Consider the following 71,076-nt stretch of genomic DNA (forward strand, 5'->3'; position numbering starts at 1 on the left):
CTCGTCCTCGAGTAACTCTTTGATAAAAATCAGCGTTGCCTTTCAGTGTCCAATCCCTGCACTTGATCATACACGAGAAAACACAATGCTCCCAAAAATATTTTGCAGTTAATAGTTCAAGTTGTAACCAGCTTTTTTCAATGTGGAAGGTAGATACAAGTTAAATGCTTCCCCACAATTATTAAGCACAAGCTCTCAAAATTAAACAAGTCTCAGAATTAAGAAAGTAAGTTCCATAAATAATGCTAAACCAAGATCAATAATTTAAACCTCATTGCAATTTGCTCATGGAAACTCTCAGCTCATCTTGTCTCTCAATCTTGCTAGAACTTTCTCCTTTCTTTCTCTCATATGTATGTGTGAGGCTTTATCTGGAGCTCTGGAAAGGTTAGTCCTAACAAAAGATATTATAATCAAGATATTATCAAAACAAGAAATTCTTCTTATGGATTTACCGAGACATGTCAAAAAGACCATTGGAAAATAATTTCTTTATGGAGAGGGAGAGAATGGAACACACACTTTAGATGGTGGACATGTGCAAATGGCAACGATTGATCCCAAGGCACAACTGAAGTCCTTGTTATCGGATTGCACATGGTTGGAATAATTGAGTATAGAATAATCTTCAAAGTACCTGGAGTTTAATGAAACAAATGGGACCGAGGAGCTTTTCATCATCATTCATTTTTTTCTTTTCTCTCTCTTTTTTTCTTTCTTTTTGCTCCTCAGAACCGTTGGCAACACAATGCACTTACTCCACCTCCCCCCATGCTTGAACGTTTGCTTGTCCTTAAGCAATGAAGTGATGATAACTTAATGGAGTGAGTGCACAAAATCTTTATCAATTCTCTGGACTCAACTTTGGAATTCAAGGGTGCATCTCCTCGTGAAAGATTGAAGCCAACAGAGGAGGAAAAGGGGCAGGCCGGCCGGCCTAGGGGTGTTGGACCGGCCGGCCTACTGCCTGTAGGCCTCCACTTCTTCGGATTTTTCTTCTGCGAACTCTTTGATGCATCCCAAGCTTATGTTTTACTGAATTTTGCTCTTGATTCCACTGTTTTGTCATCGAAATAAAAATATATACTCAATATATAGGCTGTGGTCAAGGAGGTGTTTCACAAAAAAGATGTTTTTGGTTAAGGGTGGATATCCAGTGAGGTTTGCGATGTTCCCGGTATAGAAACTCACAATGCATGGATAGAATGGCTAGCAAAAGAGAGGTACACAAAAATACGGAATGGTCAGCTCCTTAGTCTCGTACCAAAGAAGATAAATCCTGAATTAATTCACCTGAAAATAATTCTTGCTCTATGGTTTGTTATGATATATCATTTAGGCTTGTAGAAGGGTAGAGCAATTGCAAAAGGTATCATTGACAAGGTTAGCTCAAAATTAAATACAAATTAAATGTTCCTTGACAAGATTAAGTAAGAGAGCAAGAATAAAAGATATGGGTCTTAATTTATCATAACCTCCACAATTGAATTAGCCGGCATTTAATTAATTTTCAGATCATGTTAGAGAGAGCATTAGTTTAATTATGCATAAACCAAGCACAAGAAAGTAGACAAGGCGGCAACGATCATCATATTTTATCATGGCACAAACTTTCTATCATCATTACTAACCATAATATTAAAGCGTGGGTGATGCATATATTTATCATGGTGATGAAAACAAAAAAAAAGCAAATTGCACACATGCTGAAATAAATAAAACAAAAAAATACTATGCACACACAAGCTTGCACACATGCTAAAAATAAATGAAAAGAAATAGAAAAACCCAAACCACACGTGCGAGCATTTTATTCATGGTCTTGTCGTCGATCACTCTTCTTGATTGCCTCTTGTGTTGTATCCTTGGTCATAATATTTTTGAAATGCTCCTCCATCAAATTGTTCCGGTGGCGCCAGGCCTAGAAGTCCCATTTGATATGCAATTCCCGCGGTTCCATCTTCTAGTTGGCTTGTGTGCCTTCGGATGGCGTCTATGTCTTCCATGTTTCTTCTTGCATAGGCACCTATGATTCTCATTCCTTGTTCCGGTTGAGGGAGGTCAAAGTATTGTGCTCCAAATGATGGGTCGGGCATCTCTCCTTGGTATGACGGGGGTGGGTAGCCGTAGTTGCTAAATGGTGGGGGCGCCGCCGCAGCATGCCCCCATGCTTGATCTTGATTCCCTTCCCATTGACTTGTCCATCCTTGCGGGTATCCTTGTCCACTTGATGCACCTTAAAATCCATTCCTCCAATAAGCGGAACTTGGCGGTGGAAGGTCTACTTCCAAGTCTTCTTGTTGTGCCGATGCCGATGTTCCTTTAATTAACCTTCCTCTTTTTGATTTCTTCACCTTTTTTCCAATATTTTCAACTCGCCAATCTGTCTTCCCTCTTGCAAATAATTTCAGCCTTTGATCGGGGAGGGAAATATTCATCTCAGAAATAGTGAATCCCTTCTTTTCATCCCCTCCGATATAATGGCCTTGCCTTAAATGTTCAATCCCAATATCTCTTCCCGGGACATAATATTTTTGGATCACTCGTAACCCCGGATTCATGGCTCGGGCTATCATTGTGAGATAACACCCTGAACCAACTTCTCCCGTACCGGATGATGCTTCACAAATCCACCTTTCAACCATGATGTAGGTGGGATCAACCACTTGCTTCTTCACCAATGCAGCATACATCCAATTTAATTCTTGGTCGGTGACCTTCGATTCTCTCATCCTCCCGAGAATTCTTTTGCTCAACCAAGAGTGGAATATTTGGAGGGTCACATTACTTATATTCTTCCTTTGGCGGTTGACATCTTTTGCTATCTTTTTCCAAAATTCAGCAAGCTCTCCATCTTCAACTTGCACCATTTCATATGCATTACTTTTGAATCCGAGCAAACTCCCTATTTCTCCATAGGTGATGACTTTTTCTTCATTCTTGAGCCAAAATTTCAGACATGGAACTTCTTCATCATCCACCACTTCCGTTGTTTTCTCCAATGTCATGAACATCTCCAAAGCCACTTCTTCTTGCATGTCTACCATGACACCGTCGGAAAATAACTTCCAACCGATGTTCTCCAAGAGTTGGTAGATGTCATGATGAAATCCCAACTTCTCCAATACTTCATCATCAAAATCATAGTTTCCTCGCAGCCTTCCCTTCATGAACTTGAGCCTTTCTTATTCTTCCTTCGACAAGATAATAAACCCATATTCTAAATTCTTGGGTTTGTATGGTGGTGGTGCGGATGACCTTGTCGAACGTCGTGGAGGAGGTGGCATCCCTTCGGTGAATCTCATGGAGGAGCTTCTCGGGTCTCTCATCCCACCAAGGAGCAACATGTCATTCCTCTGTGCGGGGTTGTCTTCCTCCATACTCCGCGGAGACTCGGAGACCGAGTGCCTCCGCGAAGAACTTGCCGATGCGTCGGATGTTGATGAACGCGTCCTTCTCCTCCCGGTGACGAACCTCATGATGCCACTCATGGTGACTCCTTGCTTCACACACACGAAAACAAACACACCGGGGGTTTCTTGCCGACGGGAGAATAATATATCGAAGAGTGGAGCAAACTAGAATTTGTGGCGAATTTTCGGAGATTTTTGGAGTAGATTTTGGTGGACGAATTTTTCAGGGCTCTAACTGATGTTTCTGGGTGAAGAACTTGAAGAACATAAGCAATGAACTGAGTGAGGAGCGTACCTGTCAAAGGGGAGTACCAGAGCTCTTAAAAAGGGGTCAGGCCGGCCGGCCGGCCTAGGGCATTCCTGGCCCTCCTTCACTTCATCTTTCTCTGGTGGCTTCCTAGTGCAATTATTTGCTTATGTCCAGTACATCTTTCATGCTTTGCACCATCCAAATCCTGTGAACCACTCCTTCTTTGCCTTTGATGTCCACTTGCACCATTATTTCTTCACTTTGTGTCATTCACCTTGTCCCATGATTCATCATTCATCACATGGTGCCGTCTTTGCTGAAAATCACATGTCCTTCCCATGCATGGCTGCTCCCTCCTTTGGATTATTTGCATGTGGTGGTAGGTAGAGAGCACAATTCCTTCCCGTGAACTCACTTTGATCAATGGATGTTAATCAAGCACATAAACCCTTTCCAAAAACATGCTTAGATGTTTAATCATTCTCTAACTTTAAAATTTCAGAATTGACTCAAAGCATGCAATGAGTTTAAATGAATAATCAGAGGGGAATTGAAACATCTTTACGTTTGTAAATCGAAAAATATTTCCCGACTACATTAATTTTGGTTGCACCGGAACCATTCACTTTCATTAATTGATGGTGAACAATCTCGAATTCAACTGTGGGTCTTGGGTTTAGGTTCTAATTTTTGCCAAAATGAGAGAGAGATTTTTGAAAAAAAGAATAATTAAGGTTAGGAAAATTCTAGTCCTATGGTAATGAAACTGAAAATTCTCTCTATGTTTGCGCGAACCTACGCATCTGGAATTTAAATAATATAAACATAGCGCGGCTCTACTCGTGTGTTTTATCTCAACTTGGTCCGGCCGTCACGGACAGGACGATCGCCAAAAATGGGTATGGAATTTTGGATGTGGCTTTCTCAAGAAGAGGCAAATAAATCATAGGATGGCTCATGTCATTGGTTTAAAATAAGAAACACCATCGAAATGACTGAGCGAATAAAATCCAAATCGAATTGTTCGACCGAACGACCAATTGTTCAAAAGTTTATCATGTCCTTGCATAGCAAAATTCTTGACACACTTACCAAAACCTCTCGCGGGTTGTCCTCCCGGCAGCTTATTCTTGACTCGACGAACGGGTTGAACTCCCGGCAGATTTATTCTTGACTCGACGAACGGGTTGAACTCCCAGCAGCTTTATTCTTGACTCGACGAACGGGTTGCCTCCCGCAAAGCGCTTCATTTATAGTCTATAGCTAGACTTTCTTCTTCTTCACTTCGGACCAACGCTCGGTGATGGCGCTGCAGTCTTGGGTACCCACTTCCGCACAATCCATGGTGCGGGTTTGTCTTCTAGGTTAGTCGTCTTTTTGGTCTTCACAGGCGGGCTTTTAGCTTTCTTCTTGACGGGTGCAGCGATCTTCTTTGTCGCGATGGACGCGATGACTTCTATCTCCTTCTTCGCTTCCTTCTTGTTCGGCTCCTCTTCTTTCTTTGGCTTCTCCTCTGTGACACGGCGGTGAGGCGGAACATATTTGACATTGATCATGTTGCATACCTCGAGGCGTGGACGAAACTTGAATTCGCTTGTGGTGCCATTGATGTCGAACTTTATCTCCCCCTTACCAACGTTGATGTTTGCCCTTGCGGTCTTGAGGAAAGGCCTCCCAAGTATGAGAGGCGCCTTGCTCCCTTCTCCCATATCGAGAATCACAAAGTCAACGGGGACTAAGTGTTCTCCAATCTTCACGGGCACGTCTTCGGCGATTCCCAAAGGATAGCGAACGGAATTGTCCGCTAACTCTAGGCACATGGCTGTGGGCTCCGGCTCCGGTAAGCGTAGCTTCTCGAACACATTCTTTGGCATGACACTCACACTTGCACTGAGATCACAAAGTGCTCTTTCGAACATAAGAGATCCAATGGAACACGGGATGGTAGGACATCCGGGGTCCCTCTTCTTTTCAGGAGCTTCATTAGCGATTGCCGCGCTACATTCCTCGGTTAGCTTGACAGTGCTTGGCGGTATCTCGCGCTTGTTTTCCATGATGTCTTTGAAGTAGCGAGAATACGTCGGAACTTGTAGAGCGTCCAAGAGCGGCATATTGATGCTCAACCAGCGTACCATGTCAACAAATTTGTTGAATTGCTCATCTTCATGTTTACCTTTGCGGTATCATGGCCTTGGCGGTAGAATCTTGGTATCTATATCATCTGGCTCAAACTCCGGCTCTTTGGTGACTATCTCTGGCATGGGAGTAGGTGCCTTCTCCTTGATGATAGTCTCCACTTCAACTCTTGGCTTAGTCTTCCTTGCTCCCGCTGCATGTTCGGGTTCTTCGGTCTCCTTTCCCGAGCGAGTTTGAATTGCCTTAGCCGTCTCCGGACTTTGAGGTTGCCCGGGCAATTTTCCTTCATTGCTAGATAGGCGTCCGGCGAGCTGGGCTACTTGCGTCTCTAGCATCTTCATCATGTTGAGTACTTGAAGGTTAGAGCTCCCGACCTCCGTCACCTTGCCATCAATGTTCTCCAAGATCTTGTCCATAGCCTTGAACTTGGTGACGGTATCCTTGTTGATCTTGCCTTGCTCCTCCATGAACTCCTTCAATTGTATACAAAGAGGCACCGTGTTTTGAATGGAAGAGCTTGCATTAAATTGGGGTCTACCTTGCCCGTAGCAGAAGTTGGGTGGCGGAATCCATTCTCCCTTCTTTATGTAGTCGAGCATCTTGGCTTCCTCCGGGCAATTCTTTTGGACATGGCCGTACTCTCCACATTCTTCACATGTAGACCTTGCTTCGGCCGCCTTCAAATCAATAGCTTGGGCTTCTCTCTTTTCCACTTCCATCTTCTCCAACCTTCTCATGAGCGAGTCGATCTTCCCTTCTAGCACTTCTTCATGTTCCACTTGTAATACACTCTTCGCGGCGCCCACGGCTTGGAGTGGTTGTAGGCGCCCCGATGATGCCCATGCGTCATTGTCTGCCACCTTCTTGAATAGCTTGAAAACTTGAGTAGGCGTGAGCTCAATGATAGAACCTCCGGCCGATGCGTCAATGATCCCCCTTGATGCAGTAGTGAGGCCTTTATAGAACTTCTGGACCACATCCTCCCTTGAGAACTTGTGATGACGTACGGCGCGGATGTAGTCGTTGAAGCGCTCATAGGCTTCCGCAATAGTCTCCGTCGGGGCTTGCGCGAATGTTGCAATCTTGTTGCGCAGAATCTGTTTCTTGCCCGGCGAGTAGAACTCCGTCATGAACTCCTTCATCAAGGACTCCCAATTTTGCACCGTGCGCGGTGGTAGAGAATGAAACCATTGCAACGCTCTCCCAAGTAGAGAGAACAGAAAGAGCCTCGCTCTTATTTGATCTTGAGTCATCCCTTGCATGTCGAAGGTGCGACATAGTTGGAGGAACGCTTGAAGATGTAGATTAGCGTCTTCTTTTCCAGTGAAGGGCGAGCTTTGCACCATCCTTATGATTGAAGTCTTGATCTCGAATGGAACTCCGATGTTGTCGAGATTTTGGATCGGCAAGTCCCGAATGTCCGGAGTGCATAGCTCTCCGATCATACGCTCCTGCTCCGGTAGCGCCATCCCTTGGTGAAGTGGCGCCTCCTTTGGACTTGTTGGTGGAGTTGCTTGAGGTGAAGACGATGAACCGTCGGCTTCGACTTTTGGATCTACTAGTTCCGGCTTCCTTGATCATGCTTCTCGTATCCTTTGCCTGTAAATTTTTCCTGGATCATCCACAAAATTTTCGGGTTTGTTGGAGAGGCACCCGTCCATCTCCTGTTAGGGGTTAGTGAAAAAGAAAAATATATACCAGATCTAAAAGATGAATATACAAGATCTAAAACATAAAAAAATAAAGCAAACTCTAGATTAGATTGATTTTCGTGGAATAGATCCGTTTTTTTAGTTAGCTCAGAAAAAATAAGAGATCTAAAAAGGTCAAAAAGAAAAATCAAGAAAAATAAATATTTACGAATGCAAGTAAGATTGGATCTTAAATCGATGGTTCCCCGGCAACAGCGCCATAAAAGCTTGTTGACGCTCCTTAGCGCCCCCGATTTGTATACCGCAAGTGCACGGTTCGTGTAGCTTTTCCCTTAGAGTATTCCCCCAAGGTTTATCAGTCCACGGAACCAAAGATACAAGAAACAATCTACTAACATAGAGATTCCTTTTGTGTTGAGATGGTGAAAAACGAATCTAATCTACTAAAGATGACAAACACCGAAGGTAGCAAGAGAAAGTTAGAGATTACCAATCTAGATCACCTAGATCATGCATATGTTGTAGTTCCAGCTAGATGTAGTGAAGTAAGATAGATGTGAATCTCAATGAAAAGCATCTTTAAACTCAAAATCTCCAATCCGATCCCTCGATACCCCACCTAGTCAGTGGCAACGGCCTGTCACGAGGCCGCCCCTTTGGACGAAAGTACCCTGAAGCAAGTCGAACCCCCTTTGATAGTTCCGCCATGAACCTCTAGCCACCATGACTACAAGATCATGCTAAGCGATCTATCTCGATAATAGATCTAGGATGAAGCAAACCCAAAGAAAAGAACGAAATCGAAAGAGAGAACATGGTCGCTAAACATTCGGAATCACAAATAACTTCACCATGAATGATTGTACATCACAAGATCACAACCGGGGCCCTACCTTGATCTTGACGATCCTAGCTCCAGAATTCCGTTGTGGTCTTCCTTGCAAGGTTCCCACGTCGGCTAGGGAAGCCCCTAGACAACTAGCACGACCCTCGGCTCTCCGAGAGGTGTCCCTCTGTCTTCTCTGCTCCTTGGCGTCGTCTCCTGAATTTATCTCTCCGTGAACCTTGGGGAGGGGTCTTTAAATAGCCTCAGGAAACCCTAGGTCAAAGGGGAGGCTGAACTGCCTCAAAAAGGGGCTGGGCCGGCCGGCCCAATGGACCCAGGCCGGCCGGCCTGGCCCATTTCTTCGCCGCCTCGTGTCCTCCTTTCTCCCCAAGTCTCCTGGAGTCTTCTAGAGTATATGCCTTTCACGATTGCACCCCATTAGACGTCGTTATCTTCGAGATTTCTTCGAGGAAAAGGATAGGATGGAAAATCCTTCCTTAAATCTATCTTTTCTTTGCTTAGCCCTGAAGTATCTTGATCTTATCTTGTGGGCTTTGTCCTTTAGGCTTCATTGGAGGGTGGATGTGCACGAACGGGCCTCTAATCATCATGGCCTTCGGTCCTTTATTCGGGCTTTCGCCTTCGTCTTTCTTCGTGTTATCGCGTGATCGTGGGCCTCATCATTTCATGCTCTAAAATTGGTCAAAAACCTGCAAAAACGAAGTACCTCCAAAATATATGTGCAAACTCAAAAACGACCAATAATTGGGCCGAGGTTAGAATGGTTAGTGATTTTGATATTAAATTCATGCCATTATCAAAGTTAAACAGGGGATAAAATGGATACTTAAGGAGCGCCAACAGCCGGCTTGAATCAAAGAACCGCTCTAAACCTCGATTCCACTAGAGTTGCTCTTCACCACTCCGGTAAGGTGAGCACAAAACCTCTCACAACCAATTTCGGAACTCCTCAACAATCTTCTTGGAGGTGCTCCACGAAATCAACTCCTCCAAGCCATCTAGGGAGCGGCAACTCCTAAGAGTAACAAGTCGATGATGCTTGCTTGAAGTTTTCCTAGTGCCACAAAGCTCAAACTCTTGATGCAATGCACTAAGAGGCTCTCACACTCACAAGAATGCTATCCCTAAGCAAAGAGTGTGTGAGAGAGGGGAAGACTAACTCAAATATGTCAAGTGTGCTTTCCAAATGGCCAAGAGAAACCTCAAATGGACAGCCAATGGGTATGTATATATAGACTTCCCCTAAAAAACTAGCCGTTACATTCTGTTCTGCGAAAGCGCGGACCGTTCGCTGTTCAAAAACCGGACCATCTGCGGTTATAACCCAGCGAGTCATAGTGCAATAATTGCGTGTCAGAAGTAGCCATTACAGACCTAGCAGACCATCCGCGCCCTAGGGGCGGACCGCCCGCAGTTCAGATTTCCAACCCACCAAAGATGAAATCGTCTCTGGGCGTTTTCTCTAACTGACTGGCGGACCGTCCGCGCCCCAGGGGCGGACCGTCCGTCGTTCAACCTTCGAGCCCAACCCAACTTGCAACCTCTCTGGTCAAAAACTTCAAGTCACCTGCGGACCGTCCGCGCCCTCGGGCCGGACCGTCCGCCCATGACTTTCAGCTCCCAACTAGTTAGAAAAACGTCTCTAGACAAAATGGTTTTCTAGGGGCGGACCATCCGCCAAACAGGGCCAGACCATCCACCCTTCAAATCTTGTTCCCACCAGAGACAACCATGTCTTTGGACGATTTTGAACACAAGTGGTAGACCATCCGCCACAAATGGCCGGACTGTCCGTGCTAGGCAGACAGTTCACAAAATTTGAACCCAAGTTTTCAAACTTTCAAAACGATGTTAGCCCTCATACATGCATCTAGACATTTTGAGCAAAATAGCACTAGAGGCCCGTCAAGCACGAGTGCAAAGACCGCTCTTGATAGCACGACTATCTATCCTATAAACCCGGTCATTTTTCATCCGCTAATCACCTTATGATTGGTAAAATGCAAAAGCTCTATATTATACCTTTGCCTTGAGCCCAAGCTTTGCATATCATCTCCAACATGTTCCACAAACATGATACAACCTCATTCATCCATGGACTAACCTATGCTTATCATCTCAAATGAAATCGTTAGTCCATAAACATTGTCATTAAATACCAAAACTCGAATTAGGGGCCTAGATGCTTTCAGTTGGCACTGACTAATTATATATCCAAGTGGCAAGGTCTTTATTGCAATGGTAGTTTATTATTTTTTTGAAAAAGGGAAACTTTATTGATTTTTAGAGCAATGCATCAAGGTGATACATCGTCTTGAAATTTTTTCGGCCTCTGCCATAACAGCACACAACCTAAAAGAGTTTGTCCTTGGCACATCAAGCTGTACACACTAATGACTATCAGTCTGAAGACTAGACCGCCACTCATGTGCTCGGGCAAAAAAATCCTTAGGCACCTGCTCCAAGAAACGAGATGCCGCTAAAAGCTTGTCCTACAATATATGCCACTGAAGGATAGACCACATATGGAGCCAGTGTGTAGTCAAGTAGATAACGTGCAAAAAGGAAGATCTTTTGTTATCAAACACCACGACGTTTCTGCATCGCCAAACAGACCAACACTGGGCTACCGCGCCTAGAAGAACAAGTGGTTTAAACTCTTTGGGTATTCCATTAAGCCAGCTGCCAAACATACTAGTCATATTGCGTGGTTTAGGGATGCCCCAGGCCGCAACACCGAAGCCCATACCATACGCGTGAACCGGCAATCTAAAAACAGATGTTGAATTATTTCATTTTCATGACAGAAGCAACATTATTGGTTTCCTTGCCAGTTCCTTTTAGCTAGATTGTCCTTTGTAAGAATGACTCCTCGCCTGAGATATCAAAGAAAAAAATTTATCTTGAGTGGGTCTTTTAATTTCCATAATCTCTTATTTACGTTGGGGGCAATTTGATTGATTTGACCAAGATAATGTGATTTAACTGAAAAAACACCTGTCTGGTCTAAGTTCCATTTGAAACCCATCCCTTTCCTGGTTTAGTCTAACAGATGCCTAGCGTGATGCTAAATTGTTCCACATCACTAGCTTATTCCCAAGTAAATCTCTGCGGCAAGATAGATTAGGAATCTGTGTACTTAATACATCAACCACTGTATCTTGTTTTTCCTAACTATATTGTATAGTTGTGGATATTGGTCCCATAGAGATCTATTTTCTAGCCATGTCTTCCCAGAATCTTACTTGCGACCTTAGAAAGGCCCTGTTTGGGGGAGCTTAAGCTTCTCCAAAAGCTCTATATGGAAAAGCTCAACTTGCTTCCCTAGAAAGTTACTTTTCAAAGAAGCTAACATATCTGTTTGGGGGAGATTCTCAAAATACGCTTGTTGTGTTGACGCGGCACGCCTGCCCAAGAGGGAGCCTTGGCCGCGCCGCACAGGGGAGGTCCACCCCGTCGGCCCCGAGCTGCTGCTGTCTGGGGGCCCTGCCTCGCCGGCCTCGGGCCCTGGCCGCGCAGCTTGGGCCCTCGTTCCGGCAGCCCCGAGCCCCAGCCGCGCCACCTAGGGGGAGCTCGCCCCCACCAGCCCTGAGCTGCAGCCACGGAGCTCGGCCTTGCCGTCTCCGCTCAAGGAGTTCGCCCCCGTCGACGCCGAGCCGCGGCCAAGGAGCTCGGCCCTGCCATCTCCGCTCAGGGGAGCTCACCCCCACCGGTCCTAAGCAGCAGCCGTGTCGGAGATGGTGGCGCGGTGGAGCTCCGGCCGAGGGAGGAGTCGGGGGACGGCAGTCGGTGAGGGTCCTGGGCACGGCTGGCGGGGGAGAGCCTCGAGCACCGTGTGGAGGAGAGGGGATGGGAAAGAATGAAAGAATGGTTCGCCCATAGAAGCTCGGGAAGCTGCACGAGATGAGCTTTTCGATTGACAGTGTAAAATGAGCTTTTCCAGCTTTTGTTTTTGGGAATAGCAGACCCCGTTTGGGGAAGCTTTTGGCTTTTGGAGCTTCTTGGAGAAGCAAAAGCTCCTAGAAGCTCCTCCAAACAGGGCCAAAGTGTCGTTTGACCTTCATCAAGCTTGTCCAGAAATGTGAATCTCCGCTCTTCTAATGGTCTTGCACCAATGGCTTAGTCCCTAGATATTTATTGCGTAAGATTTGCTGCCAAGTACCGTCTGTCATTAACAGACGATATAGCCACTTGCTGAGTAAAGCTACATTTTTTAAGTTCCAAATTATGTATCCCTAGTCCTCCCTATTTCTTTGGTTGACATAGGATATCCTATTTGGCTAGCCGATATTTTCTTTTATGCTCATCGCTTTGCCAAAAAAAAATCTAGAACGAAAGTAATCCAACTTTTGCGAACCCCTTTCGGGATTTCAAAGAAGGACATCATGTACATGGATAGACTGCTAAGAACGAAATTGATAAGCGTTAGGCGCCCTCCAGTTGAAAGATTTTTACCCTTCCAGCTACTAAGGGTTTTTCAAACCGTTCTTGGATCTTCAACCAATTGCTATTAGACAAATTCCTATAGTGAATCGGAATGCCTAAATAGCGAAGTGGGAACGATCTCGGATTACATCCAAATAGTTCCATGTACCGGCTTTCGCAGCTCTTTACTTCCCCAAAGTAAAAAATTTCGCTCTTACGGAAATTAATTTTTAAACCCGATAGCTGTTCGAATGCACAAAGAATGGTCTTCATGTTATGAGCCTGCTACAAGTTATGTTCTATAAAGAGGATCGTATCATCAGCATATTGTAGAATGGACAAGCTGTCATCCACTAGATGCGGCACCACCCCCACTCAGTTGATCCGCTGCTTTTGCCCTATTAATCGTAGTTTATTTGACGATCTCAATCGCCAATGTGATATATATTACAGTTGGATAACTCACCATATATTGTAGTTCTGACATATGATAATTTGCACTGAGTTTGTAATCTACGTCGCGCAACAAATTCATATAAAGATATATATACCCGCGCATAGGGAACATATATATACCCAATTAACTGATAATATGTGATAACAAACAAATAATATAAGGTAACAAACTAATAATAGCTGGATATACAATATCTACACAGAAATTAACGTTGATGCCATGGAAGAAAATATAGTGGCTTATACCTACTTAAAATTAAAGTTAATTAAAGAGTTCGTCAGAGATGAAACAACTCATCAGATAATGATCTGCCGGCGCGGCGTCAATTGAGATGCATGGTGCTCGAGATTATCACAGCGATTAATACAATCCAGAAACTAGAGACCAAAAGATTGCGATATTACCCTGACGTACGGCTTGTGCGTGCATAAAAATAAAGGAGATGGAAGAGACAGTTTGCACACTTAGCCGCGTCGTCTGAGATCCACAAGCAACCGGCGGCCATGTTAATGATCGTTAATTGACCGGTTTGTAAAATTAGAGCTAAGCTAGCATATAATTGACCTGCTGATCAGCTAGCTAGGTTATTGCGAGCAAGATAACAGAGTACGCCTCACTACTACAAAACAGTCCTTTGTTCCAGGCACTACTACAGAAAGGCACATTTGTCCCGGGTGCAAACTACTTTTAGTCCCGGTTTTTCAACCGGGATTGCTCATCCGGGACAAATGTGACTATGGCTTTTGTCCCGGTCTCTTTTCAACCGGGATAAATGTAATTTTTCAAAATAAAAAAAAATTCAGCTCGCCAGCTCCCGAGGAGCCGGCTTCTACAAATCCAAAAATTGGACCAAAACTGCAATATTGAAATCCAGATCTAATCCACAATACATTACACATCACATATCAAGATCTAATTCACACAAGTAAGAAAGCACAAGATCTAATCCACAATACATGAGATTAATTCACAACATATGAGATTGTTTTGATTCACATCACATATAGATTCAACATCAAAATCACAAACGAAAAAAAAATAAAAAAAGAAGCACGCGGCGGCGGCAGTTCGTTGTCCCCCGCCGGCGCCTGGGACGCGCTTGCCCGCCTCCTGCCCAACGAGTGCCCCCGCCGGGACCTTGAAGCAGTTGCCCCGAGTGCCCCTCGCCGGAGCCGGCCGCTGGGCTCGTCGGAGCCGGAGCCGGAGCCTGGCTCGCCGGGCACCCGTCTGCGCCGGTGCCTGGTGGCCCGCGCCTGCGCGGGGACGCACTGGCCCGCACCCGCGCGGCGACGCAGTGGCCTGCGCCCGCGTGGCGACGCAGTGGCCCGCGCCTGAGCGGCGGCTCGCCGGGCACCCGTCTGCGCCGGTGCCTGGTGGCCCGCGCCCGCGCGGCGACGCAGTGGCCCGCGCCCGCGCGGCGACGCAGTGGCCCGCGCCTGAGCGGCGGCTCGCCGGCCGGCAGTGCCCGCGAAAGCTAAGGGAGCTGAGGGAGGGAGGGAGAGGGAGGGAGGAAGGGGATGGATCTCTCGGAGAGGAAGCAGGCGGAGGGAGAAGACTAGAAAGAGACTAATGAGAGAGAGGAGTGAGCGGTGGAGATAATAAGTGCTAGACGCACCTTTTGTCCCGGGTGGAGACTTCACCCGGGATAAAAAGTCCTCTTTAGTCTCGGGTGGAGTCATCAACCGGGAAAAAAGGCCCGCGCAGCCTTTTGTCCCGATTGGAGCCACCAACCGGGATAAAAAGCCCTCTTTTTGTCCCGGTTGGTGTCTCCAACCGGGATAAAAGGCCCTCGTCCCCCCGCTGGCCCGGCTAGCCGTTGGACCCGGGACAAAAGCCACCTATTGTCCCGGGCCCAAAGACAGCCGGGACAAATGGTCTGGAACAAAGGCCTATTCTGTAGTAGTGAGGCCATTTGTCCCTGCAGCCTTTAGGCCAGGAACAATAGGTGGCTTTTGTCCTGGGTCCAACGGCTATCCGGGCCAGCGGGGGACAGGGACCTTTTGTCCCGGTTGGAGGCACCAACCGGGACAAAAGGGTGGCCTTTTATCCCGGTTGGTGTCTCCAACCGGGACAAAAGGCCTGCGTAGCCTTTTGTCCCGGTTAGAGCCACCAACCGGGATAAAAGGCTCCCCTTTTGTCCCGGTTGGTGTCTCCAACCGGGACAAAACTCCTTGGCCCCCTTATCCCCTTCCCTCTCCGCCCGCCCGAGCCATTCAGCTCACTTGTTCTTGCTGTTTTTGGCTCGGGAGAGAGGAGTTTTTACTCATTTCTTCACCATATTTATGAAGATCTTTGATTCCCCGTCCATCCATCGGCGCTAAAGGTTTGGGGCTTGTTTTTCTCTTCTTTCTTGGTTTGTATAGCTCATTTCATGCTTTAGAAATAGAGAAAATGTGTAGCTAGCTCATTTCTTGGACATTTAGATTGCATATGTAGGTGTGATTTTCTTTTGGATTTAGATGAGTATGTGGATAGTAGAAATTTTTAGAATGAGTGTAGACACTCCATGTGATGTACTTGTATATATGACCATATTGTGGATAGTTGATCTTTGTATTCATGAATGAATTAATGAAATGAGTATATTAGAATTTTTTGTATTATGAATGAATTATTTTGACACTCTAGTGATGTATTTATTCAGGCTCACATTGAAACCATCTAGAAGCTAAAAAAATCTTTATTTCGAAACAAGTATACGTCGTTAATCTCCATCCAACGGTGATGGCACTATCTTTCGGGGATACACGATGCGTTATAAGGACGTCGCGAATCGGCTGGTCGCATCACCAGAACTTCCTATTGATAAGAAGACAGCATTTGATGCAGTCAGCATGGCCGTTGTTGTACTTAGAGAATATCAACGAGCACGCTGCATGTGCCAAGTGCTGTGCCTATTAATCGTAAATGTTGGTGCTGCGACTGACCGATTTGTGCCATCCTTGTACCGGTCGGAGCACGGCGGCGCTAATGGTGGTCGGGTGGTGGTGCTCTGGGGTTTGGGGTTGAGAAATCGGCAAACGAACGAAGGGAACGGGTTGCGGGGCTATTTGTAGTGCTCATGCACGTGCGAGAACGAGGGCCGGGGCTCTGCAGCGAGCTCGCCACCGCGACGGCGATGTGGCGGCCGCTGGGCGCGGCCAGGACGGCGTGGCGAGGGAAGGGAGCTCCAGCGCGCGAGGAGGTAGGTCCAGGGGTTTGTGGGGCGCCACGTGAGGCGGCAGTGAAGCAGGAGGTGGCCGGACCGGCCCTGAGCGGCGGGCGGCGGCACTGAACAGCGGTGGGGGTGAAACAGAGAAGCAGGCAAGAGGAAGAAGAAGGTGGACTGAGTTGCAAATTCAGAAAATTCCAGGGACCCAGCTGTAAAATAAAAATAACTTTTAATCTAGGGCTCAAATGAAAAAGTGCCCAACATGAAAGTTGTTCAATTTTTCAAGATCTACAACTTTAATGTTGTGCAAAATTTGATTTGACAAAAGATTGAAGAGCTATTTTGAAAACATAAGAAGGATTTTTAATTCAAAGGACTTTTGTCTTTTCCAAGGCAATTTACACTAGGCTGAAATGTAAATTTTGCTGCCAAATAATGATTACACTACATTTTACAAATAAACCCTCCACAAATGCTATAATCACACATCATATTCAAATAAAACTATACAGTTGACCTTAGAACAATTCATAATTGCACAAAGGTCCTTAAAGTTTTAAAATAGGCCCTTGCTCAAACAATTTCACACATAAAGCACAGGAAATAAATGTAGTTTTATTATGCAGACACCTAGGATGTCACAGTTGGGACAAAAAGTGTGCGCCAGCCACGTGGCACTGGCAGCACCTTTTGTCACGGTTGGTTTTACCAACCGGGACAAAATGTAGCCTTTTGTCCCGGTTGCCAGACCAGGGACAAAAGGCCCCCCCTTTTGTCCTGGCCTGGCATTCCCGGTTGGGAAACCGGGACAACAAGGGTTTCCCAACCGGGACAAATTAGCGTTTCTTTAGTAGTGCCTATTAATAGAGCGGCTAGCATATAACAGCCCTAGTTTACCAAGTTTGTTGCATTTTCTCTTTCCATGTGGTTTCTCCGCATACGAACAAATGCCACAGTAACTAATTTTAGTGACCCTCAACTGATCCTAAATTCCTAATCCTGCATGTACTAATTAATATTAACCTTGCCTGCAATGGGACTACACTAGTACAGATTCAACCTTTTGTCCCGGTTCCAAGCAAAATCTCTTTAGTCCTAGTTTTAGGACTACGAGTTCGGTATCAAAGACCTCGATCTTTAGTATCCGTGACTTCTTACCTCGTGCATAGCTTTCTTACCACTCTACTTACACAACCCATGTGACACTATACTTGGACTGCTTTCGTTATAAAACAACCCATGGCACCCCTTTAATCCCGGTTAGTGTCACCAACCAGGATAAAAAATCATTTATTTAGTCCCAGTTGGAGTCTCCAATTGAGACTAAATGGTGACCTTTAGTACTAGATTGTAACACTAACCGAAACTAAAAATAAACATTTAGTTCCGGTTGGAGGCTCTAACCGGAACTAAATAGCCCTTTGGTCTCCTAACCATTGGAACCAGAACTAATATTCATATTTGTCCCAGGTCTAATACATACCGGCCGGGGTAAATGTAGAGGATCAAAAACCCTTTTCCGTACTAGTGCCATTTCATCCACCCGAAGATATATATAGTTCCGGTTATATGCTACTACTACCCGAAGATACAAATAGTCAGGGTGCTGTTTGCCGGCGGCTTTACGACAACGTTCGCTACACTGATTAAGTGGTTAAACATGTGTGCACAGTCATCCTTTCTTATTATTATCACATATTCATATTCACAGTGATTATTCGCTGTCAAGTCCAGATTTATTCAGGTACGGTTTGTTGATATTACGTGATGGAACGTGAGATGTTGCTTTCACGGACACTATTTCGGATGAGGTTTTCAGTGTTTTTTTAATCGTGCCCGCGTCTGAACATGCAACCTTTTTTTGCCCTTTCAATTGGTGACAGCCGTGCAAATCGATTGAGGTGGGGGTCGTGCTTGTACTTGGTATTTAGCTAGGGTTTAGAGAATGCATGGGAAAGGAGCCTTATTCTCTGCTGGCTAATTTGTTCGTCTGGAGCCAGCTGGATAAACAGATCGATCATCACAGTTTTCAGATGGCCGACAGGGCTAGTTGCCTTTATCGACGTCTTGTGGTGGGTTGAGAAAACGAGAAAAATGTTGTATGATCAAGAAGGTGCCCCACCACAATATATATCTGGATTTGACATAGAGGAATTGGTTATATATATATCTTTGTGGCACAAAGCTATATCCTGGCTGTCGAAGAAAATACTGAAGAAAGTTGTTTTCCAAATGGGAAGCATGCATATTAAAAAAAGGAGGTCCAAAATAAAATATGGAGCCCATCTTTTATTGAATGGCGCACCGAAATTAGTGTAATCATGATTAACCCGACCAGAATTAATGGAACAAAGATCCGTTTCGAAGCATCAAGGAAGGATCTGCAACTCTACTGAAAATGTGGTGTCGACTAACTGCGTATGGTTCAGCTGGTATATTTTGTTGTGGTGGAACCTAACCTTCCATGTGGTGTTCTAGACTCGGTACCAATACTCGTATTTTTTTTAATTTATTATGAGATTTGACTGGCGTTATTTTCGTTAATTTCGAGATTTGCTGATTCAATAATCTTTCAAGGTGCATATTAACATCCCTTAAGTGTTTCGGAAAAGTTCCTCTAATTTTTTTAGTTGAACAATCAGGATGCATGTGCACACATATGGACTCCTAGTTGTGAGCGCACTGCCAGGAAAGAAAATGCACGGCTCACATGACGACCTAGATCAAGATGGCGCTTTTATGGATGAATCTGTACCAAGTCTTAAAGAAACACGCCACCGGATACTGATTGCCCACACTAAACCGTACCAGGACGCTCTCTCCCAGCTGATCCTTATCTCCTACTAGTTGACTAGCTGGTAGATGGGCAAACCAAACCAAGCACTCGAGCAAGCCCGGCCGCGTGCAGATCGTAGGAGCATGGACTCTGTTGGAGATATATTTTATGCTGGGGCCGGCGGCTGCTACGGCCGTGTCAGGCGAATCCACTACTACATAAATATTTTGTAAGAGCGGGTAAATTTATATTCGTAGAAACGAGTGCAGTACCCGTGCCTACCCCCACAGCTAAAAATGATGTCCGTAGGGGCAAGTAAGGCGCCCGTCCTTACAAATAAATTCCCAGGTTTATCACCCGCCCCTACTAACCAATATAAAAATTAAAAAAGCCACGCCGGCCGTCCAGACCGCTGCCGCTCGCGCCAGGCCGGCCGCTCGTCGACGCCGCCGCGCTCGTGCCAGGCCGCCGCTCGTCGACGCCGCTGCCGCTCGTCCAGGCCGCCGCTCGTCCAGGCGGCCGCCGTTCGCGCCAGGCCGCCGCTCGTCCACGCAGCCGCTTGTCGACGCCCGCGCTCGCGCCCGCCCGCCGCGCTCGACGGGGCCGGCGCCCGCAGCGCTCGCCGGCCATAGGTCCTGCTGGGGCGCGCCGGCCGTGGCGCCCGCCGGCCATAGGTCCTGCTGCTTGCCCGCAGCGCTCGCCGGCCGCGGTGCCCGCCGCGCTCTACGGAGCAGTAGGGGAGGAGAGAGAGGGGAGGAGTGAGAGGATAAGGGAGGAGGAGGTATGCCTGTCGTGCATCACTGCGTTCGGCTTGTTGCTCCAGCTCCAGCCCAATAGTATTTTTCTCTCACACCACTCCAGCTCCAGCAAGCCGAAAAGTATTTTTCTCTCACACCACTTCAGCTCCAGCCTCCAACTCCAGCCTGCCCAACGCAGTGATGATGGAGATGGAGAGTTCGAGAGATAAGGACGAGGAGGGACGAGAGAGAGGAGAAAGACGTGGTTGCTACTGCCTCGTGCTTGCTGCTGCGGTATTTTTAAGTCCGCGCATCTGGTTCAACTTTTGTAGAGGTGGCTGATGCCACCAGCCGTCCCTAGAAATCATAGCTCTATTTTCAGAGGTGGGTGGTGCAGTCACCCGCCCCTAAAGATGTATTTCTAAGGGCAGACGAAATGCTACAGTACCCAACTCCTATTGTAGGAGGTACATTTGCACCTGCTCCTGGGAAAAAAATCCACTGTCGCAACGGGAACTTACGGATGGCAACGGATCGGGTGTGGGCCTTGGGGTTAAAATCCACTGTCGATAAGATCCGCGTTACTTGATCACGCCTGTCCTTAGGTGAAATTATAGATGTCTATCCGGGCCACCCGGCCCGACCCGGGCCCGGTCACCTCTGGGCCGTGCCTAGCCTGGCCCGATGCCTTAGTGGGCCGTGCCGGGTCAGCCCACGGGCCGAATTCGTGCCGTGCTGGCCCGGGAAGCACGAGAGCTTTCTCGTGCCCGTGCCGCCGCACGCTGCCCGCCGCTATCCTCAGCCGCTGCCGCGCCCACCGGCCGCCGCCGTCCTGGATCTAGAAGCCCCGTGCCGCCCTGGCCGTCCTGGATCTAGGAGCGGCGGCTTGCTCGTCACGGGGAGCCGCACCACCGATGGAGGTCGGAGAGGAGGGGAGCGCCGGTTGCCGGAGGTCGGAGAGGAGTGGAGGCGCGCCGGAGGTCGGAGAGGAGGGGGCGACGCCACCACATCGGAGAGGGAGGCGCGCGTTGGCCAGAGAGGGGGGCGGCGCAGGGAGAGAGGCGCGCGTTGACCGAGCGTGAGCCAGAGCCCAGTGCGGAGGCCGGCGGGGGCGGTGTCGAGCCGTCCACGACGGGGCGAGGGAGCGCAGGCCGAAGGGGGCCGCCTCGACGGTGTGGTGAGGGAGCAGAGCTGCGGTGCGGAGGCGGGCAGGCGGCGAAGGTGGAAAGGCGGCGACCGAGTGGGAAAATGGGAGCTAGGGTTCGAGAGCGAGGGTCGGGGGGATTGGGGGTGGGGGACTGGGCCACTAGGGGCGCGCGGCTGGCTGTGGGCTGGCCGGCTGGGCTCTATTATTGGAGTTAGCGGGCCGCTACCGGGCCAGCCTGCTAACTCCGTGCCGGGCCGTGCCAGCCCACGGGCTGGGGTGACAGCCCAAGCCCGGGCACGGAGAGCGGGCCGGGCCAGCCCGGGCACAGATTGGATCGGGACGGGCCGTGTTTGGGCCGGGCCAAATTGGCCGTGCTTCGGATGGGCTAACGGGCTGCGGGCTGCATGGACATCTATAGGTGAAATATCACACCCGAACCTACAGCTACAAGTTGCACGCTGAATTTCGGGTCACTCGCGGATGTATTAATAGTACAATAATTACTATAATCATATGATAAGATATCAATACTTTTGCATACAAATTGTTAAGTAAGCTAAAAAAAACCAACATAACTTATAGCAACGAAAAATGATAATATGCACGGTAATGCTTACACGACTATGAAATTTTGTTGAAGTTGTTCAATTGTAGGCAACTCTGGATCTAGATTTGTAGGAGAAAATCTTACACAAAACCTTTATTACAAGCCCCGGCACCCGTGGGTGAAAAGGAAGACTCATGCTGACCCGTAAATTAATAACTCGGCCCCGACTCGCAATACTTGCGAGTGCGTTTTTGCAACCGAATGCGCACCCTAACGGATGCGGCGCTTGCTGGTTTGACTTCCATCCCTAACTCCTCTTCTATCCTCCGTTACTTCTTACTCACTCGGTTCTTTTTTATATGATACTGTTGACTTTTTTCTTCAACTTTGACCAACATTATTTGATTAATTAGTTAGTTAAATGAAGTGAAATGAGTACTTTTACGTCTATTATCAAAAATCTCTTGAATCTAACTTGAAGATTTGGCTATTTGTAGAAAAGACGAATAATCAAACGATGAAAAAAAGTCAACGGTGTCATATAAAAAAGAACGGAGGGAGTAGTTGATTTAAGTAGGATTTACCCTTTAACAAGTGGACTTATTTTTATGTAACATATTTAAATTGTTAGTTAATTAAGATCATAAATTTTCAACCGCCTCTGCTGGTTCACTCAGGAGTTGTTTGGTTCCAGTGACTTTTTTTAAGTCCCTGTGACTTTTTAGTATTTAGAAGTATTAAATAAATATTAATTATAAAACTAACTGCAGAACCCTGGGGTTAAACTGCGAAACGAATCTAATGAGGTATCTTAATCTATAATTAGCGAATGGTTACTGTATCATCACTGTAGCAAATTATGAATTAATTAGACTCATTAAATTCGTCTCGCGAAAAATCACTCAGCTGTCAAAAACCATTTATAAACAAATTTTATTTAATACTATAAAATAATAATATTCTTTTTGATGTGATAGGGATTTTTGAAAAAAAATTGGTTCCAAATAGGGCCTCAGATGTCTCCTTCCTTGTTCCTACTTCCTACTCGCAGCCAGGGTTAAATTTTTCGGTCGAATTTCGCCGAAATTCGGTGTTTTTTTTCGTTTTCGCTAGTTACCGGGAAGAGAAATTTTGGTATTTTTCGCCATTTTTCGTTTTCAAATTTAAAAATTCAAAAATATTTATAAAAAATTCGAAAAAAATATGATAAAAAACTAGGTGTTCTTCTGAGCAAATAGGACTAGAACACACTCAAATCTAAAATCATTTGCTAGGCTAAAATTACATTTTAGTTGAAAAACAAGGTTATTTGTAGTCTAATGAGGTAGAATTTATAGTTTTTTAGTATCCGACGCAGCTTGGCATTTCTCCAGACCCCTCCTCGCTCTATACAAATTACATTTTAGGAATTCTCTATACAAATTGAATCAAAAAAAAATTCAAACACTGTTACATGAATTGATAACCAATTCAAATCATGTTTGTCCTGGATTTAAAACAACTTTCAATTGGATCAACCAATGTCCCTGAAATTTAATAGGCATATCCGCAATAACAAGAATAATAAAAGTCTAGTTGAGACCTAAGAGAGAAAATGGAAGTTGTCACATGAAATGGCAAGACTTTTAATTGGTAGTTTTTGAAATAATTAAATAACTTTCAAACCATTGCTCAAATGAAAAAGTTTCTGAAACAAAAGTTGTAGATCTCGAAAAACTGAACAAAGTTGGTATTCAAAAGTTTTTCATTTGACCTCCGAAACAGTACGAAAATCACAACGGACATCATTTTCCGGTCGAAATCACCGAAATTTCGGTCGAAATCACCGAAATTTCGGTCGGAATTCACCGAAATTTCGTTTTTTGAATTTGAATTCTCTTTTCGTTTGGAATTAGCGAAATTCGGCGAAATTTCGGCCGAAATTTCGTTTTCGGGAGTTGGCGGGATTCGGTAGAAAAACGAAAAGGTGAACCCTGCTCGCAGCTAGTTCTCCGGCCCGGCCGCCCGGCCAAGCTCTCTCCCGACGGCCCAGCCCTGCGCCCCTGCCCCGACGCGCCGGAGCCCCGTTGGCTTGCTGCCCGCGGCGACAGCTGGGCCTCGGCACGTGCCGCGCCGGACACGTCGTCGGGCGCACGTGCGCCCCGCCCCCGATCTCATCCGACGCGGATATTTTCCTCCCCCCTACCCCGCGCGCGCGCGCCGCCGTCCGACAACCGCCCGAATGCGATCCGACGGCGGGGGCTGGGCCGCCCGCGCCCGGGAAGTGGATAGGGCTCCGCGGAGGGTGGGGGCGGCGTGTGGTCCCCCCTTCCGCCTCGCCTCGGCAGATAAGGCTGTGGGAACTCACGCTTCCAGCTAGCTCCTGTACTGTGCTGCCGCGCTGCCTGCGCCCCAGCTCCAGCCCCCCGGCCGCGGGTCTTCTTCCCAACGGCCCCCCTGAGGTTTCCGCTAATCGCAGCCCGAGCGCTGCCGGGCTAGGATCCTCTGCAGACTGCAGCTGTGCGGTGCAGTCGTCGTTGTTCGTCTAGCTTCGTAGATCGACGCCGGCGACAACGTACGCAGGCACGCCATTGGCAGCCAGGCCGGCGGGATTGCAAAAGCATCGGCTGGACGGGGGTTTCCTTTTCCCTCGAGGAAAAAGTCGTTCTCAAAGTCAAAAGATTGTACAGGCAGGAACGGAACCGAGGCCCCGAGACGGAGGCACGGGATACCAAGGCTCAGAGCCCGTGTCTCGCAAGCAACGCTTCCGTACTCCACAAACTAGAGGGAGGATAAACCCCCGCCCGCCCATGGTTGGATTGGGTTGGGTTCGATCCGCCACACGCTTTGCTCGTGACCTCTCCGAACGATCAGCTAGCTAGCTAGCTGCACGGTAGGGGCGGCGGCGGCGAGCGCTAGGACGGCAGGCGAAGGTCGCCGTAAGAAGGAAATTATTGAAAGCGCAGGGGGTGGTTGCTGCAAAACCGGCGACGCGATTATTATTATTATTAGTCGGGAGCTGTCTGTCACTCTGCTGCTCCCCTCCTCCCGTCCATCCGCCGCGGGGAGCTCAGCTCCAGCTCGTCACGCTGCTCCGCTCGGCCGGCCGGGCGCGGGTGCCAACGGGAAGCCGCGGCCTTAAAAAAAGGGAAGGGTACCCAGCTTGCCCAAGCTTATCACATCTCCCTCCGGCTGCTCTCGCTCGCTACTCTTGTGCTACTTAAACAAACAGCTCTTGCGATCCGCAAGGGCCAGCGGCCAGCACCCCCGCACGCGACCCCAAGCCAGGAATCGCTTCCCACCCAGCGCGGCCACCAGCAGCAGCAAGCACCGCACCGCTCTGCTCTCTCCCTGTCGGCAACGGCAAATCCGGCCTCCCTCCCTCCCGCTCGCTCGCTCGCAGTCCCCCTCCCTGTCGGCAACGGCAAATCTGGTTCGTGATCCGGCGCGCGGGGATGGTGTCGAGATCCTACTCCAACCTCCTGGAGCTCGCCTCCGGGGGCGGCGGGGGCGGGGAGCCGCTGCCGTCGCTGGGGCGCCGCCGGGTGCCGCGCGTCGTCACGGCGCCCGGCATTGTGCCGGGCCTCGACGCCTCCGACGACGACGACGACGCCTCCGACCGCTCCTCCCACGCGCCGCGGGAGCGCGTCATCATCGTCGCCAACCAGCTCCCCGTGCGCGCCGCGCACCGCGCGGGCGGCGCCGGTTGGGACTTCGCGTGGGACGAGGACAGCCTCCTGCTGCAGGTCAAGGACAGCCTCCGCGCGCACCACGGCCGCGGGGACGTCGAGTTCGTCTACGTCGGCGGCCTCCGCGACGACGTGCCCCCCGCCGAGCACGACCAGGTCGCGCACGAGCTCCTCGAGGGGTTCCGCTGCGTGCCCACCTTCCTGCCCGCCGACCTCCGCTCCAGGTTCTACCACGGCTTCTGCAAGCAGCAGCTCTGGCCACTGTTCCATTACATGCTGCCACTGTCGCCGGAGCTCGGCGGACGCTTCGACCGCCTGCTCTGGCAGGCCTACGTCTCCGTCAACAAGATCTTCGCGGACAAGATCCTTGAGGTGATCAGCCCCGACGAGGACTTTGTGTGGGTGCACGATTACCACCTCATGGTGCTGCCCACATTCCTGCGCAAGCGCTTCAACCGGGTCAAGCTCGGCTTCTTCCTGCACAGCCCGTTCCCCTCCTCGGAGATCTACAAGACCCTGCCTGTGCGTGAGGAGCTGCTCCGGTCGCTGCTCAATGCCGATCTGATTGGGTTCCACACCTTTGACTATGCCAGACACTTCCTGTCGTGCTGCAGCAGGATGCTCGGGCTCAAGTACGAGTCGCAGAGGGGCTACATTGCACTGGAGTACTATGGACGAACAGTCACAATCAAGATCTTGCCAGTGGGGGTTCACTTGGAGCAGTTACAGTCAGTCCTTAATCTTCCAGAGACTGGAGTCAAGGTGGCTGAGCTTCTGAAGCAGTTCAATCATCGGAGCCGGCTGCTGTTGCTTGGTGTTGATGATATGGATATCTTCAAAGGAATTAGCTTGAAGCTTTTGGCGTTTGAGCAGCTGCTGATGCAGCATCCAAAGTGGCGGGGAAGGGTGGTGCTGGTTCAGATTGCCAATCCGGCAAGGGGGAAGGGAAAGGATGTGAAAGAGGTACAGGAAGAGAGCGATGCAATGGTAAAGCGCATCAATGATGCATTCGGGCAGCCAGATTACCAGCCTGTTATACTGATTGATAAGCCACTGCGGTTCTATGAGAGGATGGCATATTATGTTGTTGCCGAGTGCTGCTTGGTTACTGCAGTGAGAGATGGCATGAATCTTATCCCGTATGAGTACATTATTGCTCGACAAGGGAATGAGATGATCGACAGGATCCTAGGTCTTGGCCCATCTTCAAGGAAGAAGAGCATGCTTGTTGTCTCAGAGTTCATCGGATGCTCGCCCTCCCTAAGCGGCGCGATCCGGGTGAACCCTTGGAACATTGATTCAGTGGCTGATGCGATGGACTCTGCATTGGAGATGCCAGAAGGGGAGAAGGTCTTGAGACACGAGAAGCATCATAGATATGTGAGCACACACGATGTTAGCTATTGGGCGAACAGCTTCCTGCAAGATCTTGAGAGGACTTGTCTCGACCACAACAGGAGGCGTTGCTGGGGCATAGGATTCGGGCTAAAGTTCAGGGTTGTAGCCCTTGACCCAAACTTCAAGAAGCTTGCAGTTGAGCACTTGGTCTCGGCCTACCGGAGGACAACAAAGCGCATCATTCTCTTGGACTATGATGGGACCCTGATGCCGCAGACTTCGTTTGGTAAGAGTCCTACCTCAAGGACGATAGACATGTTGAACAGCCTTTGCCGTGACAAGAACAACATGGTCTTCCTTGTGAGCACAAAGAGTCGGACGACTTTAAGCGAGTGGTTCTCACCATGCGAGAACTTGGGACTAGCAGCTGAACATGGCTACTTTCTCAGGTAATTTGGAATCACTTCCTGCAATTTCCTAGCAATTTAATCCTCATGTAAACTGACTTTGCAATGCACATTTATCTGGTACTGAAAACACCAATGCTGCTGATGGGTGTAGGCTGAGAAGAGATGCAGAATGGGAGGAGTGTGTCACGGTGATAGACTGCAGCTGGAAGCAAATTGCAGAGCCTGTGATGAAGACCTACACAGAGACGACAGACGGGTCAACAATTGAGGACAAGGAGACTGCAATTGTTTGGAGCTATGAGGATGCTGATCCAGATTTTGGCTCCTGCCAGGCCAAAGAGCTCCACGACCATCTGGAGAGTGTCCTCTCAAACGAGCCGGTGTCGGTGAAAGCTGGCTTGAACCATGTTGAGGTGAAGCCACAGGTAAGCTTGCTGCTGCACACAACAGCAACAGTTACCGTCTAAACATGCAGTTACCTCTGCCTGTGTCAATTCACTCCCTACAGTATTACTGAAAATGCCAACCCGTGCACTTGCATGTTTTCTGCAGGGCGTGAGCAAGGGCCTGGTGGCGAAGCGGATCTTGTCGACGATGCAGGAGCGTGGTGACCTGCCGGACTTCATCCTGTGCGTGGGCGACGACCGGTCCGACGAGGACATGTTCGAGGTGATCACCACGGCGGCGGCGCGGGGCCCCTCCTCCCTGCACCCGGAGGCGGAGGTGTTCGCGTGCACGGTGGGGCGCAAGCCCAGCAAGGCCAAGTACTACCTGGACGACCCCGCGGACATCGTGCGCCTCATCCAGGGCCTCGCCAACGTCTCCAACGACCAGGCGTCGCACGGCGGCAGCGGCGCGACCCTGCCCGACGATGCCGCAGCGGCCGCCGCCACCGTCCTGAGGTGACACCGCACCTGCCCGCCCGCGCGCAGTTAAGCTCAAGTAGGCGGTATGAGAGACCGACCTCTCGGAAGGGGGAGGGAGCATCGCTCGGTCGTTGGTCCCAGATGTGTACATTGTTCTAGGAACGAACTCGCGCAAGTGCGTGCTGTGCTTGCGAGTGCGCTGCTTCGTCGAACTGTCAGCCGATGTGTACATAAACTCCTCCAGATCATCTCCATCGACAGCGTCGAGTTCTCGTCAGGTTCGTGTCGCGCTCGGGCTCCCAGTCACCCCGTTCGGCTGGTGGACAGCCTCCAGCCTCTACAGTATTTTCCTCTCACACAACTCCAGCTCCAGCCACCAGTCAGACAACAGTGTTTTTCTCTCACACAACTCCAGCTCCAGCCTCCAGCTCCAGCCTGCCGAACAGGGTGAGTGTCACCGACCCGTACTGCATCTGGCATCGTTCACGCTAGTCGCGTAGTGGAGGCGTCAATGATTTCGATCCCATTCCCTTTGCGAAGGATCATGTTGTGGATGAGGCTTTTTTGTAGCCCTGCGGCAAATGATGGCAAGCAACAACAGTGGAGTGGAGGTGCGCGGTGGTTGCATTGCACTTGCTGACCTGCACGGCAACGGCACAGTTGGGGCAAGCAAGCCTTATCCTCGGGCCCGATCGTGCCGGCCGGTAGGATAAGGCTTCCGCCCGGCGCCATCACGCCTGCCGTGTTCGGCAAAGGGGATAAGGGGAGACTCCCGGCCCTCGCGGTCTGGGTGGATCGGCGCGGGGTGCGTCTCGTCGCGGGTGGCCGGTTGCCGTCCTGGCCCGGACACCGGCGTCCTGCCTCGGACGGGAGGGCGAGGAGGGGGGGTACAGTGGGCACGGCCGGTGCTGGAGTGGAGTGTGGCCGCACGCCAGAACACGCTGGCGGCCAGACAAGGCCAGGGGCGGCTCGTTCCCTGCTGCTTGCCTGCTTGGAACCGCTCCTCTTACGGGTGCAGACACTGGCTTCGCGGCACGACCACGAGGGGCTACGGCGATCCAAGCAAGGCTTGTTCGTTTGGCATCGCCGCCGGCGGCGGCTTGTCGTCCTCGGGGTCGTGGGCGATGACGCGCGCGGTGGCGTGAGCACGCACGCGGGGAGCGACGTCGCCCGCGGCGGGGGTCGTCGCGCGCGTCGCGCTCGCGCCGAGCCGACGTGCCCGCCCCCGCGCGTCAGGATCATCGTCGCGATAAGGATCGCGCGCCGGCCGGGTCCGCGCGACGTCGCGTCGCGGTTATCCGGAGACCGAGAGATGAATGAGTCGGTGTCGCCGGACTGGGTGATGGAGGCGGCGGTGCAGGATTGCGATTATTCTACGGGCGACTTGTCTTTGGAGAGTACGTGTCCGGCTAATCTTTTGGCAGGGTGATGGACGGGCCACTTGTCTGCTGCGCACAGGCTCGGGGATTTGTCATTTGCTGCTGCTCCGTGAGAGGATTAGTGGGGCCAGCTTGGAGCATAAGCAAATTTGGATCTGATTTCTCCACAAAATGAATATGGATTAGAGGGCTCAAACTTGGAATTTCTATGACAATCCTATATCAGGACGACAAGAGGCCTTCGAAGTAGTTTGCCTCAACAACCGTCTCTCCAAATGTGCTTCTCCAATCGCTAACTATTTATAATATATATGTTTACAAAGATAGCAGTGTGAAAAAAAAATTCAAGAAAAAGTAGGGTCATATTATTTTACATGCCTAAACTTGATACATTCATCAGTAGCAAAAAAATTAGTGTCTTAGCTGCAGCAATCCAAAACAACACCCCTAGCATTATGTACTAATGCTAAAACATTGTGAATTTGTTGCATTAGTCTATTCGTTGACAAGTAAGAATACGAGAGTTCAGCATGGTGACATATCCAGCTTAAAGCACACAAGGATAAATCAGCACAATCATGGATAAAAACCTCCGTTTCGAAACACACACCGAAGATCTAGTATTTTGCTCTGTGTCTCTACTCTAGTGCCTGGAAATATCTTTAGTGCTAGTACTATGACATCCAACAGGGGTATCAATAGTCCCGTATCAGTAATTATATTAGGAATAATTATACACTGCCCCAGCCTCCACTTGACCACTTCCAAGAAACAGGTCCAAAACCAAGAAGCTCTTCATCATCCAAAACTATTTGTCGGTAGCTGTTCCGGAAGATGAGGATAACTGCGCATTAAGAGCACGTTTAGTTACCAAAAATTTTCACCCAAAAATTTTTGCCCCACCTTTAGACACATGTATGGAGCATTAAATGTAGTTAAAAAATAAAACAAATTGCACAGTTTAGATGTACACGACAAGACGAATCTTTTGAGCCTAATTAGTGCATGATTAGCCATAAGTGCTACAGTAACCCACATATGCTAATGATGCGGTCAAAGACCTCAAAAGATTCGTCTCGCGGTTTCTAAGCGAGTTCTGAAATTAGTTTTTTAATTAGTGTCCGAAAATCTCTCCCGACATCTAGTCAAACATTTGATGTGACCTTTGTACCAAAAATTTTCATCAACTAAACACCCCCTAAGTACCCACATTGAGTTGACTCATCAACTGAAACAAGTGAAGGTAGTTAGCCCTTCCTTTTCAGAATAGAAGGTGTTGGCTTCCAGAAGGAGAGCTGTGGGACAAACATGCACTAGAGGGAAGTGGTTATGGATTTTCGTCCAACCCTTGTCTAATCCATGATAGGTTCATGATGTCTTTCAAAGTTTCAATCCTCATAATTTCTATATGAAGGTTTCACGGTAATTTGATTCTTTTGAAAAATAAAGTTATGCTTCTGGCATCTGCTTTATTCAATTCTTCTAGAACAAGGGGCATAAATATGAAACCCCTCCATTTGCTTCTACAAGCTGTCCGTGAATTTGAGAGTCAAACTTTATTTTGAGTTGTTGACGAGAAATTAATCTAACAAGCAGTATGGCTACAGAAAAAAAATGATGCACATTTACTTTCATGTACTCAGGGGAAAAACATTTAGCACTGTTCTCTAAGAAACAAAGAATTTCCACAGAACATCAGGGGAAAGACCAGTATTTCAGTAAGTATGATTAAGCAATAACACAGAACTGCAAAAGTACAACGTATCCACAGTCTGCAATAGTTATAAGATGCATCGGATATCAAGTCACCTATTATCTGGGAAATTCGTTCAAAAACTATTATCTTGTGAAATGTTACACATACAGGAGTTTGAGCAGGTAACAAAAAATCAATGGAACATTGCACTTGCAAGTGTATATAAACGAAATTATAGCATTTTGATCAACTTGTATGAACATTTTTTGGAAGAATATATGCTGCATGGTAAGCTGTGATAGGATATTACAGAGGAAAAATAAAAATGAATTCCAACGTGCCTGGAGAATATTGAGCAGTCAGATAGGGCTCTGCAGCAGCTGATTCCATATATGACAATCTGATCCAAAAGGAAGCTGGAAGAATCTGGACCAAACAGTAAATTACTTCTAGAAAGCAACAGTGTCATCTTGATTCTGTAAACACCTCCACATGGGTGAACTGAAATTCTATAAATGTACATGTCCTGCTATGGTACGAACAGAAGAGGTTTGGGGTTCTATGGTACGAACAGAAAATAATCTTGGGGCTCTGAAAAAGGTCCCCCCTAACTACACTGTGATACTATATCTGTGCAAAGAGGAGCTCATTCCACATATCTGGTATACCAGGTAGGCACCAGTGCAAGCAGTCATTGATTCCTGTCGAAGCTCTTTTGAAACTAGAGTTTGAGATATGCCCCTCATCCCGTAGTTTTGAGATAGCAGTGATATCCAAAAGCTTAACCCGAGTCCCCTTCACAGCACTTTCTGCAGGTATATCAATTGAATGATCCTGCAAGATCTCACTTCCATTAGATAAGGGAATGGTATTTCCGCATGTTCCACCTGTGTTCCAGTCACCATTTACAAAGTGCCTTGGTGAAATTGTCCTGAGGAAAACTTTCTTGTGAGGATGCCGTGCAAGTTCTGAATCCATCCATCTGGCAATGCTATGCAGTGTAAGGTTTTTTGAGCGATTGAGGTCTGCAAGCCTACTACCATTGCCAATAGGCTTCCCATCGGCATACAATTGCCAATGATTTCTGTTGAATTTCCCTCTGTTCCAGTGATGGCCGGTGTTAAGTACTAGAACATCAAAACTGTTAAGATACTTCTTCAAAAATGTAACTGGCCGATCAAGATGCAATGCATAGCTGGTGACTGCGGGTTCTGTTTTCAAAGGTTCCAACTCAGAGAGAGTAGCAGACCAGTAGAAAAGAACAGTAGTGTTGGTCACTGGAAATTGATAAGCCCACCCATCAGGTCTTAAAGCACCTGGGGCTTTGACAAGGCCATATTTCCAACCAACATCTTCAACCTCTGGACTGTATTTGCCACCAGTTGCTATACACATCATCGACTGAAATTGCTGCCTGCCAAGTGAATCACCAACAAAAGCAAGAGTTTGGTTTTTCATCCTGAAATCCACAAAATATGTTAGAAGAACTCCAGATTTCAAGAAGATGCAGAGAGAAAATGGAACTAAATACCTTTTTAAGAAGTTAGGCCCTGTAAACTCAGGCATCTCACAACCATGTGGCTGCCACCGATAATTCTCATAGGAGAAATGTGCACGCCGCATCATTCGACAAGCCCACATTTTCGACAGCCATTGCTTACACTCATTACCAGAATACAGCGGCCGCTTCTCATCTGCTACCCACTTCCCCTTTGCATAGTTACAATCTATGAAGTAATCAACATTACATGAGGCAAAGGAAAATAATCTTCAGATTCAACATATAAACTGTGAATAAGAATGGTCAAATTTGATGTTTGCAAAAACAAATTATGGTCAGCAAAAAAAATTGTGGCTTCAAATGCTTGAGGTGAATAAACAAGAATAAAATGGTACCGCACTGTATAGTCACACTCTAGGATGCAAAAGCAGCACTCTATCATGTAAATGTAAATTGCTAAGGTTTTAGCATGTAAAATGTGGATAGACCACATAATTTTTGGTTTGTAAACAAGCACCAGAAAAAGTGTGCTTATCAAAGCTTGAGGTAAGCCAGCAAGCATGAAACAGCAGTGGAGAAAATGATAAAGAAAACAAGTTTAAGAGCAAGACATTGCATAAGGAATTACCTTTGTTCACTTTGTCCCTACTTTTGTGCGTGTGGCTCCTGGAAGATCGACCTGGAAATCCAGCTAGGCTTGCTCCATCATCTCCAAGATGTTCCTGCTCCTGCTTCTGTAGGATGCCTGATGCCAAGGGGAATAAAAACACATCAACAAACACAGCAGAGAGTAGATTTTGAATTGGCAAATGAAGCAGCAAGACAAAAAAGTTAGCATGCATATTTCAGGCTACCATGAGAGAGGACTTTTAATTGCTCCGGTGTTGTGCTGAAGATTGTGAGGACTGGGGCTCCTTCCAGTAACAAAACAATGATCGGCACAGTGAGGAGAAGCACCAGGCCGAAGCATAGCTTGCTGACGAGGAGCCTATGCAGACAGCCACCTTTCATCCTGGGAAGGCAGCATAGGACCTATCTGGCACCTCGAAGTCGATCAGATACTGATCTGAATTCAAGTCCCTGGAGATCCAAAGAGCCAAGAAGCCTGCACGGTTCAGGTCCAAATTCAGGAAATGTGCACTCATTGTTGGAGCTATGTCAGAGATGAAACCAGCATCAAGCTGGAAAGGCCATTGCACTTGATAGTTGTAACAAAAGAACTTCAGAATATAGCACACAAAAAGAATCAGAGATTCATATTTCGAGGCCATCTAAAAACAATTAACAGTACTTGAGTATATTACTGGTAATATGCAATAGAGATGGAAACAACACGGGAAGGCAGCAACTAGCAAGCAGACAAGCACTGAACTAAACAACGGAAACCTCCTTTCCAACTCTTTAGCAACCGTGACACCAAAATTTGGAGACCAGACAACCGGACCATCTACTGACAAATTGACGACGCACGCGGGCGATGGCGACACCAGCCTCTCCCCGGACGACTCAGATTATCTAATCTGAGCGAATTAGCACATGTATTGCCGATCAAATCCGCAGAGGCAGGCACGCGCAAAGCCAGCAATCGACCACCCCCTGATGATCCGAGCAAATGCACCCAATCGAGCCGCGTTCAGCATTTACGGCGCGGGCGAGATCCATCCACCGCGACAGCACGGCGCGAAGATTGGAACGTCGGGTGCAAATTTCCCGAGACGGGGCGCGAGGCGCACAGGATCCGAGCCTACAAATTCTTCACTGGGACGAAGGATCTGAGCTTGCGGATGGGCCTGCTACCGGAGAGTGTCGGCGGGGCTCACCTGCTCGTCGGCGGCGCACCGGGGCCCCGAGCGCTGCTGCCAGTGCTGGGCGGCAGTCGTCGCACGCAGCCTCCGGCGAGGACGCGGGCTGGGAGGTAGAGAGAGGAAGGGAGCGGGGAAGGCGGGCACGTGCGAGAAAGCCGCGCGGAGGGAGGGAGGGAGATGAGGCGCAGGCGGCGAGGGTGGGTCGGACGGGACGGGGGAAGAACCGACGAGAGACGGCGGTGGCAGGTGGCAGGTGAAGCGACGTGGGCCCCGCGTGCCAGTGGCTGATCGGCTTGTGCCGCGGCTGCCGTGCCGGGACGTGGTCACGTGGACGTGCCGGTGTGTGTGACGCGACACGCGAGCCACGAGCCGGGCCGGGCGGTGTCCCCCGCTGGGTGCAGCCGGACATGGTGACTTGCGATGGAGGAGGAGGACTGAACGGTGCCGGAGTGCCCCGGCCGGCTTGCCTCGTGTCCAAGCAAAGGAGAGCACTCGCACCGTGCCCCCGCGCGGTTGGCACAGACTTGCTTCGAGGCTCGGCCAAGGAATGTCTCTCCCCTGCGCTCCAAGCCTCCAACCAATGGACACGGTGACCAACTGCAAAGGTCGACAAGAAATTGTTTTATTTTTGAAGGAAAAAATGTGCCCGAACAACTCTCTTCGAATAGGGCCCGATGCTTTGCGTGACCTTGTTTTACAAGCCGACGCCAGATTAGATGCAATGTTTCGGTCATCATCGAATAGGGCTCCAAAACGGGTAACAATTGCCGAAGCCTTAGGTGAAAATTTTGGTCGGGTGTCCGATTTGCCTGGCCCAACCGCCCAAAGTCATGGGTCTCCCTCCCGCTGCCCAGCAGCGTGATAAAGTTCTTCACTGTAATGACTCTGTTAGCACCACTGACTGTCCAAGCCCAAGGCCCAAGCGAGTGGTTCGGCCCAATGTCCGTCTTCACGGCCCAGAGTGGCAGCTGTAGCTTACTTATAGCCAGTGGAGAGATGCGAGTGGATCATGAACTCTGTAACCAGATACTCTCTCCTTCCTCGTTTATAAGTCACGGTGGAACATGGCACGGTCTTCCAAACGATACTTTGACTATTTATTTATCATATATTATATCACTTATAATTATAAATTTATAATCATTGTAAACTATATTTGATGACGAATCCAATCATATAAAATTTACATTATAAAAATTAAAAATTAATAGTTAAATTATTGGTCAAAGATATAAATGTTTGAATCTTGATATGCGTGTGTGTCTTATAAACAGAGAAGGAGGGAGTACTTTATTAGGAAGACGACCTCTGTTCGTCGGCCTCCTCCTCCTCTCTCCGTTCTGTTCTTGCTTACTTGCTCCTCACGAACCTCTCCACCTACCCTTCCTCCTCCGATCTGCTAACATCTGGTATCATAGACTCGTTCATGTGCCTCCGGTCTGGATCCCCATCACCACTACACCCGCCTGCAGAAGTCCCTCGGCGCCATGGATCCGAGTTCCAAGCTCCTCCTCGACGACATGAAGAAGTTGGGCAACCGTTTCGCTCTGGTGGAAGCGCGCGTCGACAGCCTGGAGGGCTCCATCACCGACCGCTTCCGCACCGTCGAGCAGTGCGCCTCCGATTTCTCCGCGTGGCAGCCCGACATCGACACCGCTGTCGCGGATCTCACCACCAAGTTCGGCGCCATTGACAACCTCAAGGATCAACTGAATTCCTTCTCCAGCAAGTTGGATCGCATGGTCCTCGAGCGTCTTCCTCCAAGAGCCGGCAGCGTCTTCCTCCGGGAGCCGGCATCCTACCGAGCCCAGTGGCGGCTGCGGCGACTACACCTGCCGGCACAACAGCCGTCGGCCCTGATGGGCGCCGCGTCGACAACGTTCACCGGGAGTCTGGGTTTGGGTCAATTACGACCATCTCCCACCTCCCGGTCAAGGGTACGTCCTCCGATCCGCTTGGTGCCGCGTCCGATTCGCGTAATTCCGGCTTCTACCGCTTTCAGAGTTCATCGGGTCCTGCTATGTTCCCTGCTACCGGTCGCCTCCCCAAACTAACTTCCCCATTCTCACTGGAGAGAATCCTAAACTTTGGCAGTCGCGCACTGAGAATTACTTTGATATGTATGGCGTGGATAAGTCGGTTTGGGTGCGTGTTGCTGCGCAGTCGCGCACTGAGAATTACTTTGATATGTATGGCGTGGATAAGTCGGTTTGGGTCCGTGTTGCTGCGATGCAGTTCGAGGATGCAGCAGCACGTTGGTTGCAGTCGATCGAGCGCAAGCCCATGTCTCTTAGTTGGGAGGATTTCTGTTCCTTGATTCAGGATAGGTTTGGGCGAGACCAGCATGAGTCCTTGATCCGTCAGCTTTTCCACATTGAGCAAACCTCGGTGTCAGAGTACATCGAGGAGTTTTCTGCTCTAGTTGACCAGTTAGCTGCTTATTCCTCTTCTAATGATCCCCTGTATTATGTGTTACGGTTTGTTGATGGTCTCTGTGAAGACATTAAATCTGTTGTGTTAGTGCAACGTCCTCGCGATCTGGATACTGCTGTTGCTCTTGCGTCGTTGCAGGATGAAGTTGGGGATTTCTCTCGCCGCAAGGATTCACGACGGTCCGATCCAGGTTCGTCGTTAAAGCCTCAGCTTCGGGGAGCTCTTCCTCTGCCGCCTCCCCCAACTCGTACTCGGTCATCTCCGACAGTACCACCGGATGAGCGTCGCAGCGCGGACGCTACCCCTGTGAGTTCTCCTGATGCTAAGTCCGCTCTCCGCTCGTATCGTCGAGCCATGGGTCTCTGTTATCGCTGTGCAGAGAAATGGAGTCGTGATCATAAATGCTCGCCTACCGTGCAACTTCATGCAGTACAGGAACTATGGGAATTATTTCAGTTGGAGGATTTATCTGCTGACACTTCTTCTTCACCGGATAGTGCTTTTGAGCAGCTTTTCTTGGCCATTTCAAAAGCAGCCTGGTCTGGTCAGGTGGGCTCCCGTACTATGAAGTTCAGTGGTTCTATCCAGCATCAGACTGTCTCGATCCTAGTCGATTCAGGCAGTTCTACCTCATTCATCAGTGCTCATCTCTCTCAGAAGTTGTCAGGTGTTTCTCCTTTGTCGACCCCAGTTTCAGTGCAGGTCGCTGGCGGTGGTATTCTATCCTGTGCATCTGTCATTCCTCAGGCTGTTTGGTTTATTGATGATATTGCCTTCCAGTCGGATCTCCGGGTTCTTCCTTTGATAGCATATGATCTTATCATTGGAATGGATTGGCTCGAGGCTCACAGCCCGATGCGTGTTCACTGGCTGCACAAGTGGATGGAAATTTCCTATGCAGGCAATTCTGTTTTGCTGCAGGGCATGTTACCTGACCGACCTGATGAACTTTTGTTGCAATTGTGTGCTGACTCCTTCAGACTCCCAAGCTCGTGCAGTGCCGTTGTTGCCTCCTGCGGTGCAGTCCTCCTTGACCAGTTTGCCCATGTTTTTGAGGACCCCGTGGGCTTACCACCGTCCCGAGCTTGTGATCATGAGATCCCTCTCATCCCGGGTGCTAGACCAGTAAATATCTGTCCATATCGCTACACCCCCCCCCCCCCCCCCGGCTCTGCGAGATGAAATAGAAAGGCAAGTGTCAGAGATGTTGCATCAAGGGATAATTCAGCCTAGTGCAAGCCTCTTCTCTTCCCCTGTACTGCTTGTGAAAAAGAAAGACGGCACTTACCGGTTCTGTGTGGATTTTCGTCACCTAAATGCCTTAACTCTGAAATCCAAGTTTCCTGTTCCAGTATTTGATCAGCTGATGGACGAATTGTCTGGAACCTCTTGGTTTTCTAATCTGGGTTTGCGAGCTGGATTCCATCAGATCTTGTTGAAGCCCGGAGAAGAACATAAAACTGCATTTCGGACGCACTTTGGTCAGTACGAGTTCAGAGTTATGGCTTTCGGTCTTACAGGTGCTCCTGGCTCCTTCCAGGGTGCCATGAATGTCACTTTGGTTCCTGGTTTGCGCAAGTTTGTGATTGTCTTTTTCGACGACATTCTCATTTATAGTGCCACTTACCATGAACACTTGCAGCACCTTGCCTTAGTCTTTTCTTGGTTGGCAAAGGATCACTGGAAATTGAAACTGTCAAAGTGCAAGTTTGCTCAACGCTCAGTTGCCTACTTGGGCCACATCATCAGCGAACAGGGTGTCTCTACCGACCCTGCCAAGGTACAAGCCATATTGGATTGGCCGATTCCTTCTAATGTCAAAGAACTCAGATCTTTCCTTGGCTTGGCTTGGCTTGGCGAATTCATCATCTATACTGATCAACGGAGGCTAACCTATCTGAATGAACAACGCCTACATACACCGTGGCAGCAAAAAGTTTTTACTAAGCTCCTCGGTCTGCAGTACCGAATCATGTATAAGCAAGGGGCCGATAACCGCGTCGCTGATGCGCTGTCCAGACGTTCTCCTGCAGCTCAAGCCTTCGCTATGTCCACGGCCACACCTTCCTGGCTGTCAGCTGTGATTACCTCTTATACCTCTGACCCTCAGGGAACTCAGTTGATTACAAAGCTCTCCCTTAGCCCCGATGCTGTGCCTAACTACACATTGTCTGGTGGTGTTCTCCGTTTTTATTACCGTATCTGGATCGGCAATGACAAAGCCCTTCAGACCCAGCTGATCTCGGCCATGCACTCTTCTGCTGTCGGCGGGCATTCCGGCATTCCTGTGACTTATAGTCGCCTCAAGCAATATTTCTACTGGCCATCTATGAAGTCTTCAGTGCAACAGTTTGTCCATGCGTGTACTGTCTGTCAGCAGGCCAAGCCTGATCGGGCTCGTTACCCAGGTCTACTCCAGCCGTTGCCGGTGCCCGACTCGGCCTGGCAGATGGATTCTTTGGACTTTGTTGAGGGTCTTCCACGTTCTGGGTCCTTTAACTCTATTCTAGTGGTTGTCGACAAGTACTCCAAGTTCGCTCACTTTGTTCCTCTCCGGCATCCGTTCACTGCTCTTTCTGTTGCGAAGGCATATCTGGACAACGTGTACAAGCTTCATGGTATGCCTCTGTCGCTTGTGTCTGACCGCGACCGTGTGTTCACCAGCAAACTCTGGCAGGAATTGTTTTCATTGGCCGGTGTTCAGCTGCGCATGAGTTCGTCGTATCATCCACAAACCGACGGCCAGACAGAATGAGTTAATCAGTGCTTGGAGACGTTCCTCCGTTGCTTTGTTCATGCCTGCCCATCTAAGTGGATTCAGTGGCTCTCTCTTGCGGAGTTTTGGTACAACACTAGCTGTCATGCTTCCTTGGGTCGTTCCCCATTCAAGGTACTCTATGGCCATTCCCCACGCCACTTTGGACTAGACCCTGCTTCTGCGATTTCTGCTCCGGACTTGTCGTCTTGGCTCCACGAGCATGCACTTATGCAAGATCTAGTTAAGCAGCATCTCTTGCGTGCACAAGACAGGATGAAATGGCAGGTTGACAAGGGCCATTCTGAACGCTCAATCAACATCGGGGACTCGGTGTTTCTGAAACTTCAACCATATGTGCAAACTTCACTAGCGCCGCGTGCTAACCAGAAGTTGTCGTTCAAGTTCTTCGGCCCCTTCCGCATTCTCGAGCGCATCGCGTCTGTGGCATACAAGCTGGAGTTGCCTTCCTCGGCTTCCATCCACCCGGTGTTTCACGTGTCCCAGCTCAAGAAAGCCGTCGGCGATCAACCCGTTTCTTCAGTTCTTCCGGATGGTTCTGCTTACTATCAGGTGCCAGAGCGTATCCTCCAGCGCCGCCTCTCCTCAGGTGATCGCCCAGTCCTCCAAGGGTGGATCCGGTGGTCAGGATTGTCACAGTCGTTGGCGACCTGGGAGAACTTGGATGATCTGCACCGCCGTTTTCCGCGTGCTGCGACTTGGGGACAAGTCGCCTCTCAAGAGGAGGGGAGTGTTAGCACCACTGACTGTCCAAGCCCAAGGCCCAAGCGAGTGGTTCGGCCCAATGTCCGTCTTCACGGCCCAGAGTGGCAGCTGTAGCTTACTTATAGCCAGTGGAGAGATGCGAGTGGATCATGAACTCTGTAACCAGATACTTGGGCCCCGTTCGGCTGAGCTAAAAAGACGGCGCTGGGCTGGGAATGGAACGGCTGGGCAGCCAGCCGTTCGGCAGATCATGTGCAGCCGTTCTTTCCTTCAGTCAATTCCTTCAGCTCCATCAACAGTAAAATCCATCTTTTACTGTGCATTCCGGCCATCAGCCCAGCCCAACCAGCGATTTTTATCTCAACCGAACGGGCCATTGTTATCAGGAAGACGACCTCTGTTCGTCGGCCTCCTCCTCCTCTCTCCGTTCTGTTCTTGCTTACTTGCTCCTCACGAACCTCTCCACCTACCCTTCCTCCTCCGATCTGCTAACAGACTCACTGCCACAGCATAAAAGTGGTATTGGTAGGTTAGGCTACCCACTCCAGAAAAAACTTCTCAAAAGTCAGTGGTCTGACCTGGCACTTTCAACAGCTTTTTGCTTGCACATAGTATCGCTGCACAGCAAATCAACTGCTCGCAGCAAGACAACCACTCCCTGTACTGTATCTATCTGGATCCAGACGCCACACCAAAGATCAGATCCTCCCAGCAGCAGCATCACAGACCTGTGGACATTCACCAGGAACTAGCCGAGAGCGCTGTTGCTTCACCGGTGCGTTCATGGCCAAATAAATCACTGGTGGCCGATTCTAGAAAAGGTGCGGCTGCATTATTATCCACCAATCGAAACACTGATGCTTTGTCACAAGAGGGTTCCAGGCATCAGATCATCGGCTCCTACAGTGTTCATACTTCATATTTTGGAATGCGCTGTGCAAAGTCACTCGACAGGAGTGGATGTTCTGCTTTTTGATACAAAATTGTGTGGTCCATACCCTTTTTGGTCATACACAAGGAAGTTCCATAGTATCAGAAACCTAGAAGTGCAATTCTGAAGGTGGGAGAAGAGAGATTAGCAGATTAAGGATGTCTAAGTTGCCACAGGGGTAAATGGAAATGCATCTAAAAGAGAAGCGATGCACATGGTTAAAATAAAAAGGACACTAAGCTGATCCAACCTTTAGAATTGAGATGATGCGCTGACAAGAAAAACTAAAAATGACCAGGTTCACAAAAGGATGTCTGCATATATATATATATATATATATATATATATATATATATATATATATATATATATATATATATATATATATATATATAGAAGGAACAAAAGTCTAATTGACCAACTAAAATTTGGAAATCCATAGGCCATATCAGATGCGATGCGTTTGCTAGGGCAGAAACCTCCACAGTTGTATGGCTTAATGTAATTTTCACACTCATTTTCCGCATCCGATTCCAATGGAATTCATGTACCCAATTTCTGAAACTACCTTGTCATGTGAGTCCCCCTTGGAAATCAATGAAAATGATTGCAGCAAATTAGTGCACAACTTCAACCTACTATATTATCGCTTTTGTTATTGAGCATGCAAATGCTATATTCCTGGTAAAGTATTTGTTTAATAGCTCCTTTTACAATTATACAAATCTTTTACACGACGTACGACTGCATAGTCCCCTGTATCAGTTATATTCCTTTTTAGAACTGATTTTCAGCAATGTGATACAGCACTTTTAAACAAGAGCATATCACTTCCTTCTCTCAACCACCAACAGGTTCTGCAGAAAGTGACAAACTAAGAAAGCTTTGCACTAGATCCCCATTTGCTAGTGAAGCATAAAGAAGAGACCCATAAAGGGGCTAAAGGGTTCCAATAAGTTTGTGCTCGAAGAATATGCGAGGTAGATCCCTTTCCAGTGCGAGCCTACAAAAAGACTAATTCTCTCCCATGCTGATCATCCACTACATGTTGCAGTATCATCACCATCTGAGCTAGCCTCACTTCTCATGGCCTTTGCCTCCGTCTGCTGTTCGTCAATTCACAGCATGGGCACTGCTTGCTGGCGAAGCCATGGATGATCTTCAACTGCAGGGTGGCCGTGCCTGAAAGCTTACACCGCAGAGGGCAACCTCGCATCTTTGGCAGAGTCTTGTATGTCTCCTTGTATCGGTTATGGATTATGCATTTATACTACAGCTTCTCCTGAGTTCATCTACTGTTCTCAACTTCTATATTGGAAAGTAATGACCACTTGTTTGAAGACTCCTTATATTGGCTGCTATTGTTTCTTTGCTATGTGACTCCATTGCAGACTTACAATGTTGAATGCAAAAGGCCCATATATAAGCTACCTTATCTCTATTCAAGTTAACACCATACTTCATGCTTTTAGTCTGACACGAGACTTTTGAGTTTTCGTTTATATTGCTATGAAAATTAAAAGATGTCGTATGCCTACCTTACATGACAAGCACTCTATGAAAAAGTTGCAATTCGCGCGAATTATTCCTCCAACTCTCGATTTGCTTCATGTTTACTTTCTGAATTTTAACCAAGTCGGCTAATCTCTTATCATGCTACTAAAATAACTTCAGAAGATGTGAGGAACAGTTCAGTACTAATTTAGGCACAGTCTAGTACTGTCATGTTGTACTAGCAGTTGTCGGTTGAATTGGGCACGGGCACTACAGATCACTTAAAACCATACATTTTGGAAATCCTAAGAGCAAATCAAATACCACATTCAGCTACAACTAGCAACTGCGTATTTATTCTCACTACATTTTCCACTACACAAGTTTGCAATTCACCAAGACGAAGAGGAATTTAATCATGGTATGATAATCATTCACCCAAAGCAATAACCAAACTGACCTTGACGGGAAGAAAACAAAGTGGCGTGCCCACTACTCCGCCGCCTCCGCCTTCCCCTTGGAGAACTGGGAAATATCGCTGTGCTTGAAAAAATCCTCCCAGTTCCTCCCATCGAACTTCCTGTACTCGACATGCTTCAGGGTGCCGGGGTCGACGCAGGCGACGGTGACGGCGACGCCGTCCGGGTTGGACCTCGGGGAGTAGAAGGAGGTGATGCCGCAGACCTTGCAGAAGGTGTGCTTGGCCGTGTGCGTGCCGAAGGTGTAGGTGGTGATGAACTCCTCGGCGCCGGCCTGCAGCCTGAACTTGGCGGTGGGGACGATGAAGTGGGTGTTCCCGCGCATGGAGCAGTCGGAGCAGTTGCAGATCCACGCCACCACGCTCGCTGTGGCCTCGACCTGCCACCGCACCCGCCGGCAGTGGCAGCCGCCGCTGTGGACGACGACCGCCGTCTCACGCTGTGTTTATTTGCAAAAAGTATACGAAAACTGTTTGCGAAAAGTACTATAGCAATTTTCATTTGTACATAGTAAATATTGTCTTATCATAGGCTAATTAAGTTCAAAAAATTTATCTCGCGACATATATCAAAACTATATAATTAGTTTTTTTATTTACCTACATTTATTACTCTATGCATGCGTCATTTACTATATTTAATATTTTGATGTGATGTCGATGTGATAGAAAATTTGGAAAATTTGGAAGAATTGGGGTAACTAAACACAGCCTCATAAGAGTATGGGCAATAACCCAACCCGCGCGGTCGGCTGGGAGCTCTGCTGTGCGCCTGCTCTGTGCCTGCTGCTAGCTGGGAGTGGGCGGCAAGGGGCATGCGGGGCCACAAGCAGAGTCGCACGCGCCCGCAGCAGCTGGCAGCAAGCGAACCGCCCGTTCTCTTCTCTTTCCTCTCTTCTCTCTCCTCCATGTGAGATTCCGCCGGCTTGCAGCCGTAATACCTGCTCTAAGACGTGAAGATCCGCGAGCTGGAGAGGAGATGCTCGCAAATTTCAGCTGTTGCAGTTGATTCCGTACCGCGGCAGCCTCAGCCCGGCTCAGATTTTGGTTTTTTTCCTTCTTTTTACGAAAACACGATCTATTTTTGTTTCAACAGGAAGCTCGATCTGAACTTTCCCCCTTTTCTCGATACTCCCTCAAACGTTCGTTAAATCACGAGCTTCCGTATAAATGGAATGGATATATGAGGATTTTAAAAAGACAAATCAAATGAACTTTAGTAAGGTTTTATGGTGTACCACGGTTTCTTTGTTGGCTCAATGCCACAGTTGTAGTTTGCTAAAAAAATTCTTAGTCCTATGTCCCGCATGTTATTGGCTTCTTTTGTTCCTAAATTTGACTATAGTTATTCCTTTAATTTATTGACCACACTTTCTTTGGCAACCGGAATTTGTGTGTCGTAGGTATAATAGTCGTAGGCTTGGCATCAATAAAAATAGAACCAATGTTTGAAGGTTATATTAGTTATATTACTCCTCAAATTCTTATTTAGTTCCTTCTCAAAAAAATTCTTATTTAGTTTGAGAAATGAAATATGTTGATTCATCACCCCTATTATTCTTATGTTCATAACTAGTATAAATATTTTACTTTAAAAAAGTGTAAAAATTTTATTTTAAAAAGTACACAAATTATATTTTAAAAGAATAGTATAAACATCAAGAATGAAGCCATCTGTCTAGAATGAAGTGCTGAACAAGAGGTATGAAGTAACCCATCCAAAATTTATGGTATCAAACCATTTATGAACTAGCAGTAACAACAACCATATTAGCACTATATACAACCAAACTGTCTGCTACCAAATTACTACTACAAATTTACAAAGTTGTGCCACAAACTAAGGGTGTGTTTAGTTGGTGGAAAGTTTGGATTTTGATACTGTAGCACATATCATTGTTACTGACAAATAATGTTCAATTATGGACTAATTAGGTTTAAAAGATTCGGCTCGTGTTAATCAGTTATGCTGCGTAATTAGTTATTTTTTTAACTGTATTTAACGCTCCATACATGTGTCCGAAGATTCGATGTGACGGATACTGTGCAAAAATTTTTGGAAACTAAATAGGGCTTAAGCTGAGTAAACTCGAAGGCAACATGTCCTTATTTGAACACAAGTAAGAGCAACCACAATGTGTCCATAAGAGTAGTCTATAGAACTAAAATATTCTCCACCAGCTAGCTGAAACATTGTGGAACCTATTCATAGGGTAGTCTATAGTAAAAACTACCCATAAGCTTATGGGCTACCCATAAACAATAAAAAATATTAGTTTCTTTCACTCTCTCATTCTCTCTCCCTAGTTCCTGCATATTGGTTGGTTGGGTGTATGAAGATTTTTTTTATTTTGTATAGGTCCCATCTTAAGAGTTGCACATTGTGGAAGGAGAAATAGTAATAGACTACTTGTGGTGGACCCTTTCTTATAGACTACTTTTGCCATATACATTGAGCTTGCTCTAAAAGCAGGTCCCAATATGACTGACACCTTTCATATCTGTTTTAATTAGTTCAACGAATCATCCGTTTTCGCTCCACACATATCACAAGCATCAGCCCCAAAGAGGCCGGGATTTATTTATTCACTCGGCAGACCGCCAGAGCGGCAGTGCAGCACACCTGAACAGTGACCACTCTCTACATCCCCGCCGCCTCCGCCTTCCCCTTGGAGAAGCCGGCGATGCGGCTGCGCTCGAACCACTCCTCCCAGTTCCTCCCGTCGGCCTTCCGGTACTCGACGTGCCTCAGCGTGCCGGGATCCACGCAGGCCACGGTGACGGCCACACCGTCCGGGTTGGACCGCGGGGTGTAGAAGGAGGTGATGCCGCAGACCTTGCAGAAGGTGTGCTTGGCCGTGTGCGTGCCGAAGGTGTAGGTGGCGATGAACTCCTCGGCGCCGGGCTGCAGCCTGAACCTGGCGGCCGGGACGACGAAGTGGGGGTTCCCGCGCATCGAGCAGTCGGAGCAGTTGCAGACCCACGCCACGACGCTCCCGGGGGCCTCGACGCGCCAGCGCACGCGCCGGCAGTGGCACCCGCCGGCGTGCACGACCTCGTCGGGGGCGGAGGCGCTCATCCTGTGCGGTGCGGAGGCGGAGAGCGAGAGGGAGTTTTTTTTTTTTTTCGATCGAGAGGGAGTTGAAGGAAGCTTGGTAGTACTAGTTGGTATTTGTATCTTCCGCTTGGAGAGACGATTCGGCACGGCTTGTGGAGGAGAGGCGCGGGCGATGGGAGGGACTAAGCGTGGAAACCCCCGCGCCCTTGGCGAGGTAGGTAGTACGTAGTAGCCGTGCCGGTGCCGAGCTAGCTGCTAGCTGATGCCACGCGCTGGCGGAGTGAGCGGTGGCCACGAGCCCACGACCGCTTGGGAAGACGACGAAGAAAAAACAACGCCGGGGTGGGCCGTTGAATGGTTGCCTAGTCAGCCCATTAGCTCGTTAAATTGGGCTATGTTACGAACAGAAGTAGAAACCGGCCCAACCTTCTACGGTCCACTCAGGGGCGAAGAGCCTTAATTTTAATAACCTATATAATCTAAGCGTTAGGCGGCTCTAAGAAAAATCTAAGCGTCAGATTTTAAAATGGTTAGATGATTTGTTAGAAATTTGTTATTTTTATATCTCACAAATAAAGTTGATTATGGACAGGATATTTCACAAGATTGTGTATCATCATATCATCTATATTTGTGATTCTTTTGGTGAATTCAGACGACTTTTTTGCCGTGGTTTGCACGGGTTTTCACAAAGATTATGTTTTCTACTAGATATATTCCCCAGATTTTAATCGTATATAATTTTAAACTAAAAATATTATTAAATATCAAATCATTTTATGAAAGAGTATTAGAGCCTTAATCCGTTACAGTGCTGCGGCCGCACACACCAACATATAGATGGCCAACGGGCCGTGCCGGGATGGCTCGGCGGCACGTCGTGTCGTGCCGTGCCGGTGCTCATTGTGCCACCGCCGTGCCGTGCCTCCGGCGTACTCGTGCCTGGCCGGCGGGCCGACCCAAAAGTACAGCCGTGCCGAGCTCCAAAAGGAGAGCAGGAGGCGGGGAGGGAGACGGCCGCGCCGCCCGCGCGAGGGAACTACTCCCGGCACGCCACTCGCACCGCCGCGCACGTGGGAGCCACTGCCGACCGGCGCACGCGGGGAAGAGGCGCGAGGGAGCTACAGCACGGGGAACCGGCGGACGACGGAGCTCGACAATCGGCCTGGGCCACGGGCCGTGCCGATGGGCCGCGGGCTGGACGGCCAAGTATACACCAACAGCATGTCAATCCATGACTCGCCCGCGAGCGTCCGCAGCCATCGGCTCATTGTCCGCCAAACGCTTGCCCGTCCCTCTCGCGGGGCCTCCAAGCAACAACACCAATCCCAGACACGTGACGCACCACTGGAACCATCGACCCTATCTCTGAAACCCCCACGGCCTATGCCATGCCGCGCGGTGGCGGCCGGCAATGGCCTTCATTGTGCCTCATGTGCCTCTCTGAGGTCGCCATTGTCTTTTTTGTTGGATTGGGAGAATGTAATGGGACTGATTGTCGTACAATGAAGCACACAGGTAGTTGAGAACCTGATTATCAAGAACAGCTTGAATTATGATGTGAAGTAAAGAGTATAACTCAATAAGTATTCTGTGATATACAGATATGTCGAGCAAGATGCAGTTTCAAGTATTTTATGGTGACTACAATGTTTTGTATGGGCCAAATGGAGTAGATCTTTCTGCCTTTAAGTGCACATCTAGCGCCATAGATAAACCTCTGGAAAGGAGTTTTGGTTCCATATGTAAATGGCTGCAGCGTGGGTTCCGTGTTGATACGTTGACACATGTGATCACCGTCCAGTCTCTTGACACATGTGATGGCCATAGATAAACCTCTGGAAAGGAGTTTTGGCACATCTAGCAACTCCGAGTATTCGAAGAGAGACCAATTATGTTGAGCAAGATGAGTCAGAAGAGACAGAGAATCAAAACATGGGACCACAGGGCCTTGTTGATGAGGGAGAGATGATACATAGCATTGTGGACGAGATGGAGGCAGAAAACCAAACCGCAATAGAGATGGAAGAATATGAGGGCTCATCTGATGACGAGCAGTACTCATTACCAAAAGAGTGGAAGGAGCATGGTTTTGGCAGTCATGTCGCAGAAGACGTACGAAATCAGGAGTGTGAGTATAGAGGGAATGAGGTAGTGCAAGGTGCAATATATCCAAACATTGAAGCCGTAAAAGATGCTGTGAGACTATGTGCAATATCATTGAAACGAGAATTCAGAGTCGTAAAGTCTGGCAGTAAAGAATATGAGGTGAAGTGTGTGAATGATGGATGTCCATGGCGAGTACACGCATTCAATGGAAAATGGAAGTCGAACTGGAAATGTTCCATTGTGACAGAGCACACATGTTTGCTGTCAGAAGTTCTTCCCTCGTATCGCAATATATCATGCGACTTTGTTGCAAAGCAAATATATGGGTAGATTATGGACAACCTAAATTATGAGCCAAAAATGATTGTTCGACACATTGAGTAGACTTACCAGTACACCATTAGTTATTTGAAGGCATGGCGGGCTAAACAAAGGGTGTTCGAGATGCGGTTCGGCACATACGAGGCATCATATGATAACCTACCTCGTATGTTATTCCAGGTTGCTGATAGAAATCCTGGAAGCTTTTATGACACATACCTCGTACCAGCCGTGACTAGGGGCAAAGAATTATGCAACGAGCCTTCTTTTGCATAGGTGGTTGTGTTAGAGTATTTCAGTGTTGTCTTCCGGTGACCTGCATTGATGGCACATTTCTGACTGGAAGGTATAAAGGTCAGATACTCACCGCAATCGGGGGTAGATTGCAACAACCAAATAATTCCGCTAGCATTTGCATTTGTTGAGAATGAGAACTTAGACAGTTGGTATTGGTTCCTTGAACGAGTGAAGGTTCATGTTGTTGCTGCACGTCCAGATGTGTGCCTTATTAGTGATAGGCATGCAGGTCTGCTGCAATCAATACTGAAATTGCAACGTGGAACTGCGACAACGCCTCCATTGTGGCCCGATGTCCAAAACAGGTGGTGCATTAGGCATATGGGTGCAAACTTCTATGACCACTTCAAGAACAAGGATCTTAAGAACCTGTTTAAGAGGTTGTGCACCCAAAATCAACAGAGAAAATTCAATCCATTATGGCAGATGCTTGATCAGTTGACTACAGAGCTAGTGAAGGTAAGGGCATCAGGAACAGGCATGAGTCAGGCTGCAGAGGCTAGGGATTCAATGGAGAAGCCATTTTCACACTGGATTCGAGGTGCACCTAAGGAGAAATGATCATTTCTTTATGATACCAACAGAATACGGTATGGTATTCAGACAACAAACCATGCGGAGTGTTTCAATATGGTTATGCGTTCTTGTCGTGTCTTTCCTCTTGTGGGAATTGTTGAGTTCATCATGTATGGGTGCATGAAGTATTTCAGAGAGCGTTACATGGCTGCAAGCATAAACATCAGCAACTCCCAAATTCAGTTTTGCACAACAGTGACACAATATATGCAAGAGAAGATTGAAAAAGCCAAACTGCACCGCGTCATATTGACAGGTACAATGGAGCATAGATTTGAGGTTCTATGCAAGGATAGAACTGGTCGTGGTATCCGTAGAGATAGGGTGGTACAGTAGAGTTTGATTACAGTAGATGGCAAAGCCTTCTGCACCTGCATGAAGCCTAAGTTATTGCATTTGCCATGCTCGTATCTCATTGCGGCATGTGCAGAGTCTGGGTTGCAGCCAGGAGTATTTATTTCACCTTACTTCAGCAAGGAAGCAGCTGTATCCACCTGGGGACATGAGGTATACGGGATTGGAATAGTGGGGCCTTTCATTCAGGATAATGAGAATAAGATGTTTATTCCTGATCCAGCCACTAAGAAAGGCAAATGCCGCCGTCAGACACGTCGTATTCGGAATGGTATGGACGAGTCCGAAGCAAGCAAGGCACAAAAGCGTTGCAGCCAATGTGGAGCATTGGGTCACAACTACAAGAAGTGTCCTCAGAATGCACTTCACGATGCTGCTGACGTCGGTCCTTCTGGAAATCCCAGAGATGGAGCACCTCCTACGTTCAGACGACCATCGGCGAGAATTGCTCGTGGAAGGCATTCAGTGTCATGATCCACAATTGTATCGAACATATTTGTAATATGTAGTAATCGTGTGTCCAGTTTGTATGGAACATATCTGTAATGTATAAATAGCGTGCGTGGAGTTTGTATCGAACCTATCTGTAATATATAGTAATCGTGCGTGGAGTTTGTATCGAACCTATCTGTAATGTATAAATATTACGCGTCCAGTTTGTATGAAACATATATGTACCTATGTGTTCTCATATATTTTTGAATGCAGGTATGGAGATGGACTCCTTGCTAGACCCAGTTATCGACTCGAACCACAGGTTTTACTTTGCAGCAGTTGAGCACCGAGCCCTAGAGGTGCTACGTCCTCGTCCACCCGGGGAGGCGATCTCTATACACCACGATTGGTGTGACAGGTATGTAATGAAATATTATTATTTATCACTTATGTATTCGATCTCTATACACCACGATTGGTGTGACAGGTATGAAATATTATTGTTTATCACTTTTGTTTATTGCAGGTTACGTGAGGCCGGTCTACTGACTCTGAGCCGTCTTGTCGAGGGTGGGCCTATTCAGCTCAACCGATCCCTCCTGACGGCGCTCGTTGACAGATGGAGGCCGGAGACACACACGTTCCACCTCCCGTGTGGGGAGATGACTCCTACGCTGCAGGACGTGGCCTACCTCCTTGGCCTCCCTATCGTCGGGGAGGCTGTAGGTCCGCGTGTGGTGGCGGCCTCGTGGAAGGATGACCTGGAGGCCCGTTTTGCCCTGGTTGACCACGTGGAAGAAGCAGGTCCGATCAACCCGCACCCGCGAGCAGCAGGTCCTTCGAAGACCTGGTTCCTACATTTTACAGTACGTATTCATTCCATATTTAAATTTAATTGTTACAATTCACATGTTCCATTGTCAGTTGAAACCATTAATCTTAATTGTTTATGCAACCTGCCCTGTTGGCTGCGGATGCCGACGAGTACAGTGTGACCAGATTGCTGGAGGCGTACCTACTTTGGTTGTTTGGTTACATCATGTTCAACAACACTCATGGCAACTCGGTCGATAGGATTCTCCTTCCGTATGCACGGGAGATTGCGGATGGGGACGAGGACGTACCGCCCTACAGCTGGGGTGAGGCGGTACTTGCAGCCACTTACCGTGGACTCTGCGACGGCTGCATGAAGACACATGGGAACGCTATCCTCGCAGGGGTGCCCACTACTGCTACAGCTTTGGTCGTACGAGAGGCTAGCCGTTGGTCGACCCATGGTCCGCCACGAGCCTTACCACGGGGCCTTGTACGGCGACGAGGAGGACGACAGGCCCACTATGGGAACTATTTGGATCTGGCGTCAGGTACGTTCGCAACAAATCTAATTTTGTTATTCATTGTTACATGATGCATTTGTGACACCTCAGGTGTCAGTACTTTTAAATACAATCAATGCACCTTAGTTAAAGTTAAAAAAAAAATTTGGGAAAGTAATTCAAAGAGAAAGGGTCAAATAAAAGACAAATTATTGCAAAAGAAATGAAAGGAGAAAGAAAAAGGGTGAAAAGCTACTCAATAGTTAATTAAAAAATGTGCACAAAATTTTAGTTGGCTCATGGGAGGTGCTTCAATTGACATGTGCTCAATTGAACATCAGCCAAAAACAAGTCAAAAACTGAATAAAACTAAAGTCCTTTTGTGCAAATTTACAAATGTACCAATAGTTCAAAATGTGGGTTTCAAATGAAAATTTGCATAACACGAAAGTTATAGATCTTGAAAAGTTATACAAAAGTGGTATTCAACACTGTTCCAATTGAGCCCTCCAAGTAGGAGAAAATTTTTGTTTACTGAGAGGTCCCTGGAATTTTCAGGAATCGCAAAAGAGCCCCTATCTCCATCTCTCTCTCCCGGCTTACTCTGTTTCGGCCGCCGCCGGTGGACTTCGTCCACCGCGCGCCCGCGGCCAAATGGACCCGGGGAGTCCCTCAGCGCCACCTGGCCGCCTCTTGGCACCTCCTCGCGCGCACACGCGTCCCAGACCCCTTCCCGAGCCGCCACGACACCCCCGGCCGGCGCAGCGCCGCTGCCTCCTCCGCCCGCTCGCCGTCGAGTCGCCCAGGGCCAAATCGACCGCCCCCAGTCACTACATCCCTCACCCAGGAGCTCCTTGGCCTATAAAGACCCCCAGAACTCCACCGTCGCGCCCTTCTCCCCCTTCTTCCTCCTCCCGCCGCTCCGCCATGGCCGCCGAGATCCAGCTCGCGCGGACCGGCTAACCCAGCCCTACATTGCCCCCTCCGACCACCGCAGCAGCTTCGCCATCTCCTAGTTAAGCTCCACGCGCGCGGAATCGAACCCAAACCTACTCCAGACGCCGTTCCCCTTTTGCGCCACCGCCAGCGAGCTCAGGCTCACCGCGGACCGGCCAGCTCCGAAGGAGACCGAGCACGACAGCTACCCCAGAAGCATCCACAAGCTCACGCGATGCTCGTGCGCGCCCTGTTCCCCTACCCCGAGCCCTCCTCCTTCCCTCCAGCACCGGCGAACCGGACAACCGCCCCGCCATTGACGCCGACGAGCTCGAACCCGTACACCAACCACTCAAACGTCGACCAGGGTAGGTGTTCCTCGATCCCTTCTCTCCCACGCGCCTCCCCGTGGCAGCCCCGGTAAGCCCTGCACTGCAGAACACCACCGGCAAGATGCCACGGCGGAGAAGGCCGGCGAAGGACCCGGTTGTAAATTGTTTTTTTCGTTCAAGGGTGTGTTTGCAAGATTTTCAGTGTATACCAGTGAACTTCTAAAATACGAAACAAATCACAGAAAAATCAGAAAAATGTAAACTCAACTGATCTGGAATCCTTGTAATAAAATCTACAAATTTTGTAACAGTAACATCTGCAGAAACTCAACTGATTTTAATCTGGGAAAAAGAATAAGAAAACCACCTTATGCATGTTCAGGAAGTTCTACTCAGCAAATGACCTTGATTTTTGGATATGTTATCACTAATGGAATCTTAAGATCACAGTAAAAAGATGACACCCAACCAAAACAGGTATCATGTTGGAACAATCAAGATTCTCTAATCTGTTGTTAGCTTTCTCAAGTTAATTATGGAAAACATGCACATGATCTTGCTCTAGAATTTTTACTGCATACATGTGTAACTTAAATATTGTGAATCCATAAATTTCAGATTTATCAGAGTTCAATTGCTATATACCATGATTTATGCTTGTTTAATCAACTTAATTCTCCATATATAGTTATTGTGCTCAGAAAAATCTATATTTAATTATGAAGTGTGTTTTTAGCTCTGTGTTTCTGTCTAAAAATTTTGAGATGCATTTACTGAGTTTTTCTTTGGGGGAAATAATCATGCTTAGCATCTTAGGGCTAGATTTACTATTTTTGTTCTGAGTAATATACAATGTTTCTGATCATGATTTTTGGACATGATCTTGTATGGAGTATGTTCTACCTGTAATAAAAAGTTCATATGCATTACTAGATAAATGCACCTTGAGAAATCTATGCAAACTCATGCTAAGTTCACTGCATAACTAAATTATCATATTGAGTTATATCTTGAAAAATTTTCTGGAGAATGTTTAGATCATGAGTAGTCTTTGGTAAAAAGTTGAGAGCCATATCCCTAGTAAAACTCTCTGTAGAATTAATCTTAGTTAAAAGCTTGTTGTTTTGTCCTTTTTGTCACCTCAGCTATATAAGTGAATAAAATCTGGAAAAATTTTAGTGCTTAGTATATGCTATGAAGTTTCTCTCGTAAAATTTTTAGCACCAGAACCCATGTTAAGCATTCTGTACAAAAAGATGAAGTAATTAGAGTAGTTTACTTACATAAATAGTAGTGGTAAAGGCTTTATGATCAATGGCTGAATTTTATACCATGAATACTGAAGTTTGGATCTGTGTTACTTTAGTTTCTCATCAATAGCTCATTAATACTTTTGTTGTTATGAAATAATGAAAGCATGCTATGTGTTGAAATCGAAAATGAAAACCAAAACCCCCACTCATTCATGAAGAAACGTAGTTATGTTTACTACTCTATAAACGACTGCCCATGAAATGAAAAGTGAAATCATCACTAAATTTAACTTGTTGAACTACAACTTTATCGTGAAGGAAAGAAATCGTTATCCATGAGTAACTCATAATCTTGCATTGCATATAGAACCGGTTAATCTCGCGGACGGAGACTACGAATTGGTGCCCGCGGACTCTCATGCGGAGCAGGAGGTTAATCTGATTTGTGCTAACTTGCCTCAAGACCTGGGCCAAGCCCCAGAGGCTTTTCTGCCTGACAGTGCCCAAGAAGGCAAGCCCCGGAGCATAATCCCACTATATTCCGAATTAACATTCAGCTATCTATTTATTAATGTTTTGTAATATCCTGTTTTCTGCATTTAAGTTTTCTAGGCGTTGATCGAAAACCTTAGATGCATGATTCCTAGGAACCTATGTTTGTTACCGGATCTTTTTATCGACTAGTTGCCATGCTAAATAGGTGCGGTAGAAGTCGAGTGGTTTCCTGCCTCTCGCGAGCAAATAGGAATTTAACTGACTTTAATTCCTGTTGAAATGTAAGGACAATGGGCGGGGTTGTGTAGTTGTGATACTCCGCTGGTGTAGTCAAAAATGGCTAAGGTCGCGGTGTGTGGCTCATTTCGTTAAGCGTTTGAAAGTACTAGCCACATACCGAGAAATATGGTAATCGGTAAGCTTAAGTACCTGATTGGACCGGCGAGTGGAACGATCTCGCACCCTCCTGGTAGAAGTAGGATTTACATTTTTGTCGCGACGTACGGGTGCAGAGTGGTCGGACTCTGTAGTCGGGGAGGGTGTGCTGGATCCACGGACTGGAAAGAAAGGGGAAAAGTAGCGTGGGCGGGAGCGAAGTCGATCCCCATGCGTGTGGTCTAGGTTCCCCTGGCCAGGTTGAAATTCGATTCAGAATCGTCCGCCTCTCACGGCATGAGATTGCTTAATGTTTTTAGTCACACAGAGTAACAAGTGGAACATGATGATGATAATACTGTTGGTTGATTAAATGGTTGCTCTACCATGCTTGAGTAGAGATAGTTGCAAATTTAGAATGGTTAATCCAACTAGAATATGGCTAAGTAAAACCTAAAAGTAAGGATCAAAACTTAGCGGCATTTTTGGCAAAACAAACCCCACCAACCAAAAAGCCTTGCATGTCTAGTTATCGGACTATGATATATCCGGAGACGGGTCAGTCTTGCTGAGTATTAGTATACTCAGCCTTGCTTGTGGTACTGTTTTTCAGGTACTAACTTCGAGGATTTGTGTGCAAGTCTTACTTGGCCGTGTACCTTGCCTCCGGGTTGGTCTGTTGAGTGGGATGGCCCTTCAGCTGGTGCTAATCACCCTCCCGCTGAGTGACGCATTCGTACGGGCTTTATCGATGCGTCACGTTATGTCGCTAGTTATCTTTTAATGCTTCCGCTGAACAATGAGACTTGAATAATTGAGTAGATGGAACTCTGTAGTACTTTACTTCTCTGAACATGGTTTGTAATAAATGGTTTTTCCGTTGCAATCACTGAGATGTAAGAATTGTTCTGTGTTGTAATCTCTGGGCTCACCTTCGTGTGGGTGTAGTCTGCTGATCCTGGAATAGCGTGGCTTTTATCGAGGCTTCACTTGAGGAACTACCGGTGAGTGCCAGTTTGGGTCGGAGTTGCTTAGCAACGAAGATCAGTGCACCCGGGCCCAGTATTTTTTTTGGGTGGTTCCGCCACAGCTGGTATCAGAGCTCGCAGACAGCCTACCAGAGATGGCAACCTCGGTTTTCAAAACAACAATTTAAAACTTGACTTCAGAACTACTAAAGTTTTTGAAAGAGTTTAGGACCTCCAAGGACAAGTCTAGGACGTAAAGCCCTAGGGGATCTTATGGGTATAATCAGGTGGCTTATTTTGTATGGCTAACTTCCAGCACATTACTTTTTAGTATTTAATTTCTGTAATTTAAATTCTGCAACTACATCATCGCCACGAAGGTATTCTTCCTCAGTCAGCTGAGGGAGTCTGACCTTCCCGTCGGTGATGCGAGCCGAACGCTGGAGCTCAAGCAGTGGCCTACTTGAGCTGCTGCCCATATACCAACTTCGGTTGATTATATGGGGAGTAATGGTTCGAAATTGGAATTCAATTCCCCGTCCAAGACGGTACTCAGTCAATACGTTATTTTGGTAACGTATGCTTAACGTTGTCCATACGGTGGTAATTGTATGGATGCCGATTCTATAGTGATCGGTAATGTATGGGAACGCTTTCGTGAGTGCTGGCACGAAAGGTTCATTTTATATACTGTCAATTTTCTGCAGGTACGCTGACTCGAATTCGAAATCTAGGCTATCTAGCTATATCGAGTAGCTATATAGTGAGGGACGTAATATGTATGCCACCAAAGTCATTGCGTAAGACCAAGGTTACTTGGCAATTCTTTTCCTTGGTGAGGACGTATATGTTCTGCATTCATTCTCAAAAAGGTTAGCAAATAAATCTCTAGAGAAATTGCAAGCAAATCAGCTAAAACCCTATCCTAAGTAGTATCCAGAAAGTCTGCAACCTGGTTTCCACGAATTTTAACCTTCTGTTAATTTACTCAAATCGACTTGGGGTAGTAATACTAAATTATGTTTCCTAAGTTATCAAGCTGCTGTAAAAATTTGAAATTTTTTGAAGCCTTCTAGCATGGTATTTGTATTTTTGGATCAACCCTGTGTAAAACTGTTAACTCTGAACAGTCTGTACAACTGAAATTTTTCGACCTTTATAAGTTGTTCAAACTAAAAATCGTTCAACATGAAAGTTGTAGAAAACTAAGTGGTGATCTTACCCTAAAAATTTGAATAATTTTTGACAACTGGTTTGAGAGTTATGGTCGAAATACACCCTCTCTGGACACTCAGTTTTCCTGGTTGACGTCACTCTGAATACCTGAGCATATCACCCCCATGGATTCTGAATGGATCTTAGTGATGACTAGATGAATCGTTCCTTAATATCAGAGGGATCTTGTGTAAATTTTTGAGAATTTTTGAAGCAAATTATATATCATTTTGGCAATTTCTTTCACTGTCCAGAGTTAGTGGTTTTTGTTACCCTCAGCTGATCCATCGGTCTTTTGTTGGGACAGATGGAAGAGCTGCTGATCGTTGACGCGCAAGGGCACGTGCACTCCGCTTGCCTGCACTGGGATGGGTTTCCCCGCCGTCTTTGGGAGCTTTTGAGTGCAGCCGGTTACCTCCAGCCACCGGTTTACGATGGCCACGAGTTTGTGGAGGACGGAGTTCGTCGCTGCAGTGTGACGATGGTGATCCCGCAGCACCTGCTCAACGGGTGGGAGCCGATCGTGACTCAGGTGGTTGGTCACTACCTGCTGGACACTTGGGAGCTTACCGCCATGAGGGCGATGACCACTTTTTGCTCTTCGCACCCTCTGGAGGTGGTTCTGACCGCGTTCGGGTTGTTCCCTGCACCTGACCCGGCAGACCCGCTTTGGCTCGACCGGATGGCACACGTGGACGTGGTCGCTACCCTTGACCCGGTCGGGGCACTTCGGACGGCAGTGATGTGCTTGGACGGTCTTTACAAACTTCACACTTACCAGAGTTACGCCGTCGCTCAGTTGGTGGACCACGCTCAGGCCTTGCACCTGGCGGTCCAGCTGAGAGATGGGCAGCTTCGGGAGGCTAGTACCGAGCTCGAGAGCAGGGCTACTCTTATCGCCCAGCTCCACGGCCAGGTTGACGAGCTTCAGGACATGGTGTCGGATCATGACGCTACGATCAACTTCCTGGAGGACCAGTTTCACGACCTGCAGCTTGAGTTGGACGAGGCCCAGGGGCAGCTCCACGCGATACAGCACGCGCAGGATGCCCTTCACGCACCTCCCGACGAGATGCAGGTGGACGAGGAGGACGAGCCCCAGGATATCGAGGGCGTTTCAGAGATGGACTCTGTGACACCTCAGGTGTTAGCACCTTTAAATCCAATCAATGTACCTTAGTTAAAGTTAAAAGAAAAATTTGAGAAATTAATTTAAAGAGAAAGGATCAAATAAAAGACAAATCATACAAAAGAAATTAAAGGAAAAAGAAAAAGGAGTGAAAAGCTACTCAAAATTTAATTCATAAAGGTGCACAAAATTTTTGTTGGCTCATGAGAGGTGTTTCAATTGACATGTGCTCAATTGAACTTCAGCCAAAATCAATTCAAAAACTGAATAAAACTAGAGTCCTTTTGTGCCAATATGCAAATGCACCAATAGTTCGAAATGTGAGTTTCAAATGAAAATTTGCATAACACGAAAGTTGTAGATCTTGAAAAATTATGCAAAAGTGGTATTCAACACTTTTCCATTTGAGCCCTCCAAATAGGAGATAATTTTAGTTTACCGAGAGGTCCCTGGAATTTCAGAAATCACATTTATGCCCTTATCTCCATCTCTCTCTCCCCCGGTTGCTCTGTTCGCGCCGCCCGCCGTACGCCGCCGGTGGACTTCGTCCACCGCGCGCCCGCGGCCAAATGGACCCGGGGAAGCCTCTCCGCGCCACCTGGCCCGCCCCTTGGCACCCTCCCACGCCCACACGCGTCCCAGGCCGCTTCCCGGGCCGCCACGACACCCCCGCCATGCGCCGCGCCGCTGCCGCTCCGCCCGCTCGCCGTCGTGCGCCCCTGACCCAAATCGACCGCCCCCAGTCGCTCCATTCCTCACCCAGGAGCTCGTTGGCCTATAAAGACCCACAGAACCCCACAGACGCGCCCCTTCTTCCCCTTCTTCCTCCTCCCGCCGCTCCGCCATGGCCGCCGAGATCCCGCTCGCGCGGACCGGCTAGCCCAGCCCCACATTGCTCCCTCCGACCACCGCAATAGCTTCGCCACCTCCTAGATACGCTCCCCGCGCACGGAATCGAACCTAGACCCTCTCCCGACGCCATTCCCTTCTTGCGCCGCCGCCGGCGAGCTCAGGCTCACCGCGGACCGGCCATCTCCGGGGAAGACCGAGCCCGACAGCTACCCCAGAAGCATCCACGAGCTCACGCGGTGCTCGTACGCGCCTTGTTCCCCTACCCCGAGCCCTCCTTCACCTCCAGCGCCGGCGAACCGAACAACCAACCCGCCATCAACGCCGACGAGCTCGAACCTGTGCTCCAAACGCTCGAACGTCGACCAGGGTAGGTGTTCCTCGATCCTTTCTCCCCCACGCGCCTCCCCGTGGCAGCCCCGGTAAGCCCTGCACCGCAGAACACCACCGGCAAGATGCCACGGCGGAGAAGGCCGGCGAAGGACCCGGTTGTAATTTGTTTTTTTCGTTCAAGGGTGTCTCTGCAAGATTTACAGTGTATACCAGTGAACTTCTAAAATGCGAAACAAATCACAGAAAAATCAGAAAAATGCAAACTCAACTGATTTGGAATCCTTGTAACAAAATCTACAAATTTTGTAACATTCACATTTGCAGAAACTCAACCGAATTTAATCTAGGGAAAAGATTAAGAAAACCACCTTGTGCATGTTCATGAAGTTCTGCTCATCAAATGACCTTGATTTTTGGATATGTTATCACTAATAGGATGATAAGGTCACAGTAAAAAGATGACACCAAACCAAAACAGTTATCATGTTAGAACAATCAAGATTCTCTAATCTGTGGTTAGCTTTCTCGATTTAATTCTGGAAAATATGCACATGAACTTGCTCTGAAATTTTTACTGCGTGCATGTAAAACGAAAACACTGCTAATACCTAAATTTCAGATTTATTAGAGTTCATTTGCTATATACCATGATTTATGCTTGTTTAATCAACTTAATTCCTCATATATAGTTGTTATGCTCAGAAAAATCCATGTTTATTTCTGGAGTCTCATTTTAGCTCTGTGTTCCTGTCTAAAAATTTTGATCTGCAGTTACTGAGTTTGGCTTTGTCGAATAATCATGCTTAGCATCTTATGGTTAGGTTTACTATTTTTGTTTTGAGTAATCCACAATGTTTCTGGGCATGATTTTTGGGCATGATCTTGTTTAGAGTATATTATATCTGTAATAAAAAGTTCAAATGCAATACTGGTCAAATGCACCTTGATAAATTTATGCAAACTCATGCTAAGTTAACTGAATAATTAATTATCATAGTGAGTTAAATCTTGAAAAATTTTCTGAAGTATGTTTATCTCATGACTAGTCTCTGGTAAAAATTTTAGAACCAAATCCTCAGTAAAACTTTCTGTAGAATTAATCTTTGTAAATGGCTTGCTGTTTTTAATCTTTTTATCACCTCTGCTATATAAGTGTATAAAATCTGGAAAAATTGCAGTACTGAGTTCATGCTTTGAAGTTGCTTGCATAAAATTTGTAGCATCATAATCCATGTGGAACATTCTGTACAAAAATATGAAGTAACTAGAGTAATCCTTTTGCATGATTAGTTATAGTTTTTGCTTTATGGTTAAATGTTGAAATCTATACCATAATTACTTATTTTGAATCTGAGTTACTTTAGTGTTCATCACTAGCTCTTTAGTAGTTGTGATGTTAAGAAATAATGAAAGCATGTTATGTGTTGAAATTAAAAATGAAAACCCAAAACCCCACTCATTCATGAATAACCATAGTTATGCTTACTACTCTATAAACGATTGCCCATGCAATGAAATGTGAAATCGGCACTAAAATAACTTAAGTGGACTACAACTTTATCGTGAAGGAAAGAAATTGTTATCCATGAATAACTCATAATCTTGCATTGCATATAGAAACGGTTAATCTCGCGGACGGAGACTACGAACTGGTGCCCGCGGACTCTCGTGCGGAGCAGGAGATTAATCTGAACTGTACTAACTTGTCTCAAGACCTGGGCCAAGCCCCAGAAGCTTTTCTGCCTGACAGTGCCCAAGAAGGCAAGCCCCGGAGCATAATCCCACTATTTTCCGAATTATCATTCAGCTATCTATTTATTAATGTACTGTAATATTTTGTTTTTCTGCATTTAAGTTTTCTAGGCGTTGATCGAAAACCATAGATGCATGATCCCTAGGAACCTATGTTTGATACCGGATCTTTTTATCGACTAGTTGCCATGCTAAATAGGTACGGTAGAAGTCGAGTGGTTTCCTGCCTCTCGCGAGCAAATAGGAATTGTACTGACTTTAATTCCTGTTGAAATGTAAGGACAACGGGCGGGGTTGTGTAGTTGTGATACCCCGCTGGTATAGTCAAAAATGGCTAAGGTCGTGGTGTGTGGCTCATTTCGTTAAGCGTTTGAAAGTACTAGCCACATACCGAGAAATATGGTAATCGGTAAGCTTAAGTACCTGATTGGACCGGCGAGTGGAACGACCATTCACCCTCTTGGTAGAAGTAGGGTTTATATTTTTGTCGCGACGTACGGGTGCAGAGTGGTCGGACTCTGTAGTCGGGGAGGGTGACCCGGATCCACGGACTGGAAAGAAAGGGGAAAAGTAGCGTGGGCGGGAGCGAAGTCAATCCCCATGCGTGTGGTCTAGGTTCCCCTGGCCAGGTTGAAATTCGATTCGGAATCGTCCGCCTCTCACGGCATGAGATTGCTTAATGATTTCGGTCACATAGAGTAACAAGTGGAACAGGATGATGATAATACTGCTGGTTGATTAAATGGTTGCTCTACCATGTTTGAGTAGAGTTAGTTGCAAATTTAGAATGGTTAATTCCACTAGAATCTGGCTAAGTAAAACCTGAAAGTAAGGATCAACACTTAGCGGCATTTTTGGCAAACAAACCCTACCAACCAAAAAGCCTTGCATGTCTAGTTATCGGACTATGTTATATCCGGAGACGGGTCAGTCTTGCTGAGTATTAGTATACTCAGCCTTGCTTGTGGCACTGTTTTTCAGGTACTAACTTTGAAGATCTGTTTGCGAGTCTTACTTGGCCTTGTACTCTGCCTCCGGGTTGGTCGGTCGAGTGGGATGGCCCTTCAGCTAGTGCTAATCACCCTCCCGCTGAGTGACGCATTCGTACGGGCTTTACCGATGCGTCACGTTATTTCGTTAGTTATCTTTTAATGCTTCCGCTGAACATGAGACTTAAATAATTGAGTAGTTGGAACTCCGTAGTACTGTGCTACTCTGAACATGGTTTGTAATAAATTTTCTTTCCGCTGCAATCACTCTGAGATGTATGAAATGGTTTGTGTTGTAATCTCTGGGCTCACCTTCGTGTGAGTGTTGTCTGCTGATCCTGGAATAGCGTGGCTTTTATCGAGGCTTCACTCGAGGAACTACCGGTGAGTGCCAAATTGGGTCAGAGTTGCTTAGCAACGAAGATCAGTGCACCCGGGCCCAGTAGTTTTGGGTGGTTCCGCCACAGCTGGCATCAGAGCTCGCAGACAGCCTACCAGAGATGACAGCCTCGGTTTTCAAAACAATAAATCAAAACTTGACTTCAAAACTACTAAAGTTTTTGAAAGAGTTTAGGATCTCCAAGGACAAGTCTAGGACGTAAAGCCCTAGGGGATCTTATGGGTATAATCAGGTGGCTTATTTTGTATGGCTAACTTCCAGCACATTACTTTTCAGTATTTAAATTCCGCAATTTAAATTCTGCAACTACATCGTCGCTACGAAGGTATGCTTACTCAGTCAGCTGAGGGAGTCTGACCTTCCCGTCGGTGATGCGAGCCGAACGCTGAAGCTCAAGCAGTGGCCTACTTGAGCTGCTGCCCATATACCAACTTCGGTTGAGTATATGGGGAGTAATGGTTCGAAATTGGAATTCAATTCCCCGTCAAAGACGGTACTCAGTCAATACGTTGTTTCGATAACGTATGCTTAACGTTGTCCATACGGCGGTAATGGTATGGATGCCGATTCTATAGTGATCGGTAATGTATGGGGACGCTTTCGTGAGTGCTGGCACGAAAGGTTCATTTTATATACTGTCAATCTTCTGCAGGTACGCTAACTCGAAATCGAATTATAGGCTATCTAGCTATATCGAGTAGCTATATAGTAAGAGACGTAATATGTATGCCACCAAAGTCATCGCGTAAGACCAAGGTTACTTGGCAATTTTTCCTTGGTGAGGACGTATAGGTTCTGCATTCATTCTCAAAAAGGTTAGCAAATAAATCTCTGGAGAAATCGCAAGTAAATCAGCGAAAATACTATCCTACGGAGCATCCAGAAAGTCTGTAACCTGGTTTCCACGAATTTTAACCTTCTGTTAAGTCACTCAAATCGACTTGGGGTAGTAAGACTAAATGATGTTTCCTAAGTTATCAAGCTGCTGTAAAAATTTGAAAATTTTTGAAGCCTTCTAGCATGGCCTTTGTATTTTTGGATCAACCATGTGTAAAACTGTTAACTCTGAACAGTCTATACAACTGAAATTTTTCGACCTTTATAAGTTGTTCAAACTAAAAATCGTTCAACATGAAAGTTGTAGACAACTAAGTGATGAGCTTACCATAAAAATTTGAAAAATTTTTGACGTCTGGGTTGAGAGTTATAGTCAAAATACACCCTCTCTGGACACTCAGTTTTCCTGGTTGACATCACTCTGAATACCTGAGCATATCACCCCCATGGAATCTGAATTGACCTTAGTGATGACTAGGTGAATTGTTCCTTAATATCAGAGGGATCTTGTGTAAATTTTTGAGAATTTTTGAAGCAAGTTCTCTACAGTTTTGGCCATTTCTTTCACTGTTCCAGAGTTAGTAGTTCTTGTTACCATCAGCTGATCCATCGGTCTTTTGTTGGGACAGATGGAAGAGCTGCTGGTCGTTGACGCGCAGGGGCACGTGCACTCCACCTGCCTGCACTGGGACGGGTTTCCCCGCCGTCTTTGGGAGCTTTTGAGTGCAGCCGGTTACCTCCAGCCACCGGTTTACGATGGCCACGAGTTTGTGGAGGACGGAGTTCGTCGCTGCAGTGTGACAATGGTGATTCCGCAGCACCCGCTCAACGGGTGGGAGCCGATCGTGACTCAGATGGTCGGTCACTACCTGTTGGACACCTGGGAGCTTACCGCCATGAGGGCGATGACCACCTTTTGCTCTTTGCGCCCTCTGGAGGTAGTTCTGACCGCGTTCGGGTTGTTCCCTGCACCTGACCCGGCAGACCCGCTTTGGCTCGACCGGATGGCACACGTGGACGTGGTCGCTACCCTTGACCCGGTCGGGGCACTTCGGACGACAGCGATGTGCTTGGACGGCCTCTACAGGCTTCACACTTACCAGAGTTACGCCGTCGCTCAGTTGGTGGACCACGCTCAGGCCTTGCACCTGGCAGTCCAGCTGAGAGATGGGCAGCTTCAGGAGGCTAGTACCGAGCTCGAGAGCAGGGCTACTCTTATCGCCCAGCTCCACGGCCAGGTTCACGAGCTTCAGGACACTGTGTCGGATCGTGACGCTACGATCAACTTCCTGGAGGACCAGTTTCACGACCTGCAGCTTGAGGTGGACGAGGCTCAGGGGCAGCTCCACGCGATACAGCACGCGCAGGATTCCCTTCACGCACCTCCCGACGAGATGCAGGTGGACGAGGAGGACGAGCCCCAGGAGATAGAGGGCGTTTCAGAGATGGACTCCGAGGACCAGGCGCCGCAGCCCGCGCCGGTTGAGGTTCACACTCCCGCGGCGAGTGAGGCATCGGTCAACATGTAGACCGAGGCGCTGTTTCTTAGCTTTTGTAGACTCCTCTTAGTGTGGCCTACTTTTGGATCATGGCTACTAGGCTAACTTAGAGTTGAGTAACCCCCTTAGTACTGATGTTAGGAGTGACCAAGTAGAAATGAGAGCACGATGGATGTAATGAACCCCTAATGCTACTAGTGTTAATTATCAGTGGTCTGCAAAAAGCTGAAGGCAGCAGCTAGTTCGAATTTTTATCCTCTTTTCCTTTCTGATTTAGCTCTTGAGTTGAATACCAAAGTTGTTCCAAATTTCATCAGGAACCTGCTCGCAAAATTTCAGCCCAAACGGATTGGTATTGCAGGAGATAATCGCAAATTACAGAAGCTCTGTTTTCTGTGAAGCAGAAAAACCAGAGGAGGAGTAATTGAATTTTTCGACTAACCTACTTTGGAAATCTGACTTTGTGATGACTACCAAAGTTGTAGATCATGAAATTTCCTATCTCTTGTAAAAATTTCAAGTCCATATCATGTACCGAACTCCAGTTATGAGCGTTTTCGTATCGCTGGTTTTGCTGCACAACCTGATTAAGCAACTTCCAGTATTTCCATGTCATTTGAGTTGTATATTCCATTTGAAATGATGATAATGATGAGCCTAATGCAAAAGTACTCACATTTCAGATGGTTGGATCAACTCGAGGCACCCCTAGTGGTTTTGGAGCCGGAGGGAATGGCGATCCACCTCCACCTCCTCCACCAGTGGGTATTGCTGAGGTTCTTGCCGCCCAGACGGAAATTCTGCGGCAGCTGGTTCAAGCTCAGCAGCAACCGCGGGGTGGGCATCATGCTCATCACGCACAAGAGGCGAGCTACCAAGATTTCCTCAGTACTCAGCCTCCGCTGTTTAGTAAAGCGGATGAGCCTCTGGACGCTGACGCTTGGATTCGCACGATCGAGTCCAAGTTTTCTCTATTGACTACTCCTTGTTCCGAAGCGAACAAGACTCGCTATGCCGCGCAGCAGCTTCGCGGATCAGCTCGTATGTGGTGGGATCATTACCACGGGATGCTACCGGCTGATCATGCGGTGAATTGGAATGAATTCAAACTGGCTTTTCGAGATCATCATATTCCAGCTGGACTTCTTGACCGTAAGCTCAACGAGTTCTTGGCCTTAACTCAGGGCACTCGTACCGTGGTGCAGTATGCTCAAGTATTCCATCAATTGTGTCAATATGCTGGACATCACGCGGATACCGACGCTAAGAAGCGTGAACGCTTCCGTCGAGGCCTTAGCACCAAGTTACAAGAAAGGCTAAATCTTGTCCGTGCAGACTCCTTCAATGAATTGGTGAATATGGCTATATCTCAGGAAGATCTTATTTCTGCACACCGCGCTGAAAAGAAGCGCAAGGCACCTGCTGGACCCTCGAGTGCCTCTGCACCGAGGTATCGTATTGTGCAAAATAGCCCACCCGCACTCTCTCAGAAGGCCCCTCAGCCAGGGCGTTGGATTATTCGACCTCCCCAACAGCAGCAGCAGACTCGATTCGGGTTTCCTCAGCAAGCTCGATTTGCACCTCAGCAGCAGCAGAACGGCCCTAGGCCGAATACTCAGCCAGCCGCTCGCCCTGATAACAATAACCGCTGTTTCCGATGCGGGAGTCCAGATCACTTTGCCAAGATGTGCCCCCAGGCGGGACAAACTCAAGGGCAGGCTTCTCGCAGGAACGATCAGAATAAGGGCAAGAGGCAAACCATTCAAGTCAGGCAGGGCCGACTTAACTTCACCAATCTTGCTGAACTTCCCGAGGGAGCACCAATCATGTCGGGTACATTCTCTATAAACCATCACCCCGCAGTTATCTTATTCGATTCTGGTGCATCTCATAGCTTCATTAATTCTAAGTTTGGAGCAAAAGTTGGTTTAGATTTTTGCCACACCAAAGGCTCTTATATGATATCTACTCCTGGTGGTAAAATAGCATCCAACCAAATGGTTAGAACAGCACCGCTTAAGTTGGGTAGTAGAACGATTTCAACCGAGTTAATCCTATTACCACTAGAAGGAATTGATGTTATTTTGGGAATGGAATGGATGAAAAGACATGGGGTAGTGTTAGATATCACTTCCCGAGCTGTCGAAATAAATTCTCCAACTCATGGTCAATCGGTTCTATATTTACCTCATCACCAATGCAACAACTCTTGTGCCTATGCCATGAAAGATATTCGTCTCGAAGATATTCCGGTAGTCCGTGAATATGCAGATGTGTTTCTGGACGATTTACCTGGTATGCCGCCAGACCGGGATATCGAATTTATCATTGAACTTCAGCCTGGTACCGCACCTATTTCAAAAAGGCCGTACCGAATGCCGCCTAAAGAATTAGCTGAACTAAAAATCCAGCTACAAGAACTTTTGGACAAGGGTTTTATTCGCCCAAGTGCTTCACCTTGGGGTTGCCCAGCATTGTTCGTAAAGAAGAAGGATGACAGTCTGAGGTTGTGTGTTGACTACCGGCCTCTCAATGCGGTGACCATCAAAAATAAATATCCACTTCCCCGCATTGATGTACTGTTTGATCAATTGGCTGGAGCAAAGATTTTCTCCAAGATTGATCTTCGTTCGGGTTATCATCAAATTAAAATCCGGCCTTGCGATATTCCCAAGACCGCCTTCTCAACCCGATATGGTCTCTATGAATATTTGGTTATGTCTTTCGGTCTCACCAATGCTCCGGCTTATTTTATGTATCTCATGAACTCGGTATTTATGCCGGAACTTGACAAGTTTGTCGTGGTCTTTATTGACGACATTCTGATCTATTCCAAAGATGAAGCAGAACATGAGCAACATCTGCGCATTGTTCTTCAACGTCTCAGAGATCATAAGCTGTACGCAAAATTCTCCAAGTGTGAATTCTGGCTGGACACAGTCAAATTTCTGGGTCACACTATATCTAGTGAAGGCATTTCAGTTGATCCCAGCAAAGTACAAGAAGTGATGGACTGGAAGCCTCCTACTTCAGTTCATCAGATCCGCAGTTTTCTCGGCTTGGCGGGGTATTACCGCAGATTTATTCCGGACTTCTCCAGAATTGCTAAGCCCATGACAGAACTACTAAGAAAAGATGTCAAGTTTAAATGGAACACAAAGTGTGATGAAGCATTCCATACATTGAGAGCACATCTAACCACTGCACCAGTCTTGGCTCAACCTGACAACAATAAACCATACGATGTTTATTGTGATGCTTCAGGCACTGGTCTTGGTTGTGTTCTAATGCAAGACAATCGGGTGATAGCTTATGCTTCCCGAGCTCTTCGGCCACACGAGCTAAATTATCCCACTCATGATCTGGAACTAGCCGCCGTTATTCATGCTCTCAAGCTTTGGAGACATTATCTTATGGGCACCCATTGCAATATCTATACCGACCATAAGAGTCTCAAATACATTTTCACTCAAAGTGAGCTGAATATGAGGCAACGAAGATGGCTGGAATTAATCAAAGATTATGATCTGGAGGTTCATTATCACCCGGGCAAGGCTAATGTGGTAGCCGATGCGCTCAGTCGCAAGGTTCACTGCAATTGCCTATCAATGGAGTCATATAATGACACATTGTGTGCTGAAATGCAAAGGCTGAAATTAGAGATCATCCCTCAAGATTCTTTGAATCATATTTCGGTGGAACCAACACTCTATGACCAGGTCATCATGGCACAATTACACGACAAAAGTGTTGGTATCATCAAGCAGCAAGTAGTAGAAGGTGAAAATAAATATAAGTGTTTCCGAGTGGACCATAAAGGAATTTTGTGGTTCGAAGATCGCCTAGTCGTTCCAAGGAATCAGGAGCTGCGGAAACAAATCCTGGACGAAGCACATCTCTCTAAATTTTCTATTCATCCGGGTAGCACCAAGATGTACCAAGATCTCAGACAAAATTTTTGGTGGACTCGCATGAAGAGAGAGATTGCCAAATATGTCGCAGAATGTGACACCTGCCAGAGAGTGAAGGCTAGTCACTTGAAAGTTGCTGGAACTCTCCAACCTCTACCAATTCCATCCTGGAAATGGGAAGATATCAGCATGGATTTCATTGTGGGCTTACCAAATACTTCTCAGCACCATGATTCCATTTGGGTCATTGTTGATAGGCTCACAAAGACTGCTCATTTTATTCCAGTGCATACTGAATATAGAGCCAAGAAATATGCTGAGATCTATATGGATCGGATTATCTGCCTACACGGTATACCCAAAACAATTGTATCGGATCGTGGTCCTCAGTTCGTGGCAAGGTTTTGGGAGCAACTCCAAGAAGCTATCGGAACTAAATTAATTCGAAGCTCAGCTTACCATCCACAGACTGACGGACAGACCGAAAGGGTTAATCAAATTCTTGAAGATATGCTTCGAGTATGTGTCATTCATTATGACAAGAACTGGGACAAATGTTTATCCTTGGCGGAGTTTTCCTATAATAACAGCTATCAGGCCAGTCTGAAGATGGCACCCTTCGAGGCCTTGTACGGTCGACGGTGTCGAACCCCTTTGAGTTGGTCCCAGACTGGAGAGCGTCAAATCTTTGGACCTGAATTAGTGGTCGAGGCTGAAGAGAAGGTAAAAATAGTACAAGCAAATCTCCGAGCAGCCCAGTCTCGGCAAAAGAGTTATTTCGATAAAAGAAGGGATCCTTTGAAGTTCATGGTTGGTAATCACGTCTATTTACGAGTATCCCCAACTCGATGCGTTCAACGTTTCGGAGTCAGGGGTAAGCTCGCACCCCGCTACGTCGGGCCTTATGAAATCATTGAAGAATGTGGACCCGTGGCTTATCGCTTGCGACTTCCTTCACGACTTGCCGCCATCCATGATGTTTTCCACATATCCCAACTCAAGAAATGTGTTCGAGTCCCTACGGAAATCATTGATCAACAGGAAATTTTAGTGGAGCCCGATCTCTCATATACCGAATATCCACTCAGAATTTTGGATCAAAAAGAGAGAGGTACTCGTCGAAAGGTGGTAAAAATGTATAAAATTCAGTGGTCTCATCACACTGAAGAAGAAGCCACTTGGGAGACGGAGGATTATCTTAATCGACACTATCCGGGTTTCCTTAGCTCTACCTCAGGTATATCCTTTTCCCCACCTCAAATTCAATCATCCAATCTCGGGACGAGATTCTTGTTAAGGGGGGTAGGTTGTGACACCTCAGGTGTTAGCACCTTTAAATCCAATCAATGTACCTTAGTTAAAGTTAAAAGAAAAATTTGAGAAATTAATTTAAAGAGAAAGGATCAAATAAAAGACAAATCATACAAAAGAAATTAAAGGAAAAAGAAAAAGGAGTGAAAAGCTACTCAAAATTTAATTCATAAAGGTGCACAAAATTTTTGTTGGCTCATGAGAGGTGTTTCAATTGACATGTGCTCAATTGAACTTCAGCCAAAATCAATTCAAAAACTGAATAAAACTAGAGTCCTTTTGTGCCAATATGCAAATGCACCAATAGTTCGAAATGTGAGTTTCAAATGAAAATTTGCATAACACGAAAGTTGTAGATCTTGAAAAATTATGCAAAAGTGGTATTCAACACTTTTCCATTTGAGCCCTCCAAATAGGAGATAATTTTAGTTTACCGAGAGGTCCCTGGAATTTCAGAAATCACATTTATGCCCTTATCTCCATCTCTCTCTCCCCCGGTTGCTCTGTTCGCGCCGCCCGCCGTACGCCGCCGGTGGACTTCGTCCACCGCGCGCCCGCGGCCAAATGGACCCGGGGAAGCCTCTCCGCGCCACCTGGCCCGCCCCTTGGCACCCTCCCACGCCCACACGCGTCCCAGGCCGCTTCCCGGGCCGCCACGACACCCCCGCCATGCGCCGCGCCGCTGCCGCTCCGCCCGCTCGCCGTCGTGCGCCCCTGACCCAAATCGACCGCCCCCAGTCGCTCCATTCCTCACCCAGGAGCTCGTTGGCCTATAAAGACCCACAGAACCCCACAGACGCGCCCCTTCTTCCCCTTCTTCCTCCTCCCGCCGCTCCGCCATGGCCGCCGAGATCCCGCTCGCGCGGACCGGCTAGCCCAGCCCCACATTGCTCCCTCCGACCACCGCAATAGCTTCGCCACCTCCTAGATACGCTCCCCGCGCGCGGAATCGAACCTAGACCCTCTCCCGACGCCATTCCCTTCTTGCGCCGCCGCCGGCGAGCTCAG

The 71,076-nt window shown here is 47.5% G+C and overlaps 4 protein-coding genes across 5 annotated transcripts; 1 reads left to right on the forward strand and 3 right to left on the reverse strand.

The window, feature by feature from the left end:
• Positions 1-24,557: 24,557 nt before the first annotated feature.
• On the forward strand, positions 24,558-28,097 carry LOC120660600 (alpha,alpha-trehalose-phosphate synthase [UDP-forming] 6-like). The gene is made up of 3 exons (XM_039939186.1): positions 24,558-26,993; positions 27,106-27,379; positions 27,507-28,097. The coding sequence occupies exons 1-3, from the start codon at positions 24,973-24,975 to the stop codon at positions 27,858-27,860; spliced, it is 2,649 nt and encodes an 882-aa protein (XP_039795120.1). The 5' UTR covers positions 24,558-24,972; the 3' UTR covers positions 27,861-28,097.
• Positions 28,098-31,016: 2,919 nt separating this feature from the next.
• Positions 31,017-34,444, reverse strand: LOC120660601 (protein trichome birefringence-like 14). 2 transcript variants are annotated; one of them, XM_039939187.1, is made up of 5 exons: positions 34,217-34,419; positions 33,251-33,501; positions 33,025-33,141; positions 32,427-32,622; positions 31,017-32,354 (listed from the first exon to the last, which is right to left on the reverse strand). In XM_039939187.1, the coding sequence occupies exons 2-5, from the start codon at positions 33,405-33,407 to the stop codon at positions 31,520-31,522; spliced, it is 1,305 nt and encodes a 434-aa protein (XP_039795121.1). In that variant the 5' UTR covers positions 33,408-33,501; positions 34,217-34,419; the 3' UTR covers positions 31,017-31,519. The 2 variants fall into 2 exon arrangements, with proteins under 2 accessions (XP_039795121.1, XP_039795122.1); XM_039939188.1 differs by having other exon boundaries at positions 31,520-32,354; positions 33,251-33,476; positions 34,217-34,444.
• Positions 34,445-42,793: 8,349 nt separating this feature from the next.
• LOC120662656 (centromere protein V-like) lies at positions 42,794-43,640 on the reverse strand. Its single transcript, XM_039941759.1, has 2 exons — positions 43,632-43,640; positions 42,794-43,458 (listed from the first exon to the last, which is right to left on the reverse strand). Exons 1-2 carry the CDS (start codon positions 43,638-43,640, stop codon positions 43,033-43,035), a joined length of 435 nt encoding a protein of 144 aa, XP_039797693.1. The 3' UTR covers positions 42,794-43,032.
• Positions 43,641-45,482: 1,842 nt separating this feature from the next.
• LOC120660602 (centromere protein V-like) lies at positions 45,483-46,304 on the reverse strand. Its single transcript, XM_039939189.1, has one exon. The coding sequence runs from the start codon at positions 46,095-46,097 to the stop codon at positions 45,660-45,662; it is 438 nt and encodes a 145-aa protein (XP_039795123.1). The 5' UTR covers positions 46,098-46,304; the 3' UTR covers positions 45,483-45,659.
• Between the last annotated feature and the right edge of the window lie 24,772 nt (positions 46,305-71,076).

The sequence above is a fragment of the Panicum virgatum genome, chromosome 2N (genome assembly GCF_016808335.1).
Source record: "Panicum virgatum strain AP13 chromosome 2N, P.virgatum_v5, whole genome shotgun sequence".
NCBI lineage: Eukaryota > Viridiplantae > Streptophyta > Magnoliopsida > Poales > Poaceae > Panicum > Panicum virgatum.

Excerpts from the sequence above, each read along its gene's own strand:
- LOC120660601 (XM_039939187.1), bottom strand. The coding sequence starts at position 33,407 with ATGAAAGGTGGCTGTCTGCATAGGCTCCTCGTCAGCAAGCTATGCTTC. Across the intron at positions 32,623-33,024 it reads TAGGGACAAAGTGAACAAAG|ATTGTAACTATGCAAAGGGG; the intron begins GTAATTCCTTAT and ends ATTACTTCATAG. Across the intron at positions 32,355-32,426 it reads GGGCCTAACTTCTTAAAAAG|GATGAAAAACCAAACTCTTG; the intron begins GTATTTAGTTCC and ends TGTGGATTTCAG.
- LOC120660602 (XM_039939189.1), bottom strand. The coding sequence starts at position 46,097 with ATGAGCGCCTCCGCCCCCGACGAGGTCGTGCACGCCGGCGGGTGCCAC.
- LOC120660600 (XM_039939186.1), top strand. The coding sequence starts at position 24,973 with ATGGTGTCGAGATCCTACTCCAACCTCCTGGAGCTCGCCTCCGGGGGC. Across the intron at positions 26,994-27,105 it reads GAACATGGCTACTTTCTCAG|GCTGAGAAGAGATGCAGAAT; the intron begins GTAATTTGGAAT and ends TGATGGGTGTAG. Across the intron at positions 27,380-27,506 it reads ATGTTGAGGTGAAGCCACAG|GGCGTGAGCAAGGGCCTGGT; the intron begins GTAAGCTTGCTG and ends TGTTTTCTGCAG.